General features: G+C 34.1%; 1 protein-coding gene and 1 long non-coding RNA gene across 9 annotated transcripts; both read left to right on the plus strand.

Annotated features, from left to right (window-relative positions):
• The first annotated feature begins 24,806 nt into the window (after nucleotides 1-24,806).
• On the plus strand, nucleotides 24,807-28,186 carry LOC139866155 (uncharacterized). Of its 4 annotated transcripts, none has more exons than XR_011765277.1 (7): nucleotides 24,807-24,848; nucleotides 25,269-25,620; nucleotides 25,735-25,809; nucleotides 26,358-26,606; nucleotides 26,977-27,094; nucleotides 27,504-27,664; nucleotides 28,049-28,186. It is a non-coding gene; the product is annotated as an uncharacterized lncRNA (long non-coding RNA). The 4 variants fall into 4 exon arrangements; XR_011765279.1 differs by lacking the exon at nucleotides 24,807-24,848 and having other exon boundaries at nucleotides 24,867-25,352; nucleotides 25,522-25,620; XR_011765276.1 differs by lacking the exon at nucleotides 24,807-24,848 and having other exon boundaries at nucleotides 24,867-25,620.
• A 1,631-nt stretch (nucleotides 28,187-29,817) lies between these two features.
• LOC139867043 (uncharacterized) lies at nucleotides 29,818-57,612 on the plus strand. 5 transcript variants are annotated; one of them, XM_071855362.1, is made up of 3 exons: nucleotides 29,818-29,963; nucleotides 45,503-45,772; nucleotides 45,849-46,668. In XM_071855362.1, exons 2-3 carry the CDS (start codon nucleotides 45,505-45,507, stop codon nucleotides 46,223-46,225), a joined length of 645 nt encoding a protein of 214 aa, XP_071711463.1. In that variant the 5' UTR covers nucleotides 29,818-29,963; nucleotides 45,503-45,504; the 3' UTR covers nucleotides 46,226-46,668. The 5 variants fall into 5 exon arrangements, 2 of the variants coding, with proteins under 2 accessions (XP_071711463.1, XP_071711462.1); XR_011765735.1 differs by lacking the exons at nucleotides 45,503-45,772; nucleotides 45,849-46,668 and adding an exon at nucleotides 57,242-57,612; XR_011765736.1 differs by lacking the exons at nucleotides 45,503-45,772; nucleotides 45,849-46,668 and adding an exon at nucleotides 57,254-57,612.
• The last annotated feature ends 14,477 nt before the right edge of the window (nucleotides 57,613-72,089 follow it).

Below are 72,089 nucleotides of genomic sequence, written 5' to 3' on the forward strand. Positions count from 1 at the left end.
TAATTTATAGGGACGCCCAATTGTAAATCTTTATATTAACATTAACAAACTATCATTTAGTTAAACAAATATAAAGCCCATTAATAGCCCATAGTCTAATTTCCACAAGTGTCGTTCTTTTGTCCAAACCCCAATTATGGTACAAAGCCCAATTACCCAATTTTAGTAATTAGCCCAACATCATGATTACTTCGTTTTAAATAAGCATAATAATAACTTAGCTACGAGACATTAATATAAAAAGGTTGAACATAACTTACAATGATTAAAAATAGCGTAGCGTTACACGGACAGAATTTCAACTTATACACTCAAAACATTCTCTATCATAATCTTATTATTATTATAATTTAAGATTAAAATTAAAATTATTATTATAATATTTATATTAATATTACGATAGAGAAAGATATAAGAAAAGAAAAAGATGTAAAAGGTGTGTTCCAATTCATCGAATTACATGCCTTTTATAGGCAAAATATAAATTTGAATTTTCATTTATGACCCCTGAACTATGCTCAATTAACAACTTTTTATTATTTAATATTATTCTTATTATGAATTATTTAAATATTATATTATATTCTTGTGCATAGTTGACTTGTACTTTCAGCTCCGTTGCGTCGAGCGTTGAGAGTTGACTCATGTCCCGGTTCCGGATTTTCGAACGTCCTTTCGTACAATTTTATATCGTGTACTTTGCGTTTTGTAACTTGTACTCTTGTCATTTTTAGACGTTCCTCATCAATAATTTGAACCTTTTTGATTGTATCTTGTACTTTTGAGCTTTTTGGACCTTTCCGTCTTCAATTCGTCGAATCTGCCTTTTGTCTTCACCTTTTATTATTTAAACGAATATCACTTGTAAATAGAACAATTGCAACTAAAATCTTGTTTTTCTTGAGGAATAATGCTATGAAATATGTGTTCATTTTTAGCATTATCAATATTCCCACACTTAAGCGTTACTTGTCCTCAAGCAATATAGTCTTAAAATAAAAATACTTGAATCACTTCTTTATTCTTCACACTTTGTACATTAGTGATTTCAATACGGCGGTATGATCAATGGTAGTAATGATGTGGTTAAAGGTGGGTGTGTCATCCACAGTTGCCTTGGGTTTAGGTCAACGACACTTGCAATTAAATAGCCGATTTACTTTCGGTTTCCAAAGCAAAGTGCACATTTGAAAGGCGGTTTACAGTCCCACATGACTATAAAAATGTAGATCCTTTAGGAAATTAGATCTTTATGAAAACATTTGATCTTTTGAAAATTCAAGCTAGATTTTACCCTAGACAAGTTTTCTGATTTGATCCATCATTGGTGTTGCAAAATATATTTGTGGATCATTATTTTGGCTAAAAATTTTAGGCTCGTGTAATCCATTGCTATCCCGGTATCGAATAGCACACATCCAGTTTACTTGTTCCGTATATTACCTTTCGGTAAACTACCGTCCGGTTGTAAAGGAAAGCGATGAACAAGAAACTGTTAAGGCAATGTCTAATGACATGCATTTGTTCATGGTCTAATTACGTGTCGGATGCTAGTACTATCCTTGGTAGGAGCAATAGTAAAGATCATCCTATGATTTTTCGGTCTGGCACAAGGTCCTGTCTCCGACCATGCTATGCAACCACCGTTCTTACGGTTGACACCCGATTTGGTTCAGGTGACCTAATGAATTCCAGGTGAATTCCTAGGATTTTACGTTCAATGGTAATGAACGCATTGAAAATGGGTTTTCAGAAAACAAATCGGTTTGTAATTTTGATCAAAATATTTTCTCGTTCAAGCTCGAGTTTAGATATCATCGAATTCCATGAGTTTGAATTCTCAATCTTTAAGGTCAATCTCAAGGATTGAGTAATATCAGGCTTAAAAGCTAATTTTTAATCTTTAAGGAGATTATCTTTCTGGGGATCTGATTCATTAGTCTTATCAAGCTAATTTGCATGGTGCCCCCCCATTGTACGAGATAAATCCTTCTCATGGTTAAGATAAATCTGACAACTTGGCGACCCTGTTTAATGCTGAGGTCCGTGGATTTCCTGCTGATTTTAGTGATGACTTTTCTAGATTTTTCGTCAACCTACAGCTGGTCTGGACGACAACTTCTTGACCTAAATCAAGAAGCGCGTGTCTTTTTCGGAAGACTTTACTTCCTTTTAATGATGGAATTGATTCATCGTGTAGATCCATCTCTTCTTTTCTTTCATCGGGTAAAATGGTTTAGTTTAGTCCAAAGCAAAAGTATTTTCAGTTATTTGTTACAGATATATGTGACATATGTTTAAGATAACTTGGTAAGTTTTTCCACACTTGGCTTTTATTTTCTTTTATTTGCCTTTTTGTTCTCCTCTATTCCGTTCTTAAATGAATTTTTAACATTTTGGTTTGTTTCTCAATTTATGTCCTTTCCGAGGTTACAATAATTTCGGTGTTAAAACCTAGTTTTATCGTTCATAAATATGTATAAACATGATTTTGAGTTCATTTAATTGAAAATTTTGAAAATTTTTACTAGAATTGGGTAGTCAGTATATAAGACTAGGGCTGTTCCTTGTTATCGGAGAGCACTAGATTCTAATACAACTACTGCGTTACTAGTATTTTTAATGGTAACCCAGTGTTTAAGATAAAAATTTTAAAATTCGAAAGAATTTAACCCCTTCCCACACTTAAGATCTTGCAATGCCCTCATTTGCAAGAAATCAGTAACAATTTAAATTATTGAGGGTGATTTGCGTAGAAAAATGATTAAATTTTACCAAAGTTTCCAAACATATTGGATTTTTTTTTAGAAATCTTTAACTTATAAAAAAAATATCAATTAATTTTAAAAAATTGTTTCTCTTGTTATTTAGGACGAGGTCGTTTCGGATCGATGTCCTAGTCCGTCCTTCGACAAAATTTTAAAATTTGTCTTTTTGTAGCGATTGTTTTAAAAGCTAAGATTTTTAGGGTTTTTTTTTTTTTTTTTTTTTTTTAATGTTTTTGGCATACTTTAATTCAATAAGATTAAAAATAATGATAATAATAACTCTCGTCCCTCCCTCGGGTAAAGCAATTTCGGTTCAATGACCTAGTCTTCAACTTACGACGAATTTTAAAAATCATATTTTTAACTTAATGAGATAAAGTAAATTTTTGTTTTTAAATTCACACAATTTAAATATAAAATTCAAAATTAATATTAAAAATTCACACCAAACTTAAAATTCGAAATGCATAAAATTAAAAAATTCATATTTTAAAAATTAAAAATTCACACCAAACTTAATTTAAAAATTCATATTATAAATTCACACCAAACTTATATTAATTTTTCAAATATTTACAATTTTAAATATATTGTTTTTACAAAGTTTACAATATTAATTTAAGATTTATATATTAATTTTAAAAATATGGTAAAAATAAAATTAAAAATCTTTTTGGCTTTTTATCCCACTTTAATCAATCAAATATTATCAAAAATATGCGCCCCTCTTTTCGGTAAAGTAATTTCGGTTCCAAGACCTAATTTAACTCATGACGAATTTTTGAAATATTTTGGGTTGATTGATTAAAGATATTTATACCTTAAGAATAAACGTTAAATTTCGCTGTGATGTAATAAATTTTTGAATGATATCAATAATTTCGGTCGCCAAACCTAATTTTATTCAATACCAATTTAATACTTTTTAGCGAACAAATTAGCGTTTATTATCAAAAGGTTAAAAATAAAAATAAAAATAAAAACTGTACAGACATACCTGTGAAATAGATTTCTTAGTTATATGATCTATCCCATTCATAAGATAGTCGGTTTAATTGGTTTTCCATGGCTACATAGGCGTAACCTCGAGCATTCAGTGTCTTTTCTTCTAAACATATGAACGGTCCATCTCTGCATAAAGTAACAAATTCAGTGTTTGAATATGTTTGATTATTTGAACATTTACCTCCATGTGACCATTTTCCGCATTTGTGACATCTTTCTAGGTGTCGTGCTCTTCTTTTCGCTGCGGATTTTGATTTTCCTTTACCAAATTGTAACTTATTATCTTCGCATCTGGATTCTTTTCTAACTCCGTCCATTCTTTCTCTGATTACTGATACTATTTCACTTGGTAGTATGTCATTATTTCTTTTAGTGATCAAAGCGTGTAGCATTAGACCATGGTTTAGTTCACAGGCAGTCTTCATTTTGTAAAAATCTAAAAAAAATAAAAATTCAGAATGGGGAGAGAAGACTAGTTCTTTAGGGTCTGCTAGGGAAAGACCATTCGGGTTCCATTTTCGAGAACTACACGAAAATAGACAATCTAACTCTAACAGAAATACATATTATCCTTTAAAGACTTGATTCTCCCCACACTTAGTTAGCTGTGGTGTCGAAATTGTGATTAACTTCGTTGTCGACTTCCATCGGACCATGTATGTAATGTTTAACTCTGTGACCATTAACTTTAAATTCAATCCCATTTGAATTTATTAATTCTATCATTCCGTATGGGAAAACTCTTTTGACTATGAATGGTCCAGACCATCTTGATTTCAATTTTCCAGGAAATAGCTTGAATCGTGAATTGAAAAGAAGAACTCTGTCTCCTTCTTTAAATTCTTTTGAACTTCTGATTCTTTTATCATGCCATTTCTTCGTTCTTTCCTTATAGATTAACGAATTTTCGTATGCTTCATGTCTTAATTCTTCTAATTCGTTTAGTTGACTTAATCGTAGACGTCCGGCTTCATGTAAATCAAGATTACCTGTTTTCAAAGCCCAAAATGCTTTGTGTTCAATTTCTACTGGAAGATGACATGCTTTTCCATAAACAAGTCTAAAAGGTGTGGTTCCAATTGGAGTTTTGTAGGCTGTTCTAAAAGCCCAGAGTGCATCCTCCAATTTAATGGACCATTCCTTCGGATTTGATCCTACGGTTTTCTCTAGAATACGTTTTAAAGCTCGGTTGGTATTTTCAACTTGTCCACTTGTTTGTGGATGATATGCGGTGGAGATTTTATGAGTTACTCCATATCTTTTAAGAACTTTCTCAAGTTGATTATTACAGAAATGAGTACCCCGATCACTTATTAAAGCTTTCGGTGTTCCAAACCTTGCAAAAAGACGTTTTAAAAAGTTGACTACAACTCGTGCATCGTTAGTTGGGAGAGCTTGTGCTTCCGCCCATTTAGATACATAATCAATGGCTACGAGTATATATAGATTATTATGAGATTTTGGAAATGGACCCATAAAGTCAATACCCCAAATGTCAAATACTTCACATACTTGGATGACATTTTGTGGCATTTCATCACGTTGACTTATTTTTCCGGCCCTTTGACAAGCATCACAGGATTTGCAAAGAAGGTGTGCGTCTTTGTAAATTGTTGGCCAATAGAATCCAGCATCATAAACTTTTCTTGCTGTTAGTTGAGGCCCATAATGCCCTCCTGTTGGTCCTGTGTGACAATGGTTTAATATTTTACTAGCTTCATCTCCAAATACACATCGGCGTATTATTCCATCGGGACAACTTTTAAACAAATGTGGATCTTCCCAGAAATAGTGTTTTATATCACTGAAGAATTTTTTTCGTCTTTGGTACGATAATCCTTTTTCAAGGAATCCACAAACTAAGTAGTTTGCATAGTCTGCAAACCATGGGATTTCTTTATAATCTATCTTCAATAGATATTCATCCGAAAAGTTGTCTTGTATGGCCGATTCATTCAGAACTTCTAATTCGGGATTTTCAAGACGAGAAAGATGATCAGCGGCGAGATTTTCTGCTCCTCTTTTATCTCGGATTTCAATATCAAATTCTTGTAAGAGTAAGATCCAACGGATTAATCTTGGTTTAGCATCTTGTTTTGAAAATAGGTATCTAAGAGCAGAATGGTCGGTATAGACCACCGTTTTTGCTAGAACGAGATATGATCGAAATTTTTCAAAAGCAAAGACAATAGCAAGGAGTTCTTTTTCAGTAGTTGTATAGTTCGTTTGTGCTCCTTGTAATGTCTTACTAGCATAATATATAGGTTGAAATCGTTTTTCAATCCTTTGTCCTAAAACGGCTCCCATTGCAAAATCACTTGCATCGCACATTAGTTCAAATGGTAGATTCCAATTTGGTGTTATCATGATCGGCGCATTAGTGAGTTTCTCTTTAAGAATATTAAAAGATTTGATACACTCATCTGAAAAGATGAATGGCGCATCCTTTCCTAGGAGTTTATTCATAGGAGTGGCAATTTTAGAAAAATCTTTTATGAAACGTCGGTAAAAACCGGCATGCCCTAGAAAACTCCTAACTCCTCTAACATTGGTGGGATGTGGAATTTTAGCAATTACATCTACTTTAGCTCTATCCACTTCAATTCCTTCTTTTGAAATTTTATGTCCAAGAACGATGCCTTCTTTAACCATGAAATGGCATTTCTCCCAATTAAGAACTAGATTTGATTGTTCGCATCTAATAAGCATTCGTTCAAGATTAACTAAACATGATTCAAATGTATCACCGAAGACTGAAAAGTCATCCATGAAAACTTCCATGCATTTTTCTATCATGTCATGAAAAATCGCCATCATACACCTTTGAAAGGTTGCAGGGGCGTTACAAAGTCCAAATGGCATGCGTTTGTAAGCAAAAGTACCATAAGGGCACGTGAATGTGGTTTTCTCTTGATCTTCGGGTGCTATTGGAATTTGAAAATATCCGGAAAATCCATCTAGAAAACAATAGTAACTATTTCCGGCTAATCTTTCCAACATTTGATCTATGAAAGGTAAGGGAAAGTGATCTTTTCTGGTGGCGTCATTTAATTTTCTATAATCAATACATACACGCCATCCTGTTACAGTCCTAGTAGGAATAAGCTCATTTTTCTCATTTGTAATGACAGTCATGCCACCCTTCTTAGGTACGCATTGAACTGGGCATACCCATGGACTATCAGAGATTGGATAAATTAAACCTGCATCTAGCAGTTTAATAATCTCTTTTTTAACTACATCTTGCATATTAGGATTTAGTCTTCGTTGGCGTTGCACATACGTTTTATGACCTTCTTCCATAAGGATTTTATGTGTGCAATACGAAGGACTTATTCCTTTAATATCATGAATCTTCCATGCAATGACTGGTTTATGAGCTTTCAACACAGAAATGAGTTGTGATTTCTCATTTTCAGTAAGAGAAGACGATATTATTACAGGTAATTCAGATTCACCATGTAAATAAGCGTATTCCAAATGGTTTGGAAGTGGCTTTAACTCTAATTTCGGAGGTTCTTCTATCGATGATTTGTATCGATATCTGTCTTCTTCTTTTAGCATTTGAATTTCTTCTGTTGTTGGTTCATATCCATTAGCTATTAGTGTATCTAACATTTCAGCTTCATCAATTTGTTCTGTTCCTTCTCCTAAAGAACATTCTCCTGTTCCTTGTAATTCTGGAAATTCTTCTAATAATTCTGCATGTGCATCGATAGTTTGAATATAATAACATGTATCATCTGCAGATTGTGGTTGTTGCATTGCTCTATCAACTGAAAAGGTAACACTCTCATCCTCTATACTTAGGGTCAATTTCTTACCGAACACGTCTATCATTGCTTTAGCCGTGTTTAAGAATGGTCTTCCTAATATGAGAGGAACTTGAGAATCTTCTTCCATGTCCAGAACAACAAAATCTACTGGAAATACTAAAGTACCAACTTTAACTAGCATGTTCTCCATTATCCCTCTAGGATATTTTATTGATCTATCGGCTAGTTGTATGCTTATTCTGGTTGGTTTCAATTCTCCAAGGTCTAGTTTAGTGTATAGTGAATACGGCATTAGATTTATACTAGCACCTAAGTCTGCCAATGCTTCTATTGAACTAAGACTACCCAGAAAACATGGAATTGTGAAACTTCCTGGATCAGATAATTTTTCTGGTATCTTATTCAACAGCACTGCTGAACAATTAGCATTCATAGTAACAGCCGAGAGTTCTTCCATTTTCTTTCTATTTGAAATTAGATCTTTCAAGAATTTAGCATATCTAGGCATTCCTGAAATCACATCAATGAAAGGAAGATTTACATTTATCTGTTTAAACATATCCAAGAATTTGGATTGCTCGGCTTCAAGTTTCTCTTTCTTCATTTTACTCGGGTAAGGAAGTGGTGGTTGGTAAGGTTTAACATAAGGTTTATCCTTAACTTTGCTATCTTCATTAACCTTCTCAACTACCGGTTCTTTTTCCTTATCTTGATCAGGTTGTGGTTCTTGTGGAGTAGGAATAGCTTCATCAGAAGTTACAGGTATTTCAGGTGGTTTAAGTGTTGTACCACTTCTTGTGGTAATGGCTTTAGCTGTTTCATTCCGGGGATTAGCATTTGTATTACTAGGTAGACTTCCCGGTTTTCTTTCACCTATTAATCTTGCTAGGTTACTTACTTCTTGTTCCAGATTTTGAATAGAAGCTTGTTGATTTCTAAATGCTTGAGCATTTTGTTCATTGGTTTGTTTCTGAGATGTGAAAAACTGCGTTTGAGTTTCAACTAGCTTTGTCATCATATCTTCTAAATTCGGCTTTTTATGGTTTGTTTTGAAAATTAGGTCTTTGCTGATTGTAATTGTTATTAGATACTTGTTGATTGGTAGGACCTTGTTGGTTGTTGTATGGAATATTTCGGTTATAATTCTGGTTTTGATTGTAAATCGGTCTTGGCGGTTGATAATTATTTCCAGGCCTTTGGTTTATGTATGAAATATTCTCTCTTTGTTCCATTGTTAATTCAATACTGAGACAATCTTTTATCAAATGTGGTCCTCCACACTGCTCACAACTAATTCGTATTGAGTGAATATCTTTAGTCATCTTTTTCATTCGTCTCTCCACAGCATCTATCTTTGCGGAAATGGAATCTAAGTCATGGCTAGAATCGGCTCTAGCTGCTTTAGATGATCTAACGATGTCTTTTTCTTGGTGCCACTCATGTGAGTGGGAAGCAGTATTATCAATAATTTTGTAAGCATCAGTTTCGGTTTTCTTCATAATAGAACCACCAGCTGCTATATCTATGTCTTTCCTTGTAGTGATGTCGCATCCTTGGTAGAATATTTGTACTATTTGACAGGTGTCTAAACCATGTTGCGGACATCCTCTTAACAACTTTCCATATCTAGTCCACGCCTCATATAGAGTTTCATTTGGTTTCTGTGTGAACGTAACAATTTCTGCTTGAAGTCTTACGGCTTTAGATGCAGGAAAGAATTGTTTAAGAAATTTGTCAACTAAAACATCCCATGTATCAATCGCCCCTTCAGGTAACGATTCTAACCAATCTTTGGCTTCTCCCTTTAAAGTCCAGGGAAATAACATGAGATATATCTGTTCATCCTCCACTTCTCGGATTTTAAATAGTGTGCAGATCCTATTAAAGGTACGTAGATGTTCATTTGTATCTTCCTTCGGCGCACCACTAAATTGGCATTGATTAGTCACCATGTGTAGAATTTGTCCTTTGATTTCATAATCTGGCGCATTAATGTCTGGATGAGTAATTGCGTGTCCTTGGCCAGTGCGTTTAGCTCTCATTCGGTCTTCCATACTTAAAGGTTCCAGATTCTCCATAATTGAATTTGTTGAATCAGTATCACTAGATGATTCTGATTTAATGGTTCGTTCCTCAACAATCTCTGTTTGAATAATTGGTGGCTCCAGAGGAATTGTTAGTGGTTCAGGATCTACGAACCGTTCCTGAATATTCTCCGGATTCTCAATTGTGAGGTTGGGTTCAAAAAATGGATTATCGGAAATTTGAACTGAAGTACTTGGTCGACTGGATGACGATTCTAAAGAAAAATCAACGGCGGTTATATTTGCTAAATGTCTTGATCTAGTTACAGGTGGTGAACGTACAAAAGGTGATGAACGTCTTGCTCGGTGCATTCACTGAATATCCTATTAGTTTTAAAAAGGAAAGAAAAATTATAATAAGTTATCCAATCAATAGACTTTTCTGATTTTGCCCACGTTTCGAATAGCCAAAAGATGCAGCAGAGGGGCAGGATTCGTTTGGTCTCAATATAATTGAGGACTGTTTGGCTCCAATAACCCGGTCCACGTACAAATCCAACTATTACTACGAACCAGAAAATTTTGATGTCTATCAATTTAACCACTCAAAATAAATTTTCGTAATTTTAAGAAATTTAGATAAGAAGTAGAATAAAAATCTATGTCCTAAAACTAGAATAGCGAGAAATAAGAAAGAAAAAGAGTTCGTCGAAAAAGGTCGAAAAAGAAAAATGGTTGAAAAATAAAAGGTGACGAAAAAAATAAAAGAAACTTATAAAAACTTAAAAATACTTGACTAACCTAACCTTATTACTACAACTAACTTAAAATTATAATCGCAAATTGAAATTACTAATTGGAATGATAATTGATACATAGGTAAAAGTCGTCTAAAAATATTAAAGCTTACAAGAAAAACTATATCCCAAATGGAAATAACTTAAAAAGAAACTAAAACTTAAAAAGGCGTCGCAAAATTCTAAAGTACCTAAATCTTAATCTAAGAAAAAGCACTTAAGGAATTTTACGGCAAAGCCTAAAAATCTAGGAGTAAAAATGACTATGGCAAAAATTAAGTTTAAAATTAAATATGAGCTAAAAATACAAAAGTTACGTTAAAACGATTGAAAAGGGACAAAATATAAAAATATACAAAAAGTTGTAAAAAGTACAATTTTTATAAAAATATTATTTTTATATTATTTATTTTATTAAACTATTAATTTTACAATTTAATTAAACTAATTTAACTAAAATATAAATTAAATAAAACTTAAATTAAAAATAAACTTAATTATAATAATAATAATAATTAGGGTTAATAATAATAATAATTAATAATAATCCGTAATAAATGCAGGATTAGGGCTTCCTGTTCGTGTGTCAGGTCCCCTCCGCGAGTTGCGGTATTTAATGCATCAAACCCCGCGAGTCGCGGGTTTCAGAATTTCAGATGACAGATTTAATCTTCGACGCGTTTTTCTTTATTTATTTATTTATTTATTTATTTTTTTTTCTGTTTTCTGTTTTTATATAAATAAAAGATATTTAAATAAAACTTATATTTTTATAAACTAAAATAAAAATAAAGAAACTTATAAAACTTAAATATTTAACAAAATCTTAAAAATACTTATATTTTTCTTTTTCTTTTTATATTTTCGAATATTTAAAACGTATTTTTACAAAAGCGACTTTTAATAGAAGTAAACTAAAAATCTCTTTTTTTTTTATATTAGCGTTGCGCTTCCGGCGTTTAAGAGAGTTCCCCGGCAGCGGCGCCAAAAATACTTGATGTGCAGCGGGGTGTATATAAAATAGTTTTAAATTTTTAGTGCGAAATACTATTAAATACGATACAATTTTACACAAGATATTTATTTATTTATAGAATGGATATACTTAAACCTTGCTACAACACTTATAGGCAGTGTACCTAATCGTACAGTAGTGTAGTTTTTAGTAAGTCCGGTTCGTTCCCCAGGGAATCTTTTTTAAACAAAGCTCAACGCTATATTAATTTACTTTTATAAAAATACAAACATATATATAAGTAATATTATTATTATAAAGGGGGGTTTTTACCGTTTAATGACCGGTTTGTCGATTTTAAAACTTTAGTCGCAGTTAAAACCTAATGTAAAATATTAAATAAATAAAAGACTTAATTTAAAGCGTAAAATAAATAACGATAATGAAATTGCGACTAATAAAAGTGCGATAAAATAAACTTGCGATAATTAAAAAGGACGATACTTAAAAGTGCAATTAAATAACAATAAATAAAAGTGCGATAATTAGAAGTGCAATTAAATATAAAATAAAGGAAATTAAATATGAAATAAAAGAATTATGCTTATTTAAACTTCCGTAATCATGATGTTTGACGTGTTGATTTTAGTTTTATGCCCATGGGTTAATTGTCCTTTGTCCTGGATTATTTAATATGTCCGTCTGGTTTTTGTCCATAACAGTCCATCAGTCATAAATATAAAGTGCGAGTGTCCTCGTCAAATTATTCTTATACCCGAAGTTAAATATTCCAACTAATTGGGGATTCGAATTGTAACAAGGTTTTAATACTTTGTTTAATGAATACACCAGGTTATCGACTGCGTGTAAACCAAGGTTTTACTACTTTGTTAACAATTACACCAATTACCCTTGAATGTAATTCACCCCTGTTTCAACAAGTTTATTAACTATTAATCCATTTCCGTGTCCGGTTAAATGAACGATTATTCGTACATATAAATACCCCGCCCATCGTGTCCGATTGAGTGTATATGGTAATTTATAGGGACGCCCAATTGTAAATCTTTATATTAACATTAACAAACTATCATTTAGTTAAACAAATATAAAGCCCATTAATAGCCCATAGTCTAATTTCCACAAGTGTCGTTCTTTTGTCCAAACCCCAATTATGGTACAAAGCCCAATTACCCAATTTTAGTAATTAGCCCAACATCATGATTACTTCGTTTTAAATAAGCATAATAATAACTTAGCTACGAGACATTAATATAAAAAGGTTGAACATAACTTACAATGATTAAAAATAGCGTAGCGTTACACGGACAGAATTTCGACTTATACACTCAAAACATTCTCTATCATAATCTTATTATTATTATAATTTAAGATTAAAATTAAAATTATTATTATAATATTTATATTAATATTACGATAGAGAAAGATATAAGAAAAGAAAAAGATGTAAAAGGTGTGTTCCAATTCATCGAATTACATGCCTTTTATAGGCAAAATATAAATTTGAATTTTCATTTATGACCCCTGAACTATGCTCAATTAACAACTTTTTATTATTTAATATTATTCTTATTATGAATTATTTAAATATTATATTATATTCTTGTGCATAGTTGACTTGTACTTTCAGCTCCGTTGCGTCGAGCGTTGAGAGTTGACTCATGTCCCGGTTCCGGATTTTCGAACGTCCTTTCGTACAATTTTATATCGTGTACTTTGCGTTTTGTAACTTGTACTCTTGTCATTTTTAGACGTTCCTCATCAATAATTTGAACCTTTTTGATTGTATCTTGTACTTTTGAGCTTTTTGGACCTTTCCGTCTTCAATTCGTCGAATATGCCTTTTGTCTTCACCTTTTATTATTTAAACGAATATCACTTGTAAATAGAACAATTGCAACTAAAATCTTGTTTTTCTTGAGGAATAATGCTATGAAATATGTGTTCATTTTTAGCATTATCAATACGCTAAGATACGAATTAGCAGATACGCTAAGATATGAATTTGTCTATACACTATTCATGCAGTCAATGCAGTAAAACGTGTCTAGATTAAGAATGATAAGCAGATAATTTCTTAATGATAATAAGCAAATGATTTTCGACAAAAATGATAAGCAAAACTTTTGACATGCAGACACGGTCGAAGTCCAGACTCACTAAAGCATCCTAACAACTTATCAGTTAAACACACTAATGCAGACCTGGTTCGCTAAGACCACCGCTCTGATACCAACTGTGAAGACCCGTCCTAATCCATCCGGACGAAGTCCATATCGATTATAAACGATTCACAACAGTTGATTACATCGCGAGGTACTTGACCTCTATATGATACATTTTACAAATATTGCATTCGTTTTTGAAAAGACAATCTTCCATTTCATTGAAAGTTGACTGCATGCATACCATTTTATAATATATCTAACTATAATTGACTTAATAATAATCTTGATGAACTCAACGACTCGAATGCAACGTCTTTTGAAATATGTCATGAATGACTCCAAGTAATATCTTTAAAATGAGCAATTGCACAGCGGAAAATTTCTTTCGTACCTGAGAATAAACATGCTTTAAAGTGTCAACCAAAAGGTTGGTGAGTTCGTTAGTTTATCATAAATAATTATTTCATAATTTTAATAGACCACAAGATTTCATATTTCCATTTCTCGTAAACATACGTCCCATGCATAGAGACAAAAATATCATTCATATGAATTGAACACCTGGTAACCGACATTCACAATATGCATATAAGAATATCCCCATCATTCCGGGATCCTCCATCGGACATGATATAAATTTCGAAGTACTAAAGCATCCGGTACTTTGGATGGGGCTTGTTGAGCCCGATAGATCTATCTTTAGAGTTCGCGTCAATTAGGGTGTCTGTTCCCTAATTCTTAGATTACCAGACTAAATGAAAAGGGACATATTCGATTTTGATAATTCAACCATATAATGTAGTTTCAATTACTTATGTCTATTTCGTAAAACAGTTATAAAAGCAGCGCATGTATTCTCAGTCCCAAAATATATATTGCGAAAGCATTTAAAAAGGGATTAATGAAACTCACACATATAAATATTGTAAAACAGTTAATAAAGCATTTGCATGTATTCTCAGCCCAAAAACATAAAGAGTAAAAGGGAGCAAATGAAACTCACAGTAATGTATTTTGTAGTAAAAATACATATGACGATACTGAACAATGCAGGGTTGGCCTCATATTCACGAACCTTAAAGGCTCAAAATATAGCAAAATCGCCCAGGCCGGGACTCGAACCCGAGACCTCTCGCTCCCCCGTCAACTCCCTTAGCCACTGAACCATTTCTGTTTTTCTTAATATACTCTCGACCCAAAATCATTTAAATCGTATTATTCGTTTCCTGCATCTACTTCTTCTTCAACATTTAATTCGGCCATAGCCATAATCCTTATAACTTTAAGTTTTGTTTTAGGTTTAGGAATTTCAAATGAAACATAAACAACCTGTATTGGTGAATTGATTTAACAGAAAGAACGATTTAAACAGCAGCACAGAACGCGAAGAACATACTTGAACTCAAACATTGATTTATTGATTAAGACGTTTTTAGACAAAGTTTATATCACTAATTGAGTTTCAAATCACCTCTAAAACAATTCTGAATTATCAATTGGACCTGAATAATATCAGATTACACGAATTCGTTTGAATAAGAATGTTTGACTTTTTAACATCAAAACTTTGATTCGTGAATTGAGATTCAATATCGAAAACAAGAATTTGAAACTTTGCAGTTTGTTTGAATGAAAGATTTCTAACAAAATAGCATTATTACATTTTGAGATTTGTTTCAAATTCGAGGTTTTTAAAAAAAAATAAGCAAGCAGAGTGTCGACATTGTTCTTCAATTTTCTGTTTAAATTTCCCCAATTGAAATTTGTAAAAGATATTAAAAGTTGTTAGTTGATAATGAAAGGTCGTTTCTGTACTAAGTAGCACTTGAATTAAATCGAATTTTATGTACCTTCCACGACAGCAAGAATCATTCAGCAGAAAAAGAAATATTAAAAATAAATAAAGGGGATCGTGACATTCAACCAAATTTGAATTGTATCAAATAAGTCTTGATTCGTACAGACATATGGATGTAGCCAATAAAATTAAGCAGTGTGATAGCAACAAGAAACTGAATCTAATTGGCCATCTGATTCTATACTTAACCGATATAAATAAATAAGATGATTAAATAATAATATTAATATTAATAATATTAATAATAATGATTATAATAATAATAACAAGTAATAATACTAATTTCCAATATATATATATATATATATATATATATATATATATATATATATATATATATATATATATATATATATATATATATATATATATATATCTGTATATACTGCATATATGTATCTTTATAAAAGTTGCAAAATTTGTAAATTTAATAAGTAATAATATATTAATACTATTAATAATAATAATATTATTGGTAAAAGAATTATTAATAATAAATAATAATTTATAATATGATGATACTAATATTACAAAAATTTTAATAATATTAATAATAATAATCAATCAATAATAGTAATTCTCAATGATAAAAATATTAATATTAGTTAATAATACTAATATTATTCATATTAGTTATAATTATAATTTTTACTATTAGTTATAATAATAATGATATTAATAATAGTAATAATAATATTAGTAATAATCAAATGTGTTAAATTTCATATATATAACATTATTAATAATACTTATATTAATATTATTGAAAATGAAAGTAATAATATCAATATAATATCTATATTTTAATTTGTTATTAATTTATTAATAATTATGTAATATTATACAATACATTTTATGATAACTTTTATTGTATGTTTATTATTTATACATTTTATATATATTACATAATAATAGAATTTATATATATATATATATCTATGTATAGCTTCATTTTTTTAATAACAACTTTTTATCTTGTTAATTATTTTATATAACTAACTTAATTGATTAAGTTAATTTTATTAATTCAAATTATTACATATACATATATTTATATTTATACATATTTGTTTACACACAATTGTTCGTGAATCGTCGGGAATAGTTAAAGGTCAAATGCATATATGAACACAGTTCAAAGTTTTCAAGACTTAACATTACAGACTTTGCTTATCGTGTCGAGATCATATAAGATTCAAGTTTAAATTTGGTCGGAAATTCCCGGGTCATCACAGAATCCTGAAGTATATTTCCTACTATCAGGATCTCCGGCCATATCCGCATCTGTATAGCCTTCCAAGATTGGATCAGCTCCCCCGTAACAAAGACATAGATTCTTTGTACCTTTAAGATATCTGAGAATCCATTTTCCCGCCTCCCAATGCTCTTTCTCGGGGTTCGAGAGAAAACGACTCACCGTTCCCACTGCATGAGCAATATCGGGCCTTGTACACACCATCGCATACATCAAACTTCCAACTGCTGAAGAATATGGTACTGACGACATCTCCCCGATCTCTTCCTTGGATTAGGGACAAGAACTCTTGCTTAACTTGAAATGGTTAGCTAATGGAATGCTAACAGGTTTGGCATTGTTCATATTGAAACGTGAAAGCACTCGTTCAATATACTTCTCCTGAGATAGCAATAACCTTTTATTCTTCCTGTATCGGGTTATCTGCATTTCCAAAATTTATTGAGCCTGTCCTAAGTCTTTCATGTCAAAAGACTTAGAGAGTTCCTTTTTCAGCTGGTTGATTTTCGTTGCGTCTTTCCCGATGATCAAAATATCGTCTACATAAAGTAGAAGAGCAACGAAATCTCCTTCAGAAAACTTCTGAATGTAGACACACTCATCTGCTAAAGTTTTCTTGTACCCGTGACTCACCATGCACGAGTCAAACTTCTTGTACCACTGCCTAGGTGCCTGCTTTAAACTGTACAAACTTTTCTTCAGCTTCCATACGAGGTTATCTCCTGAAACCTCAAAACCTTCTGGCTGCTCCATGTAAATTTCTTCATGTAAATCTCCATGAAGAAAAGCTGTCTTTACATCCATCTGTTCAAGCTCCAAGTTCATACTTGCGACCAATCCAAGTATGACTCTAATTGAAGTCATCTTGACTACTGGTGAAAATATCTCGTCAAAATCAATCCCTTTCTTCTGTTGGAATCCTTTGACTACAAGTCGTGCTTTGTATTTCACCACTTTTCCACTACCATCCTTTTTCAGCTTGAACACCTATTTATTTTTCAGTGCCTTCTTCCCGCGTGGAAGTTCTACAATCTCATAAGTTTGATTTTTCTGCAGAGAATCCATCTCATCCTGCATTGCGAGCAACCATTTTTCTTTATCCTTATGAGTTACTGCTTCATGAAAATTCTCCGGTTCTCTATCTTCAGTAAGTAGAAGGTACTCGGATTCTGGATATCTACTCGATGGTATCCGACCTCGTTCAGATCTACGAACTTCTGGAACATTCTGAGGAGATCCACCATCATCTTGAACTTGTGATGGTGCTGGAACGTCTGGCAGATGGGGTTGTGGCTCCCCCTGCTCAGCACCGTCATTTTCCTCATTATCTTCTACTTCTGGCATTTCTTCTTGCACTGAAAATTCATTTCTCATGAATGATTCCATTGTTGCCTCTGGCACTTGAGCAGCAACATTTGACTTCTGAGATATTGTGGGCTTTTCAATATCTTCTATTGTCTGGCTTTCATGGAACACCACGTCCCTACTTCTGATCACCTTTTTCTCCTTTAGATCTCATAATCTGTATCAAATTCTTCATCTCCATAGCCTATGAATATGCATGGAGTGGTCCTTACATCCAGCTTCTGCCTGAGCTCCTTGGATACATGTGCGTACGCCAAACATCCAAATACTCTTAAGTGAGAGTATGATGGATCCTTTCCAGACCAAAGTTTCTCCGGAACTTCAAAATTCAGTGGTACTCATGGAGATCGGTTGATCAAATAACAAGCGGCTCTGACTGCTTCTCCCCAGAATGGCTTTGGCAGCTTAGCCATTCTGAGCATGCTCCGAACACGTTCCATGATTGTCCGGTTCATTCTTTCTGCTATACCATTATGTTGAGGGGTACGTGGGACCGTCTTCTCATGTCGGATGCCATATGATCTGCAATAGGCATCGAACTGCCTGGAAGAGTATTCACCGTTGTTGTCGGATCGAAGACACTTTAACTTCTTTCCTGTCTCACGTTCTACCATGACATGGAACTGTTTGAAGTAATCGAACACCTGGTCCTTCGTCCGTAAGAAATATACCCACACCTTTCGAGAAGTATCATCGATAAACGTCAGAAAGTATCGATTGCCGCCAATTGATTCAACCTCCAAGGGACCGCAAACATCAGAGTGTACCAGACTGAGTAACTCTGATTTTCTCGTTGAAGAGGAATTAAACGAGACTCTATGATGCTTACCAAACAGACAATGATTGCAAGGATCTAGTGCATCATCATTGTCTACATTGATAAGCTCCTTCTTTATTATGGTAGACAACCCTTTCTCACTCATGTGACCGAGTCTCTGGTGCCATAAATTTTGTGAAGCCTCCTTTTCTGCAACATTAATACTGTCTGTGCAGATCTTCACATGAGTCTTGTACAGTGTGCCACAAATGTGTCCTCGAGCGACTATCATAGCGCCTCTTGACAATTTCCATGTGCTTTTACTGAAATGACTATCATAGCCCTGTTTGTCGAGAGCTACCCCAGAAAGTAGATTCAACCGAAGATCTGGCACATGGCGGACATCCTTCAAAGTGATTGTGCTCCCGGAACTTGTCTTTATCTTGACATCATCAATTCCGACAATCTCAGCAGAATTGGAATTTCCCATCTTCACAGCTCCAAAGTCACCAGCTTTGTATGTTGTGAAGTATTCTTTGTATGGAGTCACGTGGTAGGAAGCTGCAGTATCTACCACCCATTCCGTTTCTTCTCGTGAGACGTGAAGGCATGTCTCATCATGGGTTGAACAATAAGCTACATCACCAGAGATAGTCACTAATGTTTCTCCACCCTTATTCTTCGGCTGTGAACTGCTTTGACCTTGTTCCTCTTTCAATCTATAGCAGTTCTTCTTCATATGTCCCTCTAATCCACAATGATGGCATTTATATGTTAGTTTTCTGCCATCAGCTGACCTGCCCCTGCTCTTGCTTCTGCCTCTCCATTTATTTTTGCTACTCATTCGCTGTCTCCCCCGATTCTCTGTGACAAAGGCATGGGTCTGATCTGTGCCCATGTCTTTTCTCCTTGCCTCTTCACTGAATAGGGCATCCTTGACCATTGACATGGTAAGTTTGCCATTCGGGGCTGAGTTGCTGAGTGTTACTACCAGCGTTTCCCAACTATCGGGAAGGTAACTAAGTAGCAGTAGCGCCTGAACTTCATCGCCAAGCGGCATCTCTACAGACGATAACTGGTTGACCAAGCTCTGGAACTTACTGGTATGCTCGGCAACTGAAGTTCCACTTTTGAGCTTCATGTTGACTAAACGCCTTATCAGCAGGGCTTTATTCTGAGCAGTCTTGCCCTGGTACATGTCCTCCAACTTTTTCTAGAGGACATATGCGTCTGTCTCTTGTGCAACATGGTGGAAGACACTATGATCAATCTATTGACGGATCTGACCAATAGTTTTTCGGTTTGATTTCTTCCACTATTTCTCTTTGGCAGAATCAGGGTTTATACCCTTCAATTCAATAGGATCGAACAAATCCTTACAGCTGATGAGATCTTCCATTCGAGGTTTCCACAGCGTGTAGTTTGTGGCTGTGAGCATAATCATAGCTCCGGAAGATGATGTTGACTCTTCTGTGGACATTATCACCTTACAAATAATTTTTCAACACAAACGGGTTTGAATTGTAGAAAACAGAGATCACCGTTACGTCCGGAACGGTTGAAAATGGTGGAATAGACACTTCGCGGCTTAAATTCCACTTACGGGGTAAAATTATAATTTTTATAAACTTCAAGGACCAAAAATGAAATTCTGAAAATTTCAGGGACCAAATTGTAAAATTCCAGAATTGCTACAGTACTGCTACAGTGACTTGCTACAGTGCCGCCATCTGCTACAGTGAATTGCTACAGTGATCGTCTTCTCCGGCGAAAATTCCGGCACCGGTCGTCTTCTCCGGCGAGATTCCGGCGAGTTGACCATACTTTGACCGCGTTTTCTGGGCTTGTTATAACTCCGTTTAAGTCACCGTTTTTTGCGTTGGACTCGGTTCGAAGAGATGAATCCAACGGTACACTAAAAATTGAATTTTGAGAAAACTTCAGAAGACCCAAAAACTCAACCAACGTCTCTAACCAAGCTCTTGATACCACTTGTTAGGAAGAGAGGATCGCCTGGACGTTGGGAGATACAAATTTGAGAGAAAAACAACTCTATTACTCACAAGAATAGATTTACAGAGTATTACAAAACTCTTACAAAAACTCTCAAAACTCACACACACTATCTAGGTTGTGATTACACTTATCTGAGTGATTTGGGATGATTTACAACTGAGGTTTGCACCTCTATTTATAGTAAAAATTCTATGGCGGTGGAATGGTGTGAACGGAGAAGGTTGGCGGCCGTAATCGTTATCAACTTTGCTACTTCCATATGAGTTGTCAAGGTTGCCTACTTTGAATATCTAGAAGGTGGGCTTCTAGATTGTAGGATGGAAATCTTCACCTCGAAACCATAATTGAATAACCCTTGTAGCTAACCACTTTCTTGAACCCATATCACGCTTTATCAATGGCCAGCGATTAAGCCACTCAGCACACTTGTTGTAAACAGTCTGCAATTTTGTCACTAATAAACAACAATATTAAGTCACTAATATGCAATCAAATTAAGTGATTAGTTTAACCTGAAGGATGAATATATGAATGAAATTCTTAGGAACATTATCGTGTAGACCTTGTGACATGTTTGATGTTATACCAAGATTAAAGATAAAGTTCTTGCAGCCTAATAATTTAACACCCTCATCAATCAGATATCGCCTTTTATTTGAATTCAAACTGAATGTTAGTATCAACCAAATGTTCTATAGGACTTACGCAGACTTACAATCTACTTGAGGTCAATTTGAAGTTCAATGAAACAAAGTAATGTACAACCTTTTCACATAGTACATTATATCTGGAAATGAAACAAATTCGGTCTAATTTTCAGTGCCTAAAATAAAGGGTTGTGATATTTTTGGCTTGGCTGATCATGAATGTTAAATTTTCAATGATTCAGTGATCATAATCATAAATAAAGAAATCAAATAGAGATATATATATATGAGTGAAGTACATACCAAAGAAATTAGAAGGAACTTTGTCATTAGAAAATCGTCTATCAGGTTTACCTTAATAATTTTCTGCAAGGTACACACACTGCCCCATTTGTTGGTCATCACATATCTCACTCCTCATATATGTTTGGTTATATCCTAAACTTAGTTTTTATGATTATAACAATGATGAAGATCTTTCAAATTAGACATCGAGTATATTAAAAAATAGGACAAGAAATCGTTTGTGGGTCAAACCAAGCCAGTATGGACACGTACTACATGTATAAACCTCATCAACTTTAACCGAAGGGTAACCCGCTAATGTAGCTACCACAAAGTTCGAAGTGAAGCAAAAAACCAATATAAGAGTGATATTATTCACGTGCAAGTTATGCATCCATTCTACAATGAGTACAACACTCTGAACAACACACGAAAAGGTAGCAATTACCGTCCAAGGAGAACAATGATAGTAATAAAAAGAGAGATCTTCTGTATCTGGGACCTGCTTAACTCGAGACCAACCCGCCAATGCAAACGAACACTCAGCAAACAAATGGTCTTGGGAATCTGGGTAATGCTTACACAATAATGTACACACCCAACTCATTTGTTGGGTCAATCTGCCAAGCCTTAATAAGCTTATCTTGAGTATTCATTTTCTTGTGGCGCAGTAACAACCACATAATAAATGAATATTTCGGAAAAAAAATTCGAGTACCAAATAAACAAATACAAATGGACCAGCGGGGCTTGTAGACGTATATATAGAATTCCACACTAAAAGATTGGCACTTTAACCCATTTACAAAAAACTGTGATTAACAGTAATGGGTCTAAATACCAATGATACATTATATCGAAATACAGTAATGAGTGTAACTTATATTACATAATAGCAGGTGACAATAGCCTATTAAAACTATACGAACATACATTATATCTAAATACCAAAAAATATCTATCTGCACCAAACAAACATTGGTTAACACAACTTATTTCTTCGTGAAATCATACGGTGTACAATTGTACAAACCTAATCATATATAAGTAAAAATAAAAACCCTAATTACTTTTAATAATATAGATAAATAAAAAATTAGCAACATAAGTATATTCAATCCCTAATTAATTAGAATTATACAGACAAAACCCTAATTAATTTAACGAAGTGCGTAGTAGAATTAACCTGGGCAGCTTTATAAGCAGAAAGATTATTCTCAGCAGCTTCTTTCCTTCAAGCTACATACTATCAAAAAGCATGAAATTTGGTTCTTATACAGATATCCGAAGTCACTAAATCCTGATGATTTGCAACACATTAAGCATAAAATAAATGCACTCAGCACACTGAGGTTGCAGTGAAAACAGATTTTAATGGAACTCGACTATAATCGAAACCCTAAAAATACATGAATCGTTTTTTTTTCCCTTCAAATTAAGAGTATAATGATGGGAAACGGATTGGACGATGACTTGATTAAGATGAGGAAGATCAGCCCGTTAATTTGAAGACATGCATTTGTATTAGAGTTTGAGGGTGAGAGGCGTATGAGATAAAAATATTTGGGGTTTTTTGCTGCCCGAAGTCGCTCAGTTTTTTAGATGTCAACTTGGATTTGTGGGTGATTAAAAATGTAATTATGAAGTGCCATGTCACTAATCAGGATTAAGGAGTAATTAGGAGGTGCCATATGGGATTAACCTTCATGATTTATAATATGTAAATAGATAAATAGATAGATAGATATTGACGTACATGATGCAAATAAAAATGAATTAATTAGTATTAAAATTTGGATATGTTAAATTAATTTCAAATAGGTAATACTCCGTAATTGACATCTTGAAGTGAATGGTTGAACTAAATAGAAGAGGTCAATAACACGTACCCTATCTTCCGTTTTATTTGCATAAGTTGACGTTTAATTAGCACGGGATATGAAACGGTTTTTCATCACAAGAGTTTTTGGAACATATTAACTTCGTAATCATCAATATCTTTTCTATACATACTATGAAAATTCTATCTGTATGACATCACTACATAATTTAAACCTTAGCTTAAAAAATATTTAAGGACACTTGGCACTTTGTAAGGACTTAATGCTTACATCATTAGTTTTAATTAAGTAATTAAAATAATTAAAATTATAATAATTAAAAACATCACGAGTAAAGCATTTGTCAAAAAATACGGCCTCGAGCTTTCATCCCTGCACACGCGTGCCTGACATATCGTTATCTCATCGGATTATAATCCCGTCTTTATTTTTTTAAAAATGTTATCTGGCACAACCCTAATTTAACACCATTCTCCTGTCTCTTGAACTCTAACCGCTGCGATTTATAGCCGCCACCATCTCCGCCATCGCACCACCACCACGGCTACCATCTACAGCTGCTGTCAATTTCAAAACCCTCACAAGAAACCACAACCCTAATCAGGCGATTTAATCCCAAAAATCATAGCCAGACGATTAAAAGAACAGGGTAAATGGATTTGAATTCGATTTTATAAAACTTTTTTTTAGATTTGTAGCACTTGAATTGTATACTAAATAATTTATGTCTATCTGGATTTATCATAGGTTTTATGCGATGTGAAGGCTATCGTCTTTTGATTTTTGTAAGTAAAAGGTTTGTGTAATTCTTTTTGAAGTTAACACTTTTATTATACATTCCATCTTCTTCTGATATATATTGATTAAATGTCTAAAAGAGAAATTGGTTTTCTTATATATAGTTTGGTTGTTCACACTAAACTCACTGTTGCAATGGTGAGATCTTTTTTCCTTTATTGCTTCTATAAATAAAAGTGACATGTATTTATCTCTGATAATTGTTCTCATATCCAGTTATTGTCATTGTGACTTCGAAAATGCTTTGAAAATAATATGGCTTAACATTATTGGTCAAAAGCCTTTAAAAAAAAAAAAAAAAAAAAAAAAACATTATTGGTCAAAAAGGTTTGAAAAGTCAAACGAAGGTATGATGTAATGTAATTACATATATATGTATATATATATATATATATATATACACACATATATAATGATGTATATGTATATGTGATGTTGAACTAAAACAAATTATTGTTTTTATGTAGTGATGTAATGTCAAATGATCAAATCATCATCCGCCTAACACAAGTGTATTTTGTATTTCTAATACCTTTTGTTAATACTGAAGCTATTTTACTATATGAGTAATTAGATATCACAATCTTGACCCACTTAAGTTAAAACTTTGTGTTTAGTTTTCATACATAATTGTATACGATTTATAGATAGTAATTTGGTTACGGAGGTCCTGGAGCTTTTTTAAAAACTTATCAAGAACTGATATGCTTTTGAAAGAGGTATCATATGTTTACTCAATAATCGAGTAAGATTTGTAACACACATTATATCAAATGGTGCTTTGCAATGGTTGATAATATAGCTGCCACATTTTAACACGTGTTAGGTTTCTCTCTTAGGTTGCTTAACTATATTAAGTCTCAATTTGGTTTGATTTGGTTGTTAATTTTGATTTTGATTGTGCTAATTGTGTCGTAATGACTCCTGTATAGGTTCACCAGCCACATCAAATGCATATCGGTGTAGAGTCTCTTTTCTTATAAAGTTTGGCATGTTCTTTTCAAACTCTTTATGAAGTATAATTGTCATGTCACTAATATACGAGTATTCTTTTGCTTTTTGATGAAATTTTCATTGTGTTCCTAATGCGTAAAATGTAACTTTGAGCTTTTTTTGTTACTTATTAAGCACGCTATTGCAAAGTTCTGAGCTTTTTTATTATTTTGTTGGATGTTGTTTGTTGAGGTACATATTTGATTCAGTGTGAGGGTAATTTTTAGAAGAGAGGACTTTTGAAGTTGGGCAAAACATGATCTAATGGGCCAGGACACTGATGCAATTGATGTTAGTTATTTGAATTAATTCTTTAAAGTTGGTAAAAGTTCTATTATTATCTTGAATTTGGGATTTATCTGTGAAGTTTCTAATTTATTTTATTTATTGTGATGTGGTTACAAGGTTTGTCGAATTGATATGTGGGGCTGTAGATGTATTACAAGCCCATTTTGATCAACATGGAACTTGATTTATATGGTAAGTTTTCTTTTTGTTCACAAGTTTAGGTCTTTTTGTTATAGATTTACGCCTAACTATTTCCCTATAAATCTTGCAATCGTTGCCGTTGGGTCAGATGAGAAAATGTCATATTAGTTAAAAATTTTCAGGGTGTTGGCAATATGGTTTTGAAATAGTTCTGTGTAAATCTAATCGCTCTAAATGATCATTGTATGCATTCAGTTTTATACTCCAAATTTGATAGTGGTCAATTCACAATTCTTCTTTATTACAACCTGCTTCTATCCAATATAATCAATATGATTTTTTTTTTTTTTTTGGATGAAGTAATCAATATGATTTTTGGACTGCTTTATTTTAACGAATTAACTTAGCTCAATATATAGTGAGATTTGTTTGATGATGAGTATTATTGATGGTTCATTAAATAAGTTAATAGATTGTCTATTAATGCTATTAGTTTTTTAAAATTACTGTGAAGGATCAAGGATGTAAAAAGCCATACTATGTTTTTGTGGATTATTCTTATTGTTCAACTTCTTATACTATTTGTTTTGTTAAATTAGGTGGCTAGATGTCTGATGATGTTGCAAGTACATCCAGCCTACATACACAATTACTACTAATGACTAACAGCTTTCTTGGTGATACTGATCCGGATTTCATTTGAGAAGATCCTACCGATGTGGTGTTTTACTATTGTTTGCTTGGGTTATTATTTGTACTATTTTTTAGATTTCTGCATGTTTGGATCCGAGATCCATGTTTGATCTCTTTAATCATATTCAGAAGAAATAATTCTTCCTAATGTTAAGGTATGTCGACTTCTATTTCAACATCTAAAGTCCTTCACCTAATAATATTTGTGAACTGAAAATGTGTTCTTGATGTTATTTGCTAATCAAGTGATTGCTTGAAGTTGTTATGGCATTGTGTTTTGTCTGCTTGAAAATATATACTTCGTATCTATTTGTTTTACAATCATTGACGTTAGAACACGCTGTAAGTGCTTCTATCTACTACATTCTATGAAAATGCCTATGGAATGACATCATTTTATAATTAAATATACTAAATGTGATTATGAGGTTCTTACCTAATTTCATATCATTTTCTAGAGGAAAAAAGAAATGAACATTTTGCATCTTTTTGTGTATCTTAAGTGGTCAGTTATTGTGTATGCAGTTGGAATACCAGTTGTGAGTTCTTCTCTTGATTGGATTGGCATGATGCATTTATTCTTTATAGGATTTTCTAAGCGGATCTCGAACCTCTTCAATACTGCTCGAATTTGTATGTGTTTGTAAGTTTCTATTTTTTTTAAAAAAATGTTGTGTGCTTTACAAGCATCAAACAATAAAGACCAATATGAGTAAATAACATTGAATTGTATGCATTGTTCCTTAAAAAATCTTTGTTGAAACGATCCCTGCAAGTAACATATATGTAGTCTTACCTTCAATATTTTTTGGCTTACCTTTTAAATTTTTTCGTATGATGTATGATAATGCTCTGCTATATATGCCCATATTAGTTAATAGTGGATGGTTTGGTCATATATATGTACTAAATTGTTTCATGTTTAGTTTCTAATATGGTAGTGGGGAATCCATCACTATTACTTGCTACATGTAAATGCAAGTTACCTTTATATGATGTGTATATGTATGTATATGTATTGATATATATGATTGAATCTGTTTGCTTTGTAGAGTGGTGATTCTAGCCATAGGTTTAGTGTCAAATGGATTTGAGTAATGCAGGCGAATACTCCATAAGTACACAAATGAAGATGTATCCCTTGGTGCTTGGTTTATTGGTCTTGACGTTGATCATATTGATGATCGTAACATGCGTTGCGGGACTCCTCCTGGTTAGTACTTTAACTGTGTTTCATAAAAAAGTCAACATTTGACTTTTTTTGTTCAAAGTCAGTCTTTACTCATTTTTTAGATTCATCCATGTTTTTACCTGAAGGTATTCTCATTTACTAAGAAAAACTAAAAAATACTGTTTTTCATCACTATGTAAATTTTAAATTAAAAAAAAAGGGCTCGAATATAATACAAAATTACAGAAAACCATTCCTTTGGAACCACCTTATTGACCCATAAACCATTCCTTTGTAACCACCTTATTGACCCATTTCCTTAGTGGAAGAATGTAAGTAGCACCTTTTACACTAATATGTCATGTGTGCTGCTCAATAACTATAGATTAGCGTAAATAACATTTTAACCACTGCTGCTAAAAAAAGATTCATCGAATACAACCACATTGATCCCCGACAAGATCAACAACCGAGATACATCTCAAGTCTGCATCAACAATCACACATCATAAGTCGCCACATTGATTGTTATGTTAAGGAACTGATTTTGAATATTTATATGAAGGTATGTTTTATTGAATTTAATTATCTGTATACACATTTAGTCTATGTTCATAAATTGAATTTAGTATACAAAATTTCCTTCGTGGTATGTATTTATAATCTTATGACATGTTTATAGATAAAGTGGTGTCTTGCCAGTCTATTGTGACCACACAATTGGGTTTGAACACGGAAATGGATGTTATGATGATGCATTTGTTCATGTAGTTTTTGTTGGAATGTGAGTATTTAGAGGATTATTTCAAGTTTTTATGTTCTTTAATTGATTAAAAAGTTTGTTATTGTGTGGTGGATGCAGTGTACAAAAGAAGCTCATCGGCCTGTGGATTGTGAAACCATTTGGAAGTTGATAAGCACACATTGATTGTACAACCACAATTTTAGTAAGTTGTACACATAAGATAATACATTGATTGTACAACCACAAATGTATTATTTACGCTGTTTAAAGTGAAGTTGAATAGACTCATGAAAGATTTAAAAGAAAAACATGTATTAGGTGAGCTTGAAACATGTACTAATAATACTTCGTATAAGTTTTAAATCGGTGAACTTGACAAGTAATGAGCTTCCTACTACAAAGAAGATGTGATGATTTTTAAAAGTAATGAATTCTTAAACATGCTTTTCATTTTGTTTGTTCATGTTTTTGTAATTTCAAGACTATGCTTTTAGATTTCTTTTTGTAATTGTCGTTCCTTCAACAATTTGGTTGAACATTGTTGTTTTCTATCTCATATAACTTGATGAATTTCGTTACTTTATCTGCATGTTGATTATATAACGTATCATTAAAAAAAAAATTTCTTTAAAAACCCGTGAATCCACGGGTCTCTGCACTAGTAATCTCTTATTTTTGAAACATATTAACTTCGTAGAGGAATATTCAAATGAAACGGATCTAAGGGACCAATCAGAGTGCGACACGTAGCGCGATAATCACATGTGATTAAAAAAATTAAATTATTTTAAAAAAAAAATCTAAATTTTTTTTTTTCAATTCAATGTGATTGAATTTGACATGCACTAAATCACATGTGATTTTGCATGCAATCACATGTGATTCTAAAACTCAATCACATGTGATTCTGTATGTCAAATTCAATCACATATGATTGAATTTTTTTTAGTAAAATAACGAATTTCAGTAAGTTTGTCCTAAAACCTTTAAACACCAAGTTTTTGATCAAAATTTGATCAAATCACCGAATTAAAGTATGAAATTTTGAAGATATGATCACGAAACGCTAACAAACTTGATCAAATCACCGAATTAAAGTTTGTTTCCGGTTGAAATTTTTTTTGAAAAAAACAAATTTGAATTTATTTTTCAATCACATGTGATTAGATGTGATTGTGTTTTACAATCACATGTGATTAAATTTGACTTTCTAAATTTAAAAAAAAAAATTAAAATTTTTTTCTAAAAAATAATTTTTTTTTTTAAATTTTTCAAAAAAAAAATATTTTATTTTTTATTTTTTATTTTTCAATACATGTACTATATGTCGTACTCTGATTAGTCTGATTAGTCAGTTGGATTTTAAGCTCTAACTTCATAATCATATTAACTTCGTAATCATCAAATATCTTTTAATCTCTTATTTATAACCTACCCTGCATACATTCATTCACTCCTATATACAATCAAAAATCACAAAATAGAAAACAAACCCATAAAATATAGAGAACCGATCGACATGCCAGAGGATTACGACGGCAAGCACCAATTTTTTCCCGATCAAATTATACGGTGCAAATTTGGTGTCATTTAAAGGTACGTCGTACTGTAACCTATACATTATTTCGTCGTTAGGCTTTAGTGATCATCTAGCAATCATATTTTTATTGAAATACATCGTAAGAATAATTAAATTTAATATTTCTGTGAAGTCGATCGTGAAGACATAAAAAAAAAAAAAGATAATTTATCAACGAATTGAGACCTCAAAATTTATACTAGTAGCCAATTATATGTTAGGAATTATTAGCTAGTATCTTTGATTCACAATCATTATAAAATTAAAGGGTTAATTTTAAATTAAAAGAAAACTTACTGTAAGAACTAAGAACCAAACGACCAAGATGAAGTCATGATATGATTTTTATGATTTTTTTACACTTTCGGTCCTTAATGTATGATCACTTTTACAATTTTTATCACACAGAATTTATATGTACACTTTCAACCCCAAAAAATATATGCGCAATTATATATAATTGTTATAATTCAGTAGGCTTATAACTACCTTTAGTGGTTCTTGACTGTAGAAGGTATATAGAGATAGAGATACTGTAAAACGGAGAAAACAAAGGTTGAACAAAAGGTATGAGTAATTGGTTTTTATTTATAGAAAAATGTACAATGAGAGTTTGGTGGCATTTGGAATCTAGAGAGAGAGAGTGTTTTTTGTTAACCAAAAAATACATCCCATAAACTCTAACTCAACACACCTATTTATACTCAAAAAAATATACTATGCAATATCTATAATAATAATAAAATTATCATCCAATTATTACTTTTATAACACTCCCCCTTGGATGATAATTTTATTAGTGAATAACTAGTACTGCCTCGTTAAAAACCTTGCTAAAGAAAACCCTTTGGGATAAAACTTTAGCTAAGGGAAAAAGAGTGCAGCATAGAGTTGACTCCCCCTCAAGTAGGCAACGCCTGAGTTGTTACATCTTCTGAACATGCCTCATGCCAATATTATGAACGTGTGTTCTGAAAATAGCAGTTGAAAGTGCTTTGGTGAAAAGGTCAGCAGAGTTTTTGCTGGACTGAACATATCTCATTTCAATCTGGTTGTCCTTAATGAGATTTTGAGTGTATGAGAAGAATCTAGGGGGTATGTGTTTTGTTCGGTCACTTTTGATATACCCTTCTTTCATCTGTGTTATGCAAGCTACATTAGCTTCATAGATAGTTGTTGAACTTTTATTGCGTTCTAGTCCACAAGAATCAGTAATGAGTTGTGTCATTGATCTCAACCAAAAACATTCCCGACTGGCTTCATGTAATGCAATTACTTCGGCATGATTTGATGATGTTGCAACAAGTGTTTGTTTTTGAGAACGCCATGATATTGCGGTACCTCCATTTAGGAATACATATCCATTTTGAGATTTAGCTTTATGTGGATCAGATAAATAACCTGCATCTGCATAACCAACCAAATCTTGTTTTGATTCGTTAGAATAAAATAATCCTAAATCAGTAGTTCCTCGAAGGTATCGAAATATGTGTTTGATCCCATTCCAGTGTCTTTTGGTAGGAGCTGAGCTGAACCTTGTCAACAAATTAACTGCAAAAGAAATGTCAGGTCTTGTACAATTTGTAAGATACATAAGAGCTCCAATTGCACTAAGATATGGTACTTCTGGTCCCAGGATATCTTCATGATCTTCACAGGGACGAAATGGATCAGTGTCAACATTAAGTGATCTAACAACCATAGGAGTACTTAATGGTTTTGCCTTGTCCATATTAAAACGTTTTAAAATCTTTTCAGTATATGTTGTTTGATGTACAAGTAAACCATTAGGCATATGTTCAATTTGTAAACCAAGGCAATACTTGGTTTTTCCGAGATCTTTCATTTCAAATTCTTTCTTTAGAAGTTGAATGGCTTCATGGATCTCTTTATTTGTACCTATGATATTAAGATCATTGACATAAATAACTACGATATATATCTGGTCATTGTTTTCATAATTAAAACACATGTGCAAATAAGTTTATATGTATACACTTTTCTTATCAAGTAATCACTTAATCTGTTATACTATTGTATCAACCCATATAAAAATCTTTGTGATTCAATGGAATACATTTCTTTAGGTTTTGCGTTAGATGTTTCTGATACCTTAAACCCTTCAGGTATATTCATATATATCACTATTAAGTGATCCATATAGATAAGTAGTAACAACATCCATGAGATGCATTTAAGTAACTACCAGGTTGATGAAGTATCTAATAAGTAATTGTATCCATTACATAAGGATAAGTTTTCCTCATAATTCATTTCTGGTCTTTGTGGGAAACCTTGAGTTACAAGTCTAGTTTTGCCTTGTATCTTCATTTGCACATTTCTTTTTCGGATAAAAATTCATTTATATCCCATACGTTTCACATCTTTAAAAGTGATAACGATTGATCCGAAAACTTTTCTTTTATTGAGTGATTCTATTTCAGCTCGTATTGCTCCTTTCTGTTGAGCTCAATCATGTCTATTTTGATATTCAATGATAGATTTTGGTTCCAGATCATCATCTTTATTCATGATGTCATTGTAACATTATATGAAAATATCTCATCAAGATTTTTCATTTCATTTCGGTTCCATAATATTGCATAATTTATTGCAATTTATGTATTTACATTTATCAATATCCTCTGCAGAAGGAATATTGATTTGTGGTTCTTCTTGAACACTTTTTTTTTACCTCATTATCAGCTGATTTTTCTTTTCTAGGATTTTTATCTTTGGAACCAATTTGTCTTCCACGTTTCAGACGTGGCGAAGACTCATGAGTGACATTATTGCCAGCTTTTGGAATTTCAATTCTAACTTAAGCATTTACTGCTGGTATATATGATTTAGTCACTCTTTTTGTATCTTTAAATGCATAAAGTAATTAATTTGCAAGTTCTTGCATATGCATTATTTTTGAACTTTCGTTTCGCATTCTTTTGTGCGAGTTCTATATACCTTAATTGATGTTCACATAATGAAGCATCTTTTTATTTATTTTTCATTTCTCCCCCTAATATAGGGAACAATGTTTCATTAAAGTGACAATCGGCAAAATGTGCTGTAAAACATCACCCGTCATGAGTTCAATATATCTTATGATTGAAGATGTTTCATATCCAACATATATTTCCATCCTTCTTTGAGGAATCATTTATTGTGGTGGTGCAATTAAAAATACACTGCACAGCCAAAAATATACTATGCATATGATGAAAATCGCATATGATTAATGGAAAGCACATATGATTATTAATGAAAAGTATATTGTGAAAAAGAATCACAAATGTTTCTTGAAAGAATTCAAGGTAAGATATATGAACCAATTCATCCATCATGTGAACCATTTTGATATTTCATGGTTCTAATAGACGCATCTAGCGGATGGTCTCATATTTGTATGTTATCAAGCCGTAATATGGCATTTGCAAAGTTTCTTGCACAAATTATTAAATTGAGAACACATTATTCTGATTACACCATTAAAAGGATGAGACTTGATAATACCGGTGAGTTAACATCTCAAGCATTTAATGATCATTATATATCTACAGGGATTGTTGTTGAACATCCAGTTGCTCATGTGCATACACAAAATTGGTTTAGCTGAATCAATAGATAAACGCTTGCAGCTAATAACTAGACAATTGATAATGAGTACAAAACTCTCGATATTTATATGTGGACATGTAAATTTACATGCCGCGACATTAATTCGCATTATACCATGTGGAAGTCATAAATATTTTCACTTACTACTTGATTTTGGCCAAGAGCCAAATATTTTCTCCTTAGAACATTGGTTGTGCAGTGTATGTTCTAATTGTATCACCACAACACAATAAAATGGTTCTTCAAAGAAAGATGATAATATATTTTGGATATAAAACATCTTCAATCATAAGATATATTGAACCCATGATGGGTGATGTTTTTACAGCACGTTTTGCTGATTGTCATTTTAATAAAACATTGTTCCCTAGATTAGGGGGAGAAATAAAAATAAAAAATAAAATGATGCTTCATGATGCGAACATCAATTAAGGTATATTGAACTCGCACAAAAGAATGTGAAACGAAAGTTCAAAAAATAATGCATATGCAAGAACTTGCAAATTAATTACTTTATGCATTTACAGATATAAAAAAGTGACTAAATCATATATACCAGCGATAAATGCTCCAGCTCGAACTAAAATTCCAAAAGCTGGCAATAATGTCACTGTTGAGTCTTTGCCACGCATCAAACGTGGAAGATCAATTGGTTCCGAAGATAAAAATCCTCGAAAAAGAAAATCAGCTGATAATGAGGTAAGAGAAAGTGTTCAAGAAGAACCACAAATCAATATTCCTTCTGCAGAGGATATTGATAAATGTAAATACTAAAATTGCGATAAATTATGCAATATTATGGAACCGAAATGAAACTAAAATCTCTATGAGATATTTTCATATAATGTTACAATGACATCATGAATAAAGATGATGATCTGGAACTAAAATCTGTCATTGAATATACAAAATGGACATGATTGAGCTCAATGGAAAGGAGCAATAAGAGCTGAATTAGAATCGCTCGATAAAAGAAAAGTTTTCGGATCAATCGTTATCACTTTTAAAGATGTGAAACGTATGGGATACAAATGAATTTTTATCCGAAAAGAAATGTGCAAATGAAGTTACAAGGCAAAACTAGACTTGTAACTCAAGATTTCCCACAAAGACCATAAATGAATTAGGAGGAAAACTTATCCTCCTGTAATGGATACAATTACTTATTAGATACTTAATCAACCTGGTAGTTATTTAAATGCATCTCATACATGTTGTTACTACTTACTTATCTGTATGGATCACTTAATAGTGATATATATGAATATACCTAAAGGGTTAAGGTATCATAAGCATCTAATGTAAAACCTAAGGGAATATATTCCATTAAATCACAAAGATTTCTTAATGTGTTTATACAAACGGGACGTATGTGGTATAACCGATTAAATGACTACTTGATAAAAAAAAAGGGTATAAATATAAACTTATTTTGCACGTATGTTTTATAAAAACAATGTTCGGATATGAGATCGTAGTTGTTTATGTCAATGTTCTTAACATCATATGAACAAATAAAGAGATCTATGAAATCATTCAACTTCTAAAGAATTATTTTGAAATGAAAGATCTTGAAAAAACCAAGTATTACCTTGGATTGTAAATTGAGCATATGCCTAATGGTTTACTTGTACATCAAACAACTTATACCGAAAAGATTTTAAAACATTTTTTTAAAGACAAACTCATTGTTGTTAGATCACTCAATATTGACACTGATCTATTTCATCCCTGCGAAGATATGAAAATTTTAACAGATCGGAAGTTCTATATTTTAGTGCAATTGAGGTTCTTATGTATCTTATAGATTATACAAGATCTGACATTTTTTTTGCAGTTAACTTGTTGACAAGGTTCAGCTCAGCCCCTACCAAAAGACATTGGAATGGGATCAAACAAATAGTTTGATACCTTCGGGGAACTACTGATTTATAATTATTTTATTCTAACAACTCGAAACAAGATTTGTTTGGTTATACAGATGCAGATTATTTATCCGATCTACATAAAGCTAAATCTCAATCTGGATATGTATTCCTAAATGGAGGCACCGCAATATCATGACGTTCTCAAAACAAACACTTGTTGCAACATCATCAAATCATGCCGAAGTGATTGCATTACATGAAGCTACTCGGGAATGATTTTAGTTAAGATCAATGATACAAATCATTATTGATTCTTGTGGACTAGAACGCTATAAAAGCCTAACAACTATCTATGAAGATAATACAGCTTACATAGTACAAATGAAAGAAGAGTATCAAAAAATGACAGAACAAAACATAAATGCTGACGAGGCGCTAAAGTTATAAACAGTCTCAACGGTCATAAGTTTGATGGAAAAGAATGGTATATTAGTAAGGCTCAGAAAAAGACTGAAAGGGAATAGGAATTGAAACAACAGTTTGAACAAACCATGAAGGAGACTGTAGACAAATCACGTGGACCAAACTTGTACATAAAAGATTTAGATGATACAGTTTCAGATGAAAACCTCAGATTCTTCTCATATACTCAAGATCTCGTAAAAGACAACCAGATTAAAATGAGAAACGTTCAATCAACAACTCTGTTGATCTTTATACCAAAGCACTGTCAATCGCTGTTTTTCAAAACATACATTCACAATATTGGCATGAGGCAAGTTCAAAAGATGTGACGACTCAGCGTTGTCTACTTGAGGGGGAGTCAACTCTATGCTGCACTCTTTTTCCCTTAGCTAAAGTTTTATCCCACTGGGTTTTCTTTAGCAAGGTTTTTAACGAGGCAGTATTAATTGCTCTTTAAAAAAAAATTACCATCCAAGGGGGAGTGTTGTAAATTTAGTAGTAAAATATGGATGGTAATTAGTCAAATATGGATAGTAAAATTTGTACTATATATATGTGGATAATGAACACATATACACACCATTTTCTTACATATAAGAAATATACTCTCTCTCTCTTCCATTACTACTCTCTCATATTTAAGGATTGTATAGGCTTAGGTCAAAATTAGTTATAAGCCTACTGAATTATAACACGTTATCAGCAGGCTGATAACGTGTTATAATTCAGTAGGCTTATAACTACCTTTAGTGGTTCTTGACTGTAGAAGGTATATAGAGATAGAGATACTGTAAAACGGAGAAAACAAAGGTTGAACAAAAGGTATGAGTAATTGGTTTTTTATTTATAGAAAAATGTACAATGAGAGTTTGGTGGCATTTGGAATCTAGAGAGAGAGAGTGTTTTTGTTAACCAAAAAATACATACAATAAACTCTAACTCAACACACCTATTTATACTCAAAAAAATATACTATGCAATATCTATAATAATAATAAAATTATCATCCAATTATTACTTTTATAACACTCCCCCCTGGATGATAATTTTATTAGTGAATAATTAGTACCGCCTCGTTAAAAACCTTGCTAAAGAAAACCCTTTGGGATAAAACTTTAGCTAAGGGAAAAAGAGTGCAGCATAGAGTTGACTCCCCCTCAAGTAGGCAACGCCTGAGTTGTTACATCTTCTGAACATGCCTCATGCCAATATTATGAACGTGTGTTCTGAAAATAGCAGTTGGAAGTGCTTTGGTGAAAAGGTCAGCAGAGTTTTTGCTGGACTGAACATATCTCATTTCAATCTGGTTGTCCTTAATGAGATTTTGAGTGTATGAGAAGAATCTAGGGGGTATGTGTTTTGTTCGGTCACTTTTGATATACCCTTCTTTCATCTGTGTTATGCAAGCTACATTATCTTCATAGATAGTTGTTGAACTTTTATTGCGTTCTAGTCCACAAGAATCAGTAATGAGTTGTGTCATTGATCTCAACCAAAAACATTCCCGACTGGCTTCATGTAATGCAATTACTTCGGCATGATTTGATGATGTTGCAACAAGTGTTTGTTTTTGAGAACGCCATGATATTGCGGTACCTCCATTTAGGAATACATATCCATTTTGAGATTTAGCTTTATGTGGATCAGATAAATAACCTGCATCTGCATAACCAACCAAATCTTGTTTTGATTCGTTAGAATAAAATAATTATAAATCAGTAGTTCCCCGAAGGTATCAAACTATTTGTTTGATCCCATTCCAATGTCTTTTGGTAGGGGCTGAGCTGAACCTTGTCAACAAATTAACTGCAAAAGAAATGTCAGATCTTGTATAATTTGTAAGATACATAAGAGCTCCAATTGCACTAAGATATGGTACTTCTGGTCCCAGGATATCTTCATGATCTTCACAGGGACGAAATGGATCAGTGTCAACATTAAGTGATCTAACAACCATAGGAGTACTTAATGGTTTTGCCTTGTCCATATTAAAACGTTTTAAAATCTTTTCAGTATATGTTGTTTGATGTACAAGTAAACCATTAGGCATATGTTCAATTTGTAAACCAAGGCAATACTTGGTTTTTCCGAGATCTTTCATTTCAAATTCTTTCTTTAGAAGTTGAATGGCTTCATGGATCTCTTTATTTGTACCTATGATATTAAGATCATCAACATAAACTGCTATGATCACATATCCGGATGTTGTTTTCTTAATGAAAACACATGGGCAAATAAGATTATTGGTATACCCTTTGCTTATCAAGTAATCACTTAATCGTTTATACCACATGCGACCCGATTGTTTCAACCCATATAAAGACCTTTGTAAATTGATTGAGTACATTTCTTTTCGGATAAAAATTCATTTGTATCCCATTGATTCACATCTTTAAAAGTGATAACGATTGATCCAAAAACTTTTCTTTTATTGAGTGATTCAAATTCAGCTCGTATTGCTCCTTTCCAATGATCCCAATCATGTCTATTTTGATATTCAATGACAGATTTTGGTTCCAGATCATCATCTTTATTCATGATGTCATTGTAACATTATATGAAAATATCTCATCAAGATTTTTCATTTCATTTCAGTTTCATAATATTGCATAATTTATTGCAATTTATGTATTTACATTTATCAATATCCTCTGCAGAAGGAGTATTGATTTGTGGTTCTTGTTGAACACTTTCTTTTACCTCATTATCAGCTGATTTTCTTTTTCGAGGATTTTTATCTTTGGAACCAATTGGTCTCCCACGTTTCTGCCGTAGCAAAGACTCATGAGTGACATTATTGCCAGCTTTTGTAATTTCAATTCTAGCTGAAGCATTTACTGCTGGTATATATGATTTAGTCACTTATTTTTTGTATCTTTAAATGCATAAAGTAATTAATTTGCAAGTTCTTGCATATGCATTATATTTGAACTTTCTTTTCGCATTCTTTTGTGCGATGATCAATATTCCTTAATTGATGTTCACACCATGAAACATCATTTTATTTATATTTCATTTCTCCCCCTAATATAGGGAACAATGTTTAATTAAAGTGACAATCGACAAAACTTGCTGTAAAAACATCACCCGTCATGGGTTCAATATATCTTATTATTGAAGATGTTTCATATCCAACATATATTCCCATCCTTCTTTGAGGACCCATTTTAGTGCGTTGTGGTGATACAATTGGAACATACACTGCACAACCAATGTTCTAAGGAGAAAATATTTGGCTCTTGGCCAAAATCAAGTAGTAAGTGAAAATATTTATGACTTCCACATGGTATAATGCGAATTAATGTCGCAGCATGTAAATTTACATGTCCACATATAAATATCGAGAGTTTTGTACTCATTTCCAATTGTCTAGTTATTAGCTGCAAGCGTTTATCTATTGATTTAGCTAAACCAATTTTGTGTATGCACATGAGTAACTGAATGTTCAACAACAATCCCTGTAGACATATAATAATCATTCAATACTTGAGATGTTAACTCACCAGCATTATCAAGTCTCATCCTTTTAATGATGTAATCAGAATAATGTGTTCTCAATTTAATAATTTGTGCAAGAAACTTTGCAAATGCCATATTACGGCTTGATAACACACAAACATGAGACCATCCGCTAGATGCGTCTATTAGAATCATGAAATATCAAAATGGTCCACATGATGGATGAATTGGTCCATATATATTCCCTTGAATTCTTTCAAGAAATATTGGTGATTCTTTCTCAATGTGCTTTTCATTAATCACCATATGTGATTTTCATTAATCACCATATGTGTTTTTCGTTAATCACTATATGTGCTTTTCATTAATCACTATATGTGCTTTTCATTAATCACCATATGTGCTTTTCATCATATATCATTTTCACCATATGCGCTTTTAATCATATGTGCTGCGCTTTTCGTCATATGCACTTTTCATTATATGCGCTTTTAATTATATGCGATGCGCTTTTCATCATATGCGCTTTTTATCATATGCGCTTTTAATCATATGCGCTGCGCTTTTCATCATATGCGCTTTTTATCATATGCGCTTTTCGGTGCTACATAGATATTTCTCATTTTTGATTATCATTGACTGATAATCATATCCACTATGATATATATCAGAGAAACTTAACAAATTTCTCTTTGATTTGGGAGAAAACAAGACATTGTTTACCAAAAAATTCGTACCATTTGGTAATATGAAATTTTGCCTTTTTCGTTTCTTATATCAAGTTTGCAAGAGCTGGTATAGTATTTATAATTCCTTCATTTGATTTAAATCAATGAAATATTTCTTAGATTTGATCATAGTGTGTATGTTACTACTATCTGCAATACATAGGTCTTTACCATTTAATTGATGTTGTATTTCTGCAGGATTCATACTAAAACTTCAAATAAGATAAGCAAATAATGAGTTATATTTCAGCAAGATAATCAAATTATATTACCTGCAAACAAGTTATAATCTGAAGTACATAAAAGATAACACTTAATAAAACATATGCGTTATGGTCTAAAACCATTTATTTATGAGTGATACATAAAAAAAAAAACTAGGCATCTTAGAAAATTCAAACCATTCAAGTCTCAAGGTAGCTCAGGGTTAATTTAATCAAGATTTGTCAACAGATTCACTCTCGTTTTCTTTTCTTTTGGGACTTATTTGTAGAGCTAAACAAGATGTTCATGTATTCAAGAAATACTAGACTGATGATCCACGTTACCAGATCATTAATAAGAATCTCCGGAATTCTTATAAGAGCGTCTACTAATATCTTTAATTTTATTCTTTCATGGATCACCGTTATTATTATTATTATTATTTTTTTTTTTGATAATTACTAACGTATCTATCTTTGAGTATTTTCCATAATACACTTGGATTTTCAATCATATAATATGTAGATTCTAAGGACTCGTCAATATGTTTGCTAAGAAAAATACTTACTATTGCTTTCTCTTGTTCGGAATAATTGTTATTTTCATTCAGGGTTTCTAAAATACCGTTTGATTCGAGATGTTTTTCTACATTCATAACCCATGTTAAGTAGTTGTTCTCACTTGTTCTAAATGAGCAAATTTAAGCCTTTTCAAATTCGACATTTTCTATTATCAAAAAGATGAATAACATAAATTATAATCATAATCAACTTCTATTCATAGACAAATAATAAAATGAAATTAGAATCATTTTAAATTCATAAGTAGCAAACAACAGAATAATGGTATGATTACAAATAATAAAACCACAAGGGCAGGATAGAATATAGGTTCACCCGGTGGTATATTAGCAACAATGATGATAGTTAATATGACCAATACAATAGGAAAAATCATCCTTGTGTGAATCATTTTTACAAAAACCTTTTGAGAGTAGTAATCTGAAAAATAAAGATTGATTTGTGAAATTGTGAAAACGGAGATGTTTATTTTATATTTGAAAAATATAGTTGTTGTAACGTCGTCAGTTGACGTTAACAACCGTTATGTATATATGACCGTTGTAACGTCATTAGTTGACGTTAACGAATAAAGTCACTATATCAAAACGCGTATGAGTAATATAAAGGACAAGATTTTTTTTCTTATTTTAACTTTTAAGATTTACTTTTAATAAAAATACAAACTACTTTTTCTTATTTTATCTTTTAAGATTTACTTTTAATAAAAATACAAACTACTTTTTCTTATTTTAACTTTTAAGATTTATACTTTTAATAAAAATACAAACTACTTTTTCTTATTTTAACTTTTAAGATTACTTTTAATAAAAATACAAACTACTTTTTCTTATTTTAACTTTTAAGATTTACTTTTAATAAAAATACAAACTACTTTTTCTTATTTTAACTTTTAAGATTTACTTTTAAGAATAAACATTAGTATGCATGAAATAAATAATGATTTATTGCATAAGTAATCATAAATGTTAGATAACATATAAAGACCCCATCGTATTCGTATTGATCGGAATTAATCTCGATCCATGGTACCGTGTTGTCAAATGACGTGTTGCGTACATAAAGTACCGTGTTGTCAAATGACGTGTTGCGTACAATCATGAGGTCTTATTAACATAAATATAAATGTTAGTGAAGTTAATAAGAGTTAGATTACAGAAAATATAATTCAGGTGGTATAACCGACCATATATAACTTAAATAACATAAATATAAATGTTAGTGAAGTTAATAAGAGTTAGATTACAGAAAATATAATTCAGGTGGTATAACCGACCATATATAACTTAAATAACATAAATATAAATGTTAGTGAACATAACTGTAAATGTTAGTATACATAAATAAATGTTAAATAACATAAATGTAAATGTTAGTATACATAAATAAATGTTAGATAACATAAATGTAAATTAGGCGACAGTGTCGACCATATATCATTTAGGTGGTATAACCGACCATATATTAGTTAGGTGGCAGAGCCAACCATATTTAGTATAAATGTTGAGATAATCGTGCTGATAACGTGTTATAATTCAGTAGGCTTATAACTACCTTTAGTGGTTCTTGACTGTAGAAGGTATATAGAGATAGAGATACTGTAAAACGGAGAAAACAAAGGTTGAACAAAAGGTATGAGTAATTGATTTTTATTTATAGAAAAATGTACAATGAGAGTTTGGTGGCATTTGAAATCTAGAGAGAGAGAGTGTTTTTTGTTAACCAAAAAATACATCCCATAAACTCTAACTCAACACATCTATTTATACTCAAAAAAAAATACTATGCAATATCTATAATAATAATAAAATTATCATCCAATTATTACTTTTATAACAATAATCAAATAATAATAAGTTCTATAATTATTAAAAAAATAGGATGAAGTCATTTATAAACGAGCGTCAGTACATGAGAAAATAATTAGGATATGGAAATTAATATGTTAAGTTAGTTTATTTGTTACGTGTAGACGACGTATAGACGTTGTGAAGATATGGGAGTATCATGTTAACCTTCTGAGCTCTAGACATTATTCATGTACGGATGTTTTGTACTTTCTTTCAACATTATCTCGATTTTTAATATCTTGTTATTTCTTTCGTTATTGGTTGTGCATTCCAGTTCTATCTATTTGAGCAAAACTAAAATATGAGATTTTATATTTGTGATAACTTTTCAGAAACACGTTTACGTATGCTTTTAAGAAATCCGATTTATGAAAATTTTGAGAAATTTTTTACGGAAACATTTGAGAAAAAGCTTTTGCATAGAACATGATTTAATTATGAGAACGTTGGTGAAAGTGGTTTTGAGAAAACCTTTTGTGAAATGGAATGATTTGGAAAACTTTGTGAATTTATCTATATCGAGCTTTTTTGTTTCATTTGATTGGGTTCTATATGTTTTGGTGAACATAATTCTGGTGTTGGTGGGTCTGTTCACTGTGCTGACATAGACCTTAGATTTGTAGATTGGAGATAGGTATACCAAGTCAACTACATGTGGAGGTACCACATGCTTGTCATTGTGACGACCAATGGCAAGGCATCATCCGTGGAGCGCGTTTTGATTTATTGTGGAGGCGTATGGAGGCATCCTAGGATATATTATGATATGATGTGGTTTCTGTAGACGGATGTGTGGTGTAGTGCCATACACACCTTCCAATTGGGGTGATGATCGAGCATAGAATAATCGTGTCGGGTTCGGTCCATGCTTAACATCAATAGAGGGGGATTTAAGGGTCAATTGGGTTTAACTCTCCGGTCCGGAGTAACGTGAATAACCCCTCGCGAGATGAGGATCTCAACAGGGGTGGTTAAACATAGACCCACCATCGGCGGGTGTACCGGTCAGTGATGGCTTGCGCTAAGTTGTAGGGTTTATGTTCACGGAACGTTACCTGTATATCGAGGATATCTAGTGAAAGGCTATAAGTCCGGTAGCGCGGGTACAATTGCGCTATGCGCTATTGTTGTATTTGAGCATATATGTGTAAAAGTGAATTCCGGAGATCCTCTATGTTGTGGATGAAGTCCTTTATTTATAGGGTAATCTTTCTTGTCTTCTATCACCACGTAATAAGGTTAAAAGGATCGTGGCCTGCCAATAGTACATCTTCGAGCAAGCTGGTCCGACAAAAGCAAAAAGTGTTCTTGTCAGACCTGACCTTTTGTCTGCCAGGTGTCCTCTGCCAGCTACAGCATCGCCTGACATGTGGATACTGCCAATGCGCGCGGGTGGGATTTGCGCCATGGTTGTGAATATAGCGCTATATGCCTTAGCGCGAACCTTTGTAAATCCTTATGGCGATGCTGTTTGATGCGCTAAACGAGTTAATCGGGTATGCGTATCATTAAGTCCCCCCAGTTCAATGGTATGCGCAGGAACTGCGCATGGCGTTGAACTCAACTTGTAACCACCGTTCATCTATTCTTTTCCACGCGCCTCCGCTTTCTTCTAATATTTCAACAAAATATTTTTGTCCTGCTGCATTAAATGCAAAGAAATCGAAGCGACGTTTTTCAGTTGCTACAGTTGTCATTCCGCCGTTTTTTCCGCCCTTGGTTACCTCGTACTCTTTCCTTTCCATCTTGCGACACGTGGCTCCATCTCTGCCTTCCATTTTTTAACCGCCCTTTTTCAACTTCTCTTGAGGCATCTTCCGTGTTTTTACTCCCCTATAAATACCTCATAATCATCTATTTTAGTTTTTACTTCTGTTGTGCTCTCTAATCCTGCGCGAATCTTATCGGCTTATTACTTCGACTTTTCTTCTTTAGCTTTTTCAGGTTAGCGCGCGCTTAGTTTCTTTTCTTACAAACTATTGAATTACTTGTTAATAGATGGCGTCTTCTTCGTCTACATCTGAGCCTCCAAACTGCGAGATTATTAGGTCTATTATGACAAAGCGCAAAATTGCGCTGTTGGTGGATTGGTACCCACCTTTGGCCGATTTGAATCCTATAGCGCCCTTACCTGACCAGCGCGCGAATGACGTTATTGACGGTAAGGTTACCGTTTATCGACAAGTAATGGTAGAAGGGAATGTTCGCTATCCTCCCACTTCTTTCTTCATGGAGGTCCTTAGCCATTTTAATATTAGTATTGGTCAGCTGCACCCTTATAGCGCGTGTCGCGTTACCCTCTTCGAGATGATTTGCCGCTACTATCAATTACTTCCATCGCTGGATTTGTTTAAGAACGTATTTTCGTACCGTAAAAACCAACAAAGTTGGTATTCTTTCAACGACCGGATTAACTTTGTAAAGCGCCTTAAAGCTGGTGTGCGCAAGAAGTGGAAGAACTCATTCTTCTTTATCGATGATTCTTTTATCCCTCTTGCGTATAGAAATATTTGCGCATGGCACATGGACGCTACGAATGCGCAGTTAAATGTCAGGCCTCCCCTTTCCCCAGACGATCAGCAGAGACTTGGGCATTTCTACAACCGCGAGCTCCCCATCCGCCAATATAGCTCAGACATTTTACGGATTGCTAATATGTACCCTTATCCGCCTGCCCTGCCAGTTATCAAAGACGCCGATGATAATGGTAGGCGGTAGATGGGCTTTATTTTTGTACTTGTTCTCCTTTCATTACTTTTGTCTAACTTAGCTTGTTGAATTTGCAGAGATGCGTTTAAACAGACTTCTTGCTTCACGCGATATCGAGGGCTTTCATACTGAGACGCCCGAAGTGGAAAACAAGGACGAGCAGGATATGGATGTTGATGAGCAAGCTCATGGTAACACTGTTGTTGGCGCTGGTGGTTCTGGTGACACCAGCCAACGCGAGGGTCGTGCAGGTGACGACTCTTATCAAACGGATGCTGAAGGGTCCAAAGTTATTGAGCCCCCAACCGAGAGTGGGAGTAAGCACATGCGCGCTAAAAAGGCGAAAGGTAGTCTTACTTTTCTCAAGTCACTGAAATTTGTGCTACCTTTTATGTTGCTGACCAGTTATCTTATTATTTGCAGAGGCTCGCCTGCAATTTTACGGCGTAAACGACTTGCTGTCTATCCCGGAGGCTACAACGATCTCTCAATTCAACTACTTGGAAGATATCAAACTTCCCAATTACTTTGGGCATCTGTCGCCCGAGGCAACGTGGCGCTTTGATGTTCAACTGGCTATGTTGAACCTGATGCGCTCTAAATGTTGCCTTAAGGAGGCAAAGGCTCGCTTGGACGACGGTGACTCTTCTACACCAGGCGCCCTGACTGCTGAACAGTTGCATGACCGTATCGTGCATTTGAAGTCGGATCTTGAGCAGTCTGAAAAAGGCATGCGAAGAGGCAATCAGTGCCTCGTCTTCTCTAGCTGCGGAGAAGGTGTCTTTAGCCTCTCAAGTTGAGGATTTGACTGAAAAGGTTAAGTCCCTTGAGTCTGAAAAGAGCTCTCTAGAAGAAGAGCGCGAAGATTTGACTGATCGCTTGACTACTTGCCAGGTTGATCGTGACACTGCAAAGTGTCAGTTTGAGACCTTGAAGAAGGGCCTTCCAGTGCTAGTTGCTCGTACCTGTGATTCTAAATACGTGAGTGATCTGCTTGTAGACGCCATTCTTGCCTTCAAGGCAGAAGAGCGGCTTAAGTTCTGGAAGAAGATTCAGCCTCATCTCCAATCTTCCGAGGCCCTGGATGCCATTATTACTAAGGAGGTGGATCCTCTTGCGGCGCAAAAGAGCCAAGAGGTGGCGCCGACGCTGATGAATATCATGGTCCCTTCGTTGGTAGCTCTGTCTAATGACCCTACTGCTGACGCTCAGCGTTTGTTGAACGATACATTGTAATTTATAGTTTTTCAAAAAGAATGTAATGACTCTTTTGGGAATAAAAATTTTATCTTGTTCATTTCTCTTCATTGTGTATGACTTGTATATTGTAATGCGTGAATGCTTATAAATGTGCGTCATTAATTTATACTTGAGCATATTTCATCGTTGTTAGTCACAGATTGTATATGTGCGCTAAACATGATTCCACCCTTTGTGATTTGCACGTTTCTATGTGACGATAGTTAAGTACTAGCACGACCAACTATATGGGTTTTGTTTGCGATTATAGTATGATTATGTGCGTAAGATCGTTTGTTTAAAACGTTTTGCTAAGTTTTCATTGATTTTCATCGTAATTATACTCGAGGAATGTCAACGTTTAACTTATCACATATATTGTTGTGCACACAATATATGCTTAAGTTAAGCATCCGTGTGCGCGCATCAGGAGTCTTCTAAGTGCGCCAATACTTAGGATTGAGGTCATGCGCGACCAACGCCGTCGTTTATAGTCATGACTTGCAGATCTCGAGTTCTGCGCGGGTTGGTTAGGTCAACCCAATGACGCTTAACCGTCCGGTTATAATAGACTAGCCTGTCGCCAAACAAGCTTCTGCCGCACGGGTGCCGGAGAAAGCAACCCTTCAAAGGCAGGAGTGCGATGCCTAAGAGGTTGTGCGCACCATTTTCAAATTAGAGAGCTACTTTACATATAATGGCACAAAGATTATGGCAGGCGATAACTTGAAGGCAATAATTAAACATAGATAAACGTGCGCGGAAAACGCTTAAGAGACATTGTTTCATCAGTACAGATTTTTAAACATGCGCTAAACAGGGTGCGCTTAAGAACTTCCAAATTCTCTCATACAAATAATAGCTGTATCCACCTTGATCATAACTGTAGCCGCATGCTCTCTCCCTCAACTTCTCATCCTTGTGTTCTTCGTACTCATAGTCAACGCCGGCAATCTCGTCTCCCTCGTCATTTTCAGCTCCTGAAGAGCCGGCCCCATCTTTCGTCGCCTTTGCCGCGGCTTGAATACTTCAGATATGTGGATACCAGTCAAATAGTGTTACAAATCAACGAATGCGCGAGTATGTGTGCAATTGCACTCTAATATGCGTCTTATGTTTCGGATTATGTAAGATTGTGCTCATTTTAATGCGGTAAGCGCGCAGACTGGTTGCGCGTTTATTGCATTTCATCCGGCAAAGTATGCAAACGCCAATTTTGCTGTTATGTGACTGCGCGTGATCTGTGGTTTTAATTTTCAAAACGATTAGCTTCATATGTTTATACGTACCTGTCGAAGTCGATAGTCCTCTGCGGTCACTTTGGACTTGAGTGTGGCTTCTCCTAGCGGGGTGGGAAGCGTTATGATCCCTCGGTAAAGGCAGGTGCTGATGGCGAAGTGTGATAACGCCGGTTGTCCCAGGATAGCATCGTATTCCAATTCAGCGCGTATCACTTTAAATTCGACTACCGTTGTGTACACCCTTTCCTTGTGTTGGTCGTCCCACAAGGTTAACGCCGTCCCAAGTATCCCCTTCGACCAGGCGGGATCCCCGCTTATTCTCCTAAACTGCTGCTTTATCTTTCTTAGGTTGCGCTTCACTCTGTAGGCCAGGTTCTCGAAACAGTGAAAGAACATGACATTGACACATCTGCCAATATCGATGAGAATTTTGTCAATGTGTTGAGTACATTCAGGCAAGTAGCCTTTTACCACCAGCGGAGCGCATTTCCTTTCTTAAATGGGCTCGCGTGGGAGGTGCGCCTTGAGCGTTTCATACGGCAACAGTGGCTCTTTCTCAACTTCCTTCCTTTTCTCCCATGAAAAGACATAGATGACCTTGTCTTTCTCGACTCCTTCATTTTCCTTCTTATGCCCGCCTGACTCATCCTTTCCCGGTTTCAAATGTTTCAACTCTCCGCGCTTGAAGAAAATGACAACCTTATTAACCAGCGCCTTGCATCGAATAGTTTCATGTCCGAAGTCATCGTGAAAGTCGCAGAACTTGGACTTATCACGTCGCGCGTACTCAGACATGCGCTCGGTTTTCTCGAACGTTTTTGAGATGGGCTCAGTCACATAGATTTCTTTCAAACTCTTGGTGAGGCTTCTGATTAAGGCTTGCTTGTATTCCCTAGTGTCGCTATCCCTGTTCCGATGATGTTGCTGGTTGTTGTTGTTGTTCCCTTGGTAGTTTCGCTGGTGCTTTCTGTCGCTGTGATGGTTGTTACCATGGTGGCGGTAGGGGCTAGAGTCGTGTTGGTTTCTCCCGAAACCGCCTGACGGGCGCCCACCCCTCGGCGAGTCGTAACCGTCGTGCCGACCATTTCCCGAGCCTCGGTAATTCGAGTACCTGGTAGTGTCTTCTTCAGCACGCATGTGCTCGTGCGCTTCTCTTATTGCTTCTGCAAGTGTCTCTGGAGGACGCTTCCTAAGCCTCTGCCACAACGTTAGGTGGCGCTCCCGACAAATTCCGTGTATGAAATCGGATACTTTCAATGATTCAGCACAGTTAGGGATTCTGGCCACCTCTTGTCGATGAACTGTCCCAAGGATTCCCCTCGCTCTTGCTTGATGTCATGACATTCAACATGCATCCTTCGAGTTGCGCAAATGTTATGAAAGTTAAGCAGAAAGCGCGTTCGGAGATCATCGTAGCAACTTATAACTGGCGCTGGCAGGTTGTTAAACCACTGCCGAGCTACGCCTTCAAGTAGCGGTGGGAACTCCATGTATTTTATCTCGTCGGCCCAGCGCTGGTTTCGCGCTATTCCTTCGTACTTTTGTAAGAAGTCATCACGGTCTGAGAATCCGTCATAGTATCCCAACGTTATCGGTATCACGGATAGCGGCGTTGAGATGTTGTTCAGTATTTGAGCTGAAAACTTTTCTACAGTGGGAGCTGTTTCGAAAGAGGGTTTGACCGGTACTCCTTTCATTCCCGCATACAAGTTTTTGACCATGAGCTCGGCCTTTCCGGGTTGCTCAAACTCATGCACCATATCATCTGGCACGGCGTTCATCAAAGCGTAAATCAGATTAGCTTGGCTCTGGGCGCGTTGTTCGCGTGTTCGAGCCGGCAACCCTGTGGATGCACCTATCCCTGCAAACAAAGTTCCCTGCACAAAGGTGGTAGTGCTAGATCCTGGGGTGTTTGGGGAGGCATCCCTTCGGGGCGAAGGTGAAGGCCGCACGCCCTGTGAATTGGTTGATCAAAGTTAATCGATTTTGTTGATCAATCGAAAAAGTGTTAAAAACGTATTAAGTAACTATTCACCCCCTCTAGTTACTTACAATTGGTATCAGAGCGGTTTCTCAAATCATTGCTCTATAAACGATTGCGAAAGCGTCAAAATTTGTTTTGTGCAAAAACTTGAGTCAACGATTCTCGGATCAACTCAAACTATGGGATACTTGGAAGAAATGGTGAAAGAAGCACCAATCTTTGATAAGATGAATATTGATGTGTGGAAATTAAGATTTGAGTCATATCTCAAATTCAAGGATTACTACTTGTGGAGAATAATCAAAGTGGGAGACTTTGTACCACAAGCTAGTTCAAGACTAGTGAAGTCAACATTTCAAAACAATGATGTTTTGAAATAATTTGATGCAATTTCACTACTTCATGGAATTCTTCCTAGTGAAGAAAGATTAAAAATAATTTCATGTGAAAGTGCAAAGGAATGTTGGGATTCACTATGTTCACAAGAAGAAGAAAACTCTAAGAGTTTAAAGGGTAAAGGAGTAGAGAAGGATTTGAAAAAAGTTGGTGATTCTCAAGCAAAAGGTTTGAATGGAAATGAAGACTTTTGCTTTATGAGTTATTGGAATGATTTGAATCAAGATGGTTAAAGTGAAGAAGAGGTTGAATCTCCATTCAAAGAAAATGATTTCTCAAGCATGGATTGCAATGAGGTACATGTATTCTATCCTTTTAATTATGAAGAATTGTTAGATGATTACAAGACTATTAAATTTGTGTATGATAGTAGTCGTGACAAAGTAAAACTTGTGGAGAATGAATTACACAAAGTTAGACAACTTAACAAAACCTTAATTGATGAAAACAACGCTTTGAAAAGAAAATTTGAAAGTATGATTATTTGTGATTCATCAAGAGGTAAACGTGAAATGAATATATGTCACGACTCTAGCAAACACAAACCATGTAATCAAAGTCCATTGTCTATTATTAGGAAAATTGAGAATATGGAAAAAATAGACCAAGCTAGCATTCTATGGTAGGGATAATTCAAGGATTGGATAATCTTAAAATCAATCAAAATCAATGATCAAAATGCTAATGAGAATAAATTTCTCAAAAAGACTTTATATTAATGAAAGGTTTTTCTTACAAATGCAAAATTGTTTTTAAAAAATGATTTTAAAAGGTTAGTGGAGGAGGCTTACTTGCTTTAGGATTGTGTGTTTATGTGAAACTATGTATTGTATGCTAAATACAAGATTGATGCGTTTTGTGTATACTATGTGAATAATTGAATATGAATATATATATATATATATATATATATATATATATATATACACACACACACATACATACATACATATAGATATAGTACATTACGTGTCATTGATGATTAAACATCGGGAGGATGTAATCATTCAATGTTAGGAAAAGAAAACTTGTCCTCAAGTATTTTATAGAACCTAAGAATCGTCAAAACGCATTCAAAGAAAGAAGAAGTGAAGAAATAAGTGATCAGAAGGATCCACGGCAGCACCACGGCTGACCGTATACCCGACCGCGGATTCCTGTCCTGTACGTGTACAAATTCCTGCACGGCTAACACCACGGTCGACCATGCTTCGACCGTGCGTGGTCTGATTCTGTTTTAAATTAAATTAAACCCTCACTTTTATTTCTTTTCAACCCACTTCAAAACACACACACTTAAACACGGCTGAGGAGATCGACCGCACGAAGAAGAACGTTCATTCCTTCAATCTCAATTCCTACTTTTGGTATGATTAATCCTTGCTTTCCTAGCATTCAATTGTGTTTATATGATGAATTAGGGTTATGAAGAAACTCTAACTATAATGAGTCAAAACTTAAATTGATGCAAACAATCAAAATTGTTCTTGAAGAACAACTTGGAAACGATTGTAATAGTACCTATCTATGCGTTAATTTAACAATGAATAATTCTAGGGTTCATTATACATCTAGGTTAGATTTTCATAGAAGCATTGTTCATATGATATAAATGACATTGTTGCAAATTGAGTGTAATAATATTGAATGTCAAAACACGTGTTGATGATGATCTCAAAAGTCTAGAACACATATGAACTTTATGAAAATCTCAATCTAGTTGCAAACTCATTAACACTAATGAAGAGTGAAAATGTGAAGAATCTTAACATCAAAACATCTAAGTATTGATGATAATTAAAGTTTGTAAAACTTGTTGCCTACAATTGAATTATACACTTTTAATTAATTTGAAGTATCATTGTGTAGAAAAATGGCAAAGACCAAGGATGCTCAATCTAGAGGAGGTGAGAATAGATATAACCCTCCAACTGATGCGAGACAACGTACAACATATAACAAGAAATGGCTCAAAGCAAGAGCAATAGTAGAAGGAAGAATCATAAGCCTTGAAGCATTCCCTGAGATAACTGACAAGCTGTTTCAAAGGAATCTAGCCTCGTTCGTACTAATCAATGGACAAATATATCCTGAGTTGATAAGAGAGTTCTATGCCAACTATAGATTTAACACAGAAACTAAGATGGTAAGATTTCATCTTAACAAAAAATGGTGGGAATTTCCTCTCAATACTTTTGGTGAAATCCTGGGTGTTCCTACTGAAGGAATGGAGTTCTATAGTAGACGACACAAACTAGAACATCTTTCTGAGTTTATTCAAGATACCGATGCGTTAACCTTGCTTTGCAAACCTAACGCCAATCACTCAGAAATCCTATCCAAGGGACTAACCGGAAAGGATCTCCGATCGTATCTGGATATTCTAAACAAAATCATTGACCACAACATCTACTGTAGGCTGGGAAACTACTCCCACATTCATGTCACTCAAATTTATGTCATGTGGGCAATTGAATTAAATATGGAGATTAATGTGGCATTTTTGATGGCATCCCAAATGAGCAACCTGATGACTGAATCAACTAGATCTCTTCCGTATGGAATGCATCTGAACAATTTGTTCAGCTACCTCAAGGTAACACATGCTATTGTTCAACAACCTTCATTCGAGCCACTAGATAAGTCAATTATCATTCGAAGTGATCATCTAATAGAATCCTCTCGTGGAAGAAGATCGAGTCTTCAAGAGGATCTCGATGAGATTGAGAACTATCAACCAGAGGAAGAATCGGATGAAGAGGAAATAGAAGATGAGGAGGCGAACTTACAGGAACATCAAGAATTTGTGAATTCAAATTTTGAAACCAAGATCGACAGGATTCTGAAGCAAGAGGAAGAGATTAGAGAAAATCACTCTAGGTTCAAGAAGGCGTTGAAAGGATTTGTGAAAACAATTTCTTGCAGTAGGTCATAACTTGTGTATTTGGGATAATGATCTTTATTTGTGTACTATGTGGAGTGCTTAAATGTTGGCACTAAACAATTATGTGTAAGATAATTAATAATGTTGTGTTTATTGTGTGCTTAAGTTAGCTTTGCTTGTACACCCATGCAAAAATATAAATCTGTCACTGTACGGATGCTCCCACGGTCGACCGTGGTTCGACCGCAGAACATCTGACATAATTGATTTGTCTTAACTCTCTTACATAAATTCAATGATCAATAGATTGCAAAAGGACGAATTGATATATCTGTCAAAGTGCTCTCAATTTAGCTACCTACCTCATTAAAGTTTGCTAGATAACATTCATCATTGGTCTATTAAAGCAAATACATTCAAAAAATTCACACCCACACATTTCTTTGCAAAGCAAAAGTTCTTCACAATGAGGTCTATTGTTGAAGGAAGAGAAGTTCTTACACATCATCTTACTACCTACTCTCTTGAAAGCTTCTCAAACATCAAGTGGGATGCTTTTCTTAATCTAAGAGGTTCACTCTATCCTCTTCACATCAATGAATTTTATGAGAATTTTCAATTCTCACATAATAATGAGAAAATCTCATTTTCTCTTTATGGAAGAAGTTATTCATTAACGCTTAAAGAATTTGGAAATATTATGGATGTTCCGAATGAAGGTCGAACATTCTTTCTAGAACCAAATTCGTTCAATGAATTTCCTGAATGGGTAAAGAGAGACAATGCATATATATTATGTGCAATAGAACTCTTAGACCCGAATACATCAAAAATGATGGATTCCTTTGTTAACATCTTGCATCAACATATGATCTTTGGCAACAGATCATCACTGCAAATGTTTACGGAAAGGGGGAACTACTGGATCTACTGGATGTAAATGAAGTCACCCTCATATGGTGTCTCTTGAACTCCACTAAAGTAAATGTTGCACACTTCATGGCATCAAGAATGCAACATGCAGCTCAACATTCCCATGTGTCACTTCCGTATGGTCTCCATCTGACCAAGCTATTCGCGTATGTTGGAATGACATCTCCGTTTCACCATTCCATTCAAGTCTCTTCATATCCAATATGCAAAGCTTCAACCAAGCAGATTCAAGAACCGCCTCTTGAAAATCCACCCAACTTTTGTTCTCTTTCAACACAGGGACAAAACAGTGTAATTTATGGAAACATTCTGCAACTTGGTCGAAGATTATCACGACTTGAGGACAAGGGTCACTCCTCTCATCATGATAATTGAACTTCTTTTGACTGCCATGTATTATCTATATATGAATTATCTGTGCTTAGTACGTGACTTGAATAAAATGTGCGCTTGTTATATTTTAATAAATGTTTTTCCAACGTGCACAATTTAAGGGGGAGTTTTGCTCTAAGGGCGAGCTTAGTTCTAGGGGGAGCTAACCTTTTTGCTTCGACAAAAGGGGGAGAAAGATGGATACAAGTAATTGTTAACACTTGCGTATTTATAGCAAAATGTCCCTCATCACTTGTATGTTTGTCATCATCAAAAAGGGGGAGAATGTTGGTTGAATGTTGGTTAATAAACTAAACGACAAACTTAAGTATGATGATTAACCAAAGAATATGTTTTGATGATGACACACACATATGCATAAATGATGACTGACATCTTAACATAAAACACGCAAGGTCACTAATCCATACTTTATCTTGCAAATGACCAAGTCAAACATAGGTTAGTGATCTACTTCCTTAAAGGGACTTAGGAAGTTGATTAATCTTATTTGGAGATTAATACTTGTCCAAGGTGAAGACAAGTTGATCTAAGTTAGAGTTGATCTTTCAAAGTGATAGAAAGATTAGGTTTGTTGTCTACCAAAGAAGTTGAAGACTTGTAAATCGGATCTCCACCGGGTTTGGAGAAAAGTGCTTAGTGAAGCAACAAATCTCGATTAGTGTAATCGGGGAGTGGATTAAGGTGGATTAGTTAACATCCACCCGAATCACTATAAATCCTTGTGTCTATGTTCTTTACATTACTTCATTTATCATTTTGAACATATACACCACACACATCAAGTTTGAGTTGAATTGGTTGTTTAAAGTTAATCGATTTTGGTGATCAATCGAAAAAGTGTTAAAAACGTATTAAATAACTATTCACCCCCCCTCTAGTTACTTACATGCTTAATTATCAATTGAAAACCCATATAATATGCATTAGATGAAGTTTCAACCATTAATAGTGTCAGACCATAAGTTATCATTAGATCTCGAAAGTGTAGTTTGATAAGATAAAGCTACGGTCGATTTGTGGCATAACCTTTATGTTGACCGTAAATTACAAAGTATGGACGGTGCTTTCAACGGTCCAACCGTGGTATTTACCATATGCATGCTTTGATTATAAAATGAGTTTCTTTGGATTTAAGTTTTGCGTGTTTTGGTCGTTTGCTAGAAAGAATGTAGGTTCGTGAACTAACGTTTTACTTTAACATAAATATCATTAGTCAGGTTTAATGTCATCATCAAAACATACATTAACATTTAAATATTAACGTTGGATGTTAAACTAACATTCTTCTTCGCCTTCCACCTAAGCTGTGCAGAAAGGCCCAAAGCCAATCACATGAAGTAGTGGATTTATGTCCAACTGCAGGTAGTCTGCATCTTCACAGAGATGTCTATTTCACCGAGCCTCTCTCCAAGATAGAGCCCAGATCGTTACGCCTATCGTGCGGGTCAAAACTTCCCCGACAAGGAATTTCGATACCTTAGGACCGTTATAGTTACGTCCGACGTTCACCGGGGATTCGGCTTCCGGCTTCCCCGTCTTCACTCATCAGGTCAAACTTCCCTGACCTTCCATTACTTGAAAGGCGTCAACCCCCATACATGGTCTTACGACTTTTCGGAGGCTTGTGTTTTTGGTCTATAGTTGCCGAGGTCTGGTCACTGCGACCTCCTTTGTAAGGAGGCACCCCTTCTCCTGAAGTTACGGGCTATTTTGCCTTGCCTAAGAGATACTTGTCTCGCGCTCCTAGGTATTCTCTACCTACCCAACTGTGTCGGTCTTAGGTACATGTACCATTTTATTGAAGTTTGTTCGAGCTTTTCCTGTGAGTATGACATGGGTTACTTTAGCGCAGTAACGCCTGGTACTCAAACATTGGCCCAGGCATTTCTCTACCCCTTCTTACCTTGCAATAGCAGGGTCACCTTATGTCCTTGAACCGATAACCATTTTTTCGGCTAACCTAGCATCCTCCGTCCCTCGGGACCAACAAGGGTGGTACAAGAATATTCACCCATTGTCCATCGACTATGCTAGTCGGACTGATCTTATGCCCCGACTCATTTTCAATGGACGAACTTTGCGGAAGAAGCCTTAGATTTTGGGACATTAGATTCTCACAAATGTTTGCCTTACTCACGCAGTCATTTTCGCTTCCGTTTCATTCATTGCCAAATGTTTAAATTATTCGTGAACTTTTATTTTATTTTTTTATTGTCGTTTGTTAGATTATTCCTACGAGTCGGTTGGAATAAACGTTGAAAGTACTCAAAGTTTTTTTTATTATTATATAATATGTGTCAACATTATTCATTACATCATACACGCTTTTATGCATCATTTTTCTTGATTTTTTTTACCCTTACGATACACAATTATGTCATTCAACTACAATATATTATAAACATATACAGAGTATCTGACATACCTTGAAATAGCGGCAAACTACGAATTTATAAATATAAATTATAATATTCATATAAATGCATTATTAGGTCAGTTTAATAATATGACTTTTATCGACTCTAATAATACCTGAGTTAGACATTAAATTAAAACTTTTGATTATTAACAGCGTTAAACAATATCAACACCTATATCAAATTATGCTTATTTGATATTCACATGAAATAAGTTTTACAAGATTTACTTCCAATGGTTTTAATACTTTTCAAGACAGATAAAGTCATAATTATCGGAACAAACACATATGGTGAAACGCTAACTATTTTTTTTTATCAAAAAGTTGGTATTTTAGGATTAAAAAAAACACATAAGAGAGTCGAGAGATCAAAGAAAAAGAGTGTGAAATTCCATTCCCGTTTTTGAAGACAGCAGGTTAGAGAAGAGACGATACTCAGAGATCCGATCGTTGAATATTCACCATTTTTGGACAGCGTGTTCCTTACATCTGGGTAAACCGTTGAATTCGTCTCAAGTCGTTTCTAGCTCGAGTTATAGCTTCTGGAACATACTGCAGTTTTTGGGTGAATCATTCCTCTTTTGTCTTTAATTATTTTATATACTTGTTAATTGTTCTTGTTCAAGAGTATGATATTGTTGTATGCCTTTAGTTGATCTAGAGAAGGATTATTGTATTACTCTCTTGTTGGTGATAGTGGATTTTAAGTAACCTACGGGTCCCGTGGTTTTTACTCTCGATCCTGAGAGGTTTTTCACGTAAAAAGTCTCGTGTGTATTGTGTGTGCTTAATTATTTTGTATTTGTTGATATGGTACTGATTTGGGTTAGATTTGATATATTATACTTGTTAGCATCCTCACGCTTTCATACGGGTCGGGAAAGTGTTTGTCTAACGGGGTTTATTTCCGCTTTATAGATTGCCCGTTGTGACATATTTTTTCATCAACGCGGACCCCGTTTCTCAAATAATTAAGGTTGAATGGTATTCCAAGAGCAAGAAGTGTAATAATATATTATAATGTTAAACTTGCTTGGTAGTACTTTCCTCACCTTGAAAATAATGATTCATGCATCGATGCGTTTTACGACGACGAAAGTTAGCGTAGAACGAGTACTTGTTTATTACCCTAGTATCGAAAATTTTGTAATTTTGGAGCGAAGACTTGTATGTGAATTTGCATGTTTGTATACAAAATAGTAAATGAGTCTCCGCGCTTCGCAGCGGAAGGCCAGAACGAACGCCAAGAGAAACTTAATATTAAAAAAGACAATGTGTATGAATAATAGCTTGAGATATTTAGCGTTTTTTGAAAAACGTCCATTTTGTGTATAGGTAGTTGCGTTGTATTCTTAAAATATATCGAGTTGAACTGTGGTTTCGAAAAAATTTAACGCATGACGAGCGAGAAGATGTGGTCCGTTGAAGATATGGGTGAGTTTTTTTATTTAGAAATATGTAAGTTTCACTTTAGCCCTTGGAGTTTGAGGTGTTTGGCATTTGTTAGTAAAGGGTGCTAGCGGGTACGACGATTTAAGGGAAAAGTACAACTCCTCTAAACGAGTGGGCTACTATTCATCAATAGTAACCCATACTTTTGCTCAATTGTAATAGTAACAAGCACATAGTCGACCGCGCGGTGCTGAGGTAGACATTATGCTGTCAGTTACAAAAGATTGTTGCTGGTTATGCTAGCCTATTACAAAAGATAGCAGCAAACTATTTACATGAGTACAAAAAGATTACAAAAGCGATATAACGTAGACGATATGCAGGAGCAGATTATAGATTGCTTGTCTTTTCTTGAAGCCAAAAATATATGCTCGACGTTTGGTTTAGTGCGTCTTTAATCATTTGTTTTCTTTTGCTCTTCTGCTTCCTTTTGCTCTTCTGCTGGAATTAATCATAGATGAACTATGGTATGCAACATATATTATCAAAGAGAAGTAAGCCAACAAAATAATAAGCAACACCACATTTCAATTCGGCACTATAAATATAAACATGCATATATTGTAATACCAAAATCCACAACAATAGTGAAAGGAAAGAAGAACAAAAATCATAAACAAAAACGGAAGAATACTAACCTGTAAAAAATTACGACAACCTAAAAGAGCAACCTGCCAAAAAAAAACATCAAACCATAGAATAAAACGTGAGACGGAAAAATGCTAGTAACAAAAATCAATTGAAGAACGGATAATAACATAGAACTTACTACACAATGATTGCACCAACAGCTGTATAAAGAACCTGCAATAGCAAATAAGAAATCCCAGGAAATAAGTTACATAAAATACTTTTGGGAAAAAATAATAATAATCAACAACTGTAAGAGAAAGAAATAGAAGGTAAAGAAATCATTGATGAAAGCATGCAAGAGAGAATCGTAAAGAGATTAAACGGAGAAAAAAATTGGTATATGATACTTCGCGGGAAAAACGAATAGGCAAAAAGGAAGCAGGTGACGACGGTGGCTCGCCAAAAAAACTTGGATCAACACGATGGTGGAGAAAATGACAGTGTTTGTGACGGGGATAGTTGCCCGGAGATGGTGAAGGCGGAGAAAACCCTAACTTTTTTAGTTTAACAATACACCGACGTTGACATGGTGGTGGCGACGGACACGATGTTTGGTGGTGGTGGCGACGATATTTACGGATAGTCCGTGCGTTGCAGTGGGAATTTGCTAGTATGTGCTGGTATATGTGGTAATTGAGACTCATAGTGGTGAAAGTTACATCATCATATATACTTCATAATATATTACACGACTTCAATCATAATGAATATACATATTCGCCCAACATGAACAAAATGTAAGCAGCGAACCACTTGACTAAAGTATCAATGTAGGCTGCTGCCTTCATGATGTGCGTTGGGTGATTGTAGTAATAAACCTGCAATACGTACATCAAAATTCAGTTACTCATCAGTCTATGATGTTTTGGCTAGCATACTCAAATTCTGAATCTAAACACATGAAGTTATAAACAAATATCTACAAAGGTCACTAATTCAGTGTTGAACTTAATCTTAATAACAATCAAATTCTAAATCTAAGGAGTTCAAACTCAAAATTATGGGGAAAAGATTGTGAAGATCTTAATAAATGCGTATGAACAAATTTTAAGTGATGTGCAAACTTTGAGTTTTTTATGATTCTAAATGACTTCCTATATCAAATGAATCATGCTTCAATACTTAACACATACAAATCACCTAATTCGCTGGAAAACTTATTCAAATACAACCTAATGTTCAACTCTAAATGCTAATTTGTAACACCACGTCAGAACACACTAACGGAATATTAACTTCTGACCCCACAGTTAACAGTTACACCCTCTATATGAGATGTTTTTCGAAAAGTAGTCGCATTTATTTCAAAAGCAATGTCACTAAAGTAAAATAATTCAAAATCATTTAATGTAATGACAATAGTAAATAATCCATAAACATTATTTAATCGGAAATAGTTTTAAATGCGATAAAATATTCTTGACATAAAGACCCATGCTGGACTCCAATACAGTGTATGCACCACGTAAGCACATAGTCATCAAAGCAATGCGGAAGCTAAGTACCTTTAAGAACCTGAGATAAAACATGAAAACGATCAACAAAAATGTTGATTGAATCTATAGGTTTAAGTAAATCAGTTTATCTTTGTTAGACCACGAGATTTAGTTCAAAGCAGTAAAAGTTATACAACATTTATGAGCACTTGAATATAAAGCTTTAACCCGCGGATAGCTTAAATGCGCTACACGTCTTCTTTTACCCCATGTTGCAAATGCTGATCAAGCATTCAATTACAAATTTATAAGCACCCAGTTCGTTGAGTGAGGTTTGCCAAACCTACGGTACCGTCCTTATAGTTCGAGCCTTACAAAGTAATTAATATATTCAAGCTAGAGGCTTTTGGATCTAACTCATAGTGTATATTCAGTTTTGTACTCGTGTCTAATGTGTAAAATAGTTTAAAACAGCATGTTATCTCATCCCAAAAAGTAAAAGTGTATGGGACTGTAGACTCACCTTGAGTGCACTTGACAATTCACAAGCAAAAAGTAGTCGAATTACAATGATCGAGTAATGGAACCTAAATGTACCATTATAAAGTTATATATGTTTGTTTCAAAATACAGACTCACAGTACAGTTGTCCTATTGCTCAAACCGATGCCATTGTATAGTAAAAGTCAACACAGAAATCAACTAGTCAAGCAAGTCAACAAAAAGTCAAACTTAGTCAAAGTGGTCAAACTAGGTCAAGTACATCAGTAGATTATGCCAATTTTATCATAAAGTCAAACCAATGTCAACTTATAAGTTTCACACATTTGTTTAGTCAATTAACGATTTCTAGTTTAACGTTCGTATGTTTTCACGACAATCATGCAATCAGACAAGCATAGTTCATAAATGACACATCAAACAATTATGAACAACTCCAGATCATTAGTCCATGTTATAATATTTCTAAAAATACTAAACACACTATCATACGATTCCTAGAACTCACGTAGCATGCATCACAATCAAGTTCAGATTCTGTTTGCACATCAATTTTGTAAAAATTCTCATTTAATCTATAAAATAGCAATTAATGAACGGCCAATTGGAGATGACTTTAAACACTCCAAATTATCAGTGGTAAAATAATCAAAGAAATGTAAGTAGCCAATTCATACAGTTTTGACCAATTTGTCGGACATTCTGATTTAGACAGAATTCAGACCTTTAGTTTTGGCACGCATGTAATACATAGCAAACAAAGTATTCAGAGCTTGACATACAAACAAGATATGCTAAGTAACATATATACTACAACATACCAGAAGCACAAAGTCCAATTAAACTCCTACTTCATGCTAGACATTTATTGGTGCAAAATAGACATATTCAATCCTAATCAGGTAGCCATTTTCGGGGTAGAATATACGAATATCTAGGAACATTTAGCACATGAATTCTATATGAAATATCAAGTACTACTCATTCACTTTTCAGAAAACAAAAGATTGGTCATAAAAAAGCATGTTAAGTGGTCGTTTGGTTCATGAACTAATTACTAGTCAACACGTTGTAGCACGAACATTCGGGTAATCATAAAACGGCTTTTACAAATCCAATTACTATGATATCCTAGTCCATTCTATGTGTTTTTCAATTCTCTATCCATCTAACATCAGTTCATAAGCCAATTAAAATTACACAAATTGCAGTTTTCGTAATATAGCATAATTACATACTGAAACATCAAACGAGCATACCTTTAGCATAACAAAACGAAATCAAGCGATCCTTGCGAGCAGAGTTATTAATTTTTTGATATCTTTTTATTTAGATACTTTTAATTTACACAAAAATTGATTACAATATCAGTAGCATGCCTTTTAATTTTGGGATTAAATTAAAACACACAAACCGAGCAAATTAACGACTAATATCATGCATACACACATAGGATTGAGCAATAGACCAACAAACACTATGTAATATAAAAAAATCAGATTTATAAAATTTGGGTTTATAGTTTTATACCTCTAGAGATCAAATTGCCTATATCAATGCGTAGAGGACGATCAACAACGTTCGTGTAGAGTGCAAGAGCAAACAAGCAAAAATTGATGATGATTAAATTGTGAGGTTTTCAAAAATTGATGGTGATTAAATTGTGAGGTTTTGAGGGTGTATATATAGGCTCATGGCTTATGAATTAATAAATATTTATTTATATTTATTGTAGACATTATCATATGTAATATTTAGCATATTTCATATTAAATATAGGAATATCTAGTATTAAATGTATAGCTTTGATTGATGAATTAGCAAGGAACATGATCCTTATAATCAAGGGATATGATATCATATCATGTATTATATATTTGGCCAATTAACAAAAGTTGAAAGTGACATGTGCATTTACTTACGTATGAATATGAATTGAATGAATGAAATGGATTCCATATTTACGTTTTTAGTCCATGTATTTCAATATGCCTTACAATTTTATTTATGTAAATACACCACTTTCTAGAGTCCTTTTAGAATAAATGGTGGGTAATAAAACTCATGTGTAATTAAAATAATAGTAGCCCATGAATGTTGAAAATCTTGGCTACTTTAAGTGTGTCTTTTCCTTAAAGCTAAAACTAGAAGGTTCCATGTGTGGAAATTTGTGTCTAAATGATATGTATTAGATAAACTTTAATATATATATATATATATATATATATATATATATATATATATATATATATATATATATATATATATATATCATTATGTATTTTGATTTTCTTATTTTATAATATAGGATTTAGTCCTTGATCATTGTAAGTTTATTTATTTAATTAGTTTGATGATGATGTCAAAGATTAAAAATTTTGTTAATTTCAATTACCCGACAGTCTCGTGAGACCTCTGTTGCAGTTTTCAAAACCTTGTTGTTTTCTTAGTAGTTCAAATTATGAAATAAGTTTTTTGGCTAATGTAATTATATATTAAATATGTTAGTTCATCATGAACTCAAGTATGCATTTAATTCAATTAAATACACGAATCGAAAGTAAACACCGTTAGATACTTTAACGGACAGTTAACAAAGCTTAACGGAAATAGCTAGGGTATTACATTACCTCCCCGTTAATGAAATTTTGTCCCGAAATTTAGTGCACGTCCGCCGAAGTTGTCTCGTTAGGAAACAGTTGCGGATACTTTTGCTTCATCTGGTCTTCACGTTTCCATGTGAATTTCGGTCCTCTTCGTGCGTTCCATCGAACTTTCACAATCGGTATGTTGCTCTGCTTTAGGCGTTTGACCTCACGGTCCATGATCTCAATAGGTTCTTCTAAGAAATGAAGTTTAGGATCTACTTGTATCTCGTCCAGAGAAATTATCAATTTCTCGTCTACCAAACACTTCTTCAAGTTTGACACGTGAAACGTATCGTGAATCTCGCTAAGTTCTTGCGGCAAACTCAATCTATATGCTACGGGTCCAATTCGTTCAGTAATATCAAAGGGTCCAAGATATCTTGGACTTAACTTGCCTCGTTTCCCAAAATGTACTACACCTTTCCAAGGTGATACTTTCATCATAACTTTGTCACTAACTTGAAATTCTAGAGGTCGTCTTCGATTATCAGCATAGCTCTTTTGTCGACTTCGTACGGTTTTCAACTTCTCTTGAATTTGTACAATCTTTTCAGTAGTCTCATGAATAATTTCGGGTCCTGTCAATTGACTATCCCCTAATTCACTCCAGCATATCGGTGATCTACACTTTCTCCTGTATAACATCTCAAAAGGTGCGGCCTTAATACTCGCGTGATAACTATTGTTGTATGAGAATTCTGCCAACGGTAAGTGCCTATCCCGTCCGTTCCCAAAATCAATAACACATGCTCTCAACATGTCCTCTAAAGTTTGGATGGTTCTTTCGCTTTGGCCATCTGTCTGTGGATGATATGCTGTATTCATATCAAGTCGAGTTCCCATTGCCTTTTGCAATGTCTACCAAAATCTAGATGTAAATCTGCTGTCTCTGTCGGAGATAATAGATATCGGCACTCCATGTCGGGAAACCACTTCTTTTAGGTAAACTTGTGCCAACTTCTCCATCTTATCTGTTTCCTTAATCGGTAGAAAATGAGCTAATTTTGTGAGACGATCAAAGATAACCCAAATAGTATCGTAACCTCCCACAGTCTTGGGTAACTTAGTAATGAAGTCCATTGCAATATATTCCCATTTCCACTGGGGAATCTCTGGTTGTGTCAGCAGTCCTGACGGTCTCTGATGTTCTGCCTTGACCTTAGCACATGTCAAGCATTTACCAACGTAGGTAGCAACATCAGCTTTCAGATTGGGCCACCAATATAGTGCCTTAAGATCTTGATACATTTTGTCAGATCCAGGGTGAATAGAGTATCTTGACTTGTGTGCCTCATCTAGCACTAGTTCCCTTAGTCCACCAAATTTTGGTACCCAAATTCTGTTAGCAAAGTAATGAGTTCCATCATCTCTAATGGAAAACTGCTTATCTAGGCCCTTGAGTGATTCAGTAGCAATATTCTCTTGCATTAATACCTCAAGTTGTGCATCACGTATCTGAGAAGTAAGGTTCATTCATACAGTCATATTCAGCGCTCTAACTCGAAGAGGTTTATGTAGTGACCCGAACTTTTCCATGTTTATATATATTAATTGAGATTGATATTTACATGATTAAATGTTTCCAACATGTTAAGCAATCAAACTTGTTAAGACTTGATTAATTGAAATATGTTTCATATAGACAATTGACCACCCAAGTTGACCGGTGATTCACGAACGTTAAAACTTGTAAAAACTATACGATGACATATATATGGTTATATATATAGTTAACATGTTTTTATTATAAGTATGTATCTCAATAGGTATTTTAACAATGAGTTATATACATAAAAATGAGACTATTAATTTAAGAAACTCAAAAACGATATATATAACGATTATCGTTATAACAACGTCTTACTAGGTACATATGAATCATATTAAGATATTGATACACTTGGTTAATTATGTTAAATGATAAGTAAATATATTATTAAGTGTATTAACAATGAAATACATATGTAAAAATAAGACTACTAACTTAATGATTTCGAAACGAGACATATATGTAACGATTATCGTTGTAACGACATTTAACTGTATATACATCATAATAAGATATATTATATATCATAATATCATGATAATATAATAATTTAACATCTCATTTGTTATAATAGACAATGGGTTAACAACATTCAACAAGATCGTTAACCTAAAGGTTTCAAAACAACATTTACATGTAACGACTAACGATGACTTAACGACTCAGTTAAAATGTATATACATGTAGTGTATTAATATGTATTCATACACTTTTGAAAGACTTCAAGACACTTATCAAAATACTTCTACTTAACAAAAATGCTTACAATTACATCCTCGTTCAGTTTCATCAACAATTCTACTCGTATGCACCCGTATTCGTACTCGTACAATACACAGCTTTTAGATGTATGTACTATTGGTATATACACTCCAATGATCAGCTCTTAGCAGCCCATGTGAGTCACCTAACACATGTGGGAACCATCATTTGGCAACTAGCATGAAATATCTCATAAAATTACAAAAATATGAGTAATCATTCATGACTTATTTACATGAAAACAAAATTGCATATCCTTTATATCTAATCCATACACCAACGACCAAAAACACCTACAAACACTTTCATTCTTCAATTTTCTTCATCTAATTGATCTCTCTCAAGTTCTATCTTCAAGTTCTAAGTGTTCTTCATATATTTTACAAGTTCTAGTTACATAAAATCAAGAATACTTTCAAGTTTGCTAGCTCACTTCCAATCTTGTAAGGTGATCATCCAACCTCAAGAAATCTTTATTTCTTACAGTAGGTTATCATTCTAATACAAGGTAATAATCATATTCAAACTTTGGTTCAATTTCTATAACTATAACAATCTTATTTCAAGTGATGATCTTACTTGAACTTGTTTTCGTGTCATGATTCTGCTTCAAGAACTTCGAGCCATCCAAGGATCCGTTAAAGCTAGATCCATTTTTCTCTTTTCCAGTAGGTTTATCCAAGGAACTTAAGGTAGTAATGATGTTCATAACATCATTCGATTCATACATATAAAGCTATCTTATTCGAAGGTTTAAACTTGTAATCACTAGAACATAGTTTAGTTAATTCTAAACTTGTTCGCAAACAAAAGTTAATCCTTCTAACTTGACTTTTAAAATCAACTAAACACATGTTCTATATCTATATGATATGCTAACTTAATGATTTAAAACCTGGAAACACGAAAAACACCGTAAAACCGGATTTATGCCGTCGTAGTAACACCGCAGGCTGTTTTGGGTTAGTTAATTAAAAACTATGGTAAACTTTGATTTAAAAGTTGTTATTCTGAGAAAATGATTTTTATTATGAACATGAAACTATATCCAAAAATTATGGTTAAACTCAAAGTGGAAGTATGTTTTCTAAAATGGTCATCTAGACGTCGTTCTTTCGACTGAAATGACTACCTTTACAAAAACGACTTGTAACTTATTTTTCCGACTATAAACCTATACTTTTTCTGTTTAGATTCATAAAATAGAGTTCAATATGAAACCATAGCAATTTGATTCACTCAAAACGGATTTAAAATGAAGAAGTTATGGGTAAAATAAGATTGGATAATTTTTCTCATTTTAGCTACGTGAAAATTGGTAACAAATCTATTCCAACCATAACTTAATCAACTTGTATTGTATATTATGTAATCTTGAGATACCATAGACACGTATACAATGTTTCGACCTATCATGTCGACACATCTATATATATTTCGGAACAACCATAGACACTCTATATGTGAATGTTGGAGTTAGCTATACAGGGTTGAGGTTGATTCCAAAATATATATAGTTTGAGTTGTGATCAATACTGACATACGTATACACTGGGTCGTGGATTGATTCAAGATAATATTTATCGATTTATTTCTGTACATCTAATTGTGGACAACTAGTTGTAGGTTACTAACGAGAACATCTGACTTAATAAACTTAAAACATCAAAATATATTAAAAGTGTTGTAACTATATTTTGAACATACTTTGATATATATGTATATATTGTTATAGGTTCGTGAATCAACTAGTGGCCAAGTCTTACTTCCCGACGAAGTAAAAATCTGTGAAAGTGAGTTATAGTCCCACTTTTAAAATCTAATATTTTTGGGATGAGAATACATGCAGGTTTTATAAATGATTTACAAAATAGACACAAGTACGTGAAACTACATTCTATGGTTGAATTATCGAAATCGAATATGCCCCTTTTTATTAAGTCTGGTAATCTAAGAATTAGGGATCAGACACCCTAATTGACGCGAATCCTAAAGATAGATCTATCGGGCCCAACAAGCCCCATCCAAAGTACCGGATGCTTTAGTACTTCGAAATTTATATCATATCCGAAGGGTGTCCCGGAATGATGGGGATATTCTTATATATGCATCTTGTTAATGTCGGTTACCAGGTGTTCACCATATGAATGATTTTTATCTCTATGTATGGGATGTGTATTGAAATATGAAATCTTGTGGTCTATTATTATGATTTGATATATATAGGTTAAACCTATAACTCACCAACATTTTTGTTGACGTTTTAAGCATGTTTATTCTCAGGTGATTATTAAGAGCTTCCGCTGTCGCATACTTAAATAAGGACGAGATTTGGAGTCCATGTTTGTATGATATTGTGTAAAAACTGCATTTCAAGAAACTTATTTTGTTGTAACATATTTGTATTGTAAACCATTATGAATGGTCGTGTGTAAACAGGATATTTTAGATTATCATTATTTGATAATCTACGTAAAACTTTTTAAACCTTTATTGATAAAATAAAGGTTATGGTTTGTTTTAAAATGAATGCAGTCTTTGAAAAACGTCTCATATAGAGGTCAAAACCTCGCAACGAAATCAATTAATATGGAACGTTTTTAATCAATAAGAACGGGACATTTCAGTTGGTATCCGAGCGTTGGTCTTAGAGAACCAGAAAATTTGCATTAGTGTGTCTTATCGAGTTTGTTAGGATGCATTAGTGAGTTTGGACTTCGACCGTGTTTTCTTTAAAAATGATTGCTTAACATTTTTGTTGGAAACTATATATTTTTAACATATGAATATTATGTGATATATTAATCTCTTAACGTGTTTGATATTATGTGATAGATGTCTACCTCTAGAACAAGTCCCATTGACTCACCTAATAATAATGAAGAGTCAAATGTAAATTGGAATGATTCGTGGACTGATTCACAAGTTCCCGAAGAGGAACCGGAAGAAGAGTCAGAACCGGAAGAAGAATCGGAACCGGAAGAAGAATCGGAACCGGAAGAAGAAATAGAACCGGTGGGGGAAATAATAAAATGGTTAAGTAAAAGAGAATCCTCAACAAACCGGCCAAGGTTAATTATGGTCAATGGTGTTTCCGCCAAGGAAGCAAAATATTGGGAGGATTACCAATTCTCCGATGAATCGGATTCCGACGAGAATTCCGATGATGTTATAGAAATTACCCCAACTGAATTTAAAAAGGCAAAAGAAAATAATAAGGGAAAGGGCATAAAAATAGAGAAATCTAATTCCAACCCCGATGAACTTTATATGTATCGTCAACCCCCGAAGTCCTTAAGTTGTAACAATGACCCGGGAACCTCTAAACCACCAGGTTTTTCTAAACCAATGTGGACAACGACAGCTCGTATTAGGGGAACATCATATATCCCTAGAAACTTGGCAAAACGAACCAAAACCGAACAAGAAGAAATGAGCGAGTCGGAATAAGATAGTTGTATTCGTGTGGTGTAATATATGTAATATAGTGTGCTTATGCTTTATGATATATGTAAAAATTGCTTGTATTAATAAGTATTTTTTTATGAATCTAACTCTTGTCTATTTTACAGTATAAAAACACAAAATGGATAGACAACCCAATATTTTAAGAGACCTACCCGGAGACATGATTGATGAAATCTAGTCTAGAGTCGGTCAGAATTCCTCGGCACAACTATTTAAGGCGAGATCAGTTTGTAAGACATTCGAAGAACGTTCCAAGAATGTCTTGGTTTATAAGAGACTTTCGTTTGAAAGATGGGGGATATCACATTGGGAAACCCATAAGTTACGATGTGTTTACTTTGACGCATATATTGCGGGGAACCCAAATGCTATTTTACGCAACGGGTTAAGAAATTATTTTGACTCAATATATCCGAATATTGGACTTCGTGATTTAGAAAAAGCGGCTAACATGCAACATAAAGAAGCATGTTATGCTTACAGATTAGTAAAGTTCGCTTCTCACCAAAGTGAGAACAAGAACATCGGGCTACAACTATTAAACAAAACGTTTCCACAAGTGACGGAGTCGGTAATTGGGGTAAGAAATGAGGTTTTTAGATTGTTACGGGACTGTTGGACATTACGTAACCCTCGTCCCTTTGACGACGTTACAATACGCTGTCTTATCAACGGCCATAACGGTTATGTTCCACAAGACCAAGGATGGGAAGTAATCCTAGTAAAACCAGAATGCATGACTTGTTTCTGGACGTATGAATTACGTGTCTTTATTGCCTTTGCTGAACGACTTGTGTACTAGCTAGAATTATCTTCACAACTATCTTGTATCAAAGTTATTGTGTGCTATATTTCATGCTTTATGTAAAATAAGCGGTATTGTAAGTTTGTAAAATATTGTATAAAAGTTTGAACGCGAAATATTATTATAATCAGTTTTTCATATAGAATTGTAGTAGTTGAATTGTATATTAGCTATTAAGTATGAACTTAACGGGTTGGTACTACCCGAATTTAAACTTATAAAACGCTAATATGAAGAAAAAGCTTTTATAAATGAGTTCATATTATGCTACGAAATACTATTAACTACTCTTAATATTCTGTATGATTAACTTGTTCCATTTGACTATTTTGAAGGAAATGGCACCGACTACTCGACACACCGTGAATATGAATGAAGAGGAATTCCGTACTTTTCTAGCTTCAAACATAGCCGCAGTACAGGCTGCGCTACATACCAACAATAACCTTGGATCTAGCAGTACAGGAAATCGTGTAGGATGCACCTACAAAGAATTCACTACCTGCAAACCTTTGGAATTTGATGGAACCGAAGGACCGATCGGATTGAAACGGTGGACCGAGAAGGTCGAATCGGTGTTTGCCATAAGTAAGTGTACTGAAGAGGACAAAGTGAAGTACGCTACGCATACCTTCACAGGTTCTGCGCTAACATGGTGGAATACCTATCTAGAGCAAGTGGGACAAGACGATGCGTACGCACTACCGTGGTCAGCATTCAAGCACTTGATGCACGAGAAGTACCGTCCCAGAACCGAGGTCAATAAGCTCAAGACAGAACTTAGAGGGTTACGAACCCAAGGATTTGATATTACCACGTACGAAAGACGATTCACATAATTGTGCCTATTGTGTCCGGGAGCATTCGAAGATGAGGAAGAGAAGATCGACGCGTTTGTGAAAGGATTACCGGAAAGAATCCAAGAAGATATAAGTTCACACGAGCCCGCCTCCATACAACAGGCATGTAGAATGGCTCACAAACTAGTGAACCATATTGAAGAAAGAATTAAAGAACAGACTGCTGAAGAGGCCAATGTGAAGCAAGTCAAAAGAAAGTGGGAGGAAAACGGTGATAAGAATCACCAATACAACAACAACAGCAATTACAACAATAATCGCAACAATTATCCCAACAATCGCAACATCAATCGCAACTACAACAAACGGCCCAACAACAACAACAACAACAACAACAGCAACTACAACAATCATCCCAACAACAATAATAACCGCAACAACAACAATCAGAAGCAGCTATGCCAAAGGTGTGAAAAGTATCACTCGGGGTTCTGCACCAAATTTTGCAACAAGTGTAAAAGAAATGGTCATAGCGCGGCAAAGTGTGAGGTCTACGGACCAGGGGTTAATAGAACGAAAGGAACAAATGGTGTCGGAACGAGTAATGGCGGAGCAAGTAGTGTCGGAGCAAGTTATGCCAATGTAGTTTGTTATAAATGTGGAAAACCGGGCCACATTATTAGAAATTTCCCGAACCAGGAGAACACGAATGGACAAGGCCGCGGAAGAGTTTTCAATATTAATGCGGCAGAGACACAGGAAGACCCGGAGCTTGTTACGGGTACGTTTCTTATTGACAATAAATCTGCTTACGTTTTATTTGATTCGGGTGCGGATAGAAGCTATATGAGTAGAGATTTTTGTGCTAAATTAAGTTGTCCATTGACGCCTTTGGATAGTAAATTTTTACTCGAATTAGCAAATGGTAAATTAATTTCAGCAGATAATATATGTCGGAATCGAGAAATTAAACTGGTTAGCGAAACATTTAATATTGATTTGATACCAGTAGAGTTAGGGAGTTTTGATGTGATAATCGGTATGGACTGGTTGAAAGAAGTGAAAGCAGAGATCGTCTGTTACAAAAATGCAATTCGCATTATACGAGAAAAAGGAAA

Source organism: Rutidosis leptorrhynchoides, chromosome 9 (genome assembly GCF_046630445.1).
Source record: "Rutidosis leptorrhynchoides isolate AG116_Rl617_1_P2 chromosome 9, CSIRO_AGI_Rlap_v1, whole genome shotgun sequence".
Taxonomy (NCBI): domain Eukaryota; kingdom Viridiplantae; phylum Streptophyta; class Magnoliopsida; order Asterales; family Asteraceae; genus Rutidosis; species Rutidosis leptorrhynchoides.

Excerpts from the sequence above, each read along its gene's own strand:
- LOC139867043 (XM_071855361.1), top strand. The coding sequence starts at position 52,159 with ATGGCAAAGACCAAGGATGCTCAATCTAGAGGAGGTGAGAATAGATAT.